This window comes from Strongylocentrotus purpuratus, unplaced genomic scaffold (assembly GCF_000002235.5).
Source record: "Strongylocentrotus purpuratus isolate Spur 01 unplaced genomic scaffold, Spur_5.0 spur5_scaffold_6, whole genome shotgun sequence".
Classification (NCBI taxonomy): Eukaryota; Metazoa; Echinodermata; class Echinoidea; order Camarodonta; family Strongylocentrotidae; genus Strongylocentrotus; species Strongylocentrotus purpuratus.
Window position 1 is genome coordinate 10,745,522 of NW_022145612.1, and position 55,785 is coordinate 10,801,306.

At 37.1% G+C, this 55,785-nt stretch overlaps 2 protein-coding genes across 4 annotated transcripts; one reads left to right on the plus strand and one right to left on the minus strand.

Moving 5' to 3' along the window:
- Positions 1-13,325: 13,325 nt before the first annotated feature.
- LOC100891357 (homeobox protein unplugged) lies at positions 13,326-17,392 on the plus strand. Its single transcript, XM_030972991.1, has 2 exons — positions 13,326-13,342; positions 14,207-17,392. The coding sequence occupies exons 1-2, from the start codon at positions 13,326-13,328 to the stop codon at positions 14,964-14,966; spliced, it is 777 nt and encodes a 258-aa protein (XP_030828851.1). The 3' UTR covers positions 14,967-17,392.
- Positions 17,393-28,402: 11,010 nt separating this feature from the next.
- On the minus strand, positions 28,403-55,326 carry LOC577732 (stAR-related lipid transfer protein 3). 3 transcript variants are annotated; one of them, XM_003723381.3, is made up of 12 exons: positions 55,071-55,326; positions 54,371-54,415; positions 49,629-49,880; positions 48,993-49,151; positions 47,826-47,885; positions 42,289-42,457; positions 41,192-41,311; positions 39,617-39,744; positions 35,933-36,088; positions 34,943-35,118; positions 33,339-33,543; positions 28,403-28,793 (listed from the first exon to the last, which is right to left on the minus strand). In XM_003723381.3, the coding sequence occupies exons 1-12, from the start codon at positions 55,083-55,085 to the stop codon at positions 28,683-28,685; spliced, it is 1,596 nt and encodes a 531-aa protein (XP_003723429.2). In that variant the 5' UTR covers positions 55,086-55,326; the 3' UTR covers positions 28,403-28,682. The 3 variants fall into 3 exon arrangements, with proteins under 3 accessions (XP_003723429.2, XP_011681721.2, XP_783037.4); XM_011683419.2 differs by lacking the exon at positions 54,371-54,415; XM_777944.5 differs by lacking the exons at positions 54,371-54,415; positions 55,071-55,326 and adding an exon at positions 50,490-50,941.
- Between the last annotated feature and the right edge of the window lie 459 nt (positions 55,327-55,785).

Sequence of the window (55,785 nt, forward strand, 5' to 3'; positions counted from 1 at the left end):
GTAAGAGATCATTAGTTCAAGCTGGTTTCGACGCCATCTTGTGCCTTTATAAAGAATAGACAGACTTTGTGGTCAGATCATAATGCAATTATATCAATGAACGTCTATGGCTACCTTCTACACAAACTCATGATCAGAATTGGCTGCCGACTTTAGCATTTATTGGGTGAAAATTAAACGTTTGTGATATTGATATCTGACGAACATAATAGATTGGAGATGGACTTTTGAGTATCATGGGTATATCTTTCGCAATCTTGGTGACTTTACTGCAATAATATAGAACAAAATACAGAATTTTGATAGAGAGAATCAAAACAGTTATGCTGATATTTCTAGAGAATTCAGATAGCTAATTAATAGCCTGAAGTACAATTCAATCGAGCAAACTCCTCTTTGCCTCTAAAGCCAGAGTTTCGTTTCCGTACACGTTCAACATGCAGTTTAGACTATAACAATCCTTTGGAAAAAATAGTTCATTTTTGGTATGGTTGAATACTTAATAGAGGGGGAGGTTTTCTTCGCGTTTCGTTTTTAACAGTTTCTGAGTTGCCATTCTGTTGAACAAAGAGGAATATTCATATAAATAGACCCTAACTGTATTTCTTCTCTGTTGCATGGAATAAATTAAAAGGGAAACGGGCCAATCGTTATAAGCGTTCAATGTCTATCTTTTATACATGTAATTTGGACATAGTATGTTGACTTCGTACCTTTGCTTGAATCTGCTTTTAACCACACGTTACTATCAATATTTAAGACTTTCTTGAACTATTTCGTAAAACTGTATCTTATTGCCGTATACCGTTATCCTTCAGTTATCATTATAACATATCCTTTATTAAACAAATAATCGTGATCTCGACTTTAAAACAAGCCGCCCTCATCACCTCTTGCTGTAGACATGTTTTTTTTAGGAGTACAGAGGAGTCCCTAGACGATCCAAATCTGTTGAAAATTAGAGTCGAGTTGAGGACGCGCGTTGGCGAGTGTAGTTGCCGCTTGTTGTATAGAGAAGGTTTGTCGGTTGGCAAGCGGGGGGAACGAATGGCGATGGAGAAAACAGAAGCCTGAACTTTGTCGCCTTGTACATTTTCATTGACTAGCGTTTGTGCAAGGAGTCACAAAAAATGAAGAAAAGCATCTGTAATCACATGGTTAACCGTCTCCGATTCTAATAAGCTCCTGACCATATACTGTCTTTTTTCACATTGGTTTTTTTTCCTCTGTCTTTTCTAGTATCACTATTCTATAAACGTTTCCTCTTGATCTTTTCCTGAAGTCCGCTTTGGTTGGCGCCCTTAATACATTTTATCATCGTTTTTCTTCATATCCAACCTATCTTTGTTATTATTTTTTATTTATGTTTCTATTAATTTCATCTTTACCATTCTCATTTTGCTGGTATTCGTGTGGATCTCATTAGGCTTCTTCGGAATATCAGCAGAAAATTAAATGCAGGCATATAATAAAAGGGAACGTGTAAGGGTTTTTTTTTTTACCTCTGACAATCAATTAACTTTAGGCTTATTTTATAAGCATATGAGTCTAATGAGGAATTTAAAGGCTTAAAGAGGAATATGAATATATGAATAATAATTTTGTCCAATTTGCAAGGTGATTAGTTCGATTGAAACCGCCTTTGATTATTGAAATGGACCACACCCTTACTATGATTAGTCAACCATTTTGCTTGTATTTGAATTGTATTTATTTTCATTCTCAATAAGTATACGATTTGTTTTTGGTCTTTTGCCCAGTACTTTCCATGCGGCTTGGTATATAAGCCACGACTTACCTTTTTCTCATTTTTTACAGTCCTACTCTCAGAATGAAAACTTATTTACAACGCAGTATTGCCATGTATTCTAGAATGTATAACTTACCATTCACACATAATATATAGCTCTAGTTTATTTTACCATTTTGAAATAACTTAAATTTCATCTCTATTATTCAAATTAACATAAGAATATATTGCATATATATATATATATATATATATATATACAATATTATTTTCTTTTCAAAAGGAGGTAAGACATACTTCACAACAAGTGAAAACAGATTTTGAACCGAGGACAGTACTTTGTAAGTCCATATACGTGTAGAATTGTCAAGATTGTGGATATTACGTGCGTTTTACACGTGCATTCGCTTTCAGAACTGTTTCACGGTGTTGTGTTTTGTTCAGAAATACGATAACCTTCTAGAATTATATGTTAGGATATATGAAACGAAGCAGCTATCTCTTCTTACCGCCGATGGATCATCGACAGGAAAACGAGACAATTATGATGACGACTGAAGGCGGGAAAAGAACTTTGCACGCGGGCGTAGATTCGAAAACAGAGCTTTTCTGCCTCGTCTGCGCACGTTTTGGTGTTTTTCAAATTTCATTTTCCTCCTCATGTTTCATACCCGTATGATGAATGGGCTTCCATGTCTTTAGAAGTATATATTTACGTTGAAATTAAATATGGACTCCACATTACATACTCGAAATGTTGTGGTTCAACTCAATTATTATTCATTGTTAAGTTAAACTGAAACTAAAAGCTAATAAGGTCATAATTATTGTCTTTACGATTGTCTTTGATTAGAAAAAAGACCGCTGTTCGTTTATTTTGTTTGTTTGTTTTCATCTTTAAAACCGGTTATAATTACAGAACTTGTTTCATAAATTTTTTGACCATCAAGTCTAATAATACAAGCATACACCAGACTACGGGCTAGGACATTCTTTGTTGATAGAATCTAACCACTTTAATGAAACATACGCTTCCAGTTTTGCTGCCAAGTTTATCAGCTATGCTTTTTACTGCCTTGCCTGATTTTAATGTTTCATGTGATAGAAAAAAGAGGATGTCCCAGGCATATACTCCACCAAACTTAATTCGAAGGAAGAGTAATAAAATAAATGTCTGCTGCTCAGGTTAAAAATATAGATTAGGTAAAACTGGAAAGAAAGCAGACTGTTATTTGTTGATTGCCTTTTCCACTGTTAAAACATATTGCCGTACATTCTCGACAGTTCGTTAAAAAATAAAACTTGTACTAATATTTCTTTTCTTTTGCATGAACTGTTTCTTTTGTATTTTTTACAACGAGAGGGAGGAGAAAACACACCACAAATCGGGCTAAACAGAATACTTAACGTCGCCCATGATGTTTCTTGCTCTAATTATCTCTCCTAGATGGGGGGGGGGGGGGGGTGTCTTTCACAATGTGAGTCAAGGTGAAACACCAAATAGATTCGCCTTAGGTTTTTTTGATCACATGATACTTATTATTATTGCACATTTAATTAAGTAAATTACAAACGTTCGAATATTGTTGGAATTTTGAACAGGGCTAAGTCAGATAATACCTTGCGTTGTTATTACACAAGGGGTGTTGTTTCTAGTTCTTTTTGGGAGGATACATAATTGCATCAGAACGTAATTATATTCTCATCTCGCGCACGACAAAGTTTTTTTTCCATGCTCTGCAAATCGTTCCCAGTCAAGTGAGGCCGTAATCACCCTCTAATAAGAGAGTCGTTTAAAACTCATCAGGCGATCTATCTTCATTAAAAATGCCAACCACGTGGGATATTTATTAAAATTCGCGCGCCATCGGGGTGCATCGAAAACAAATTCCTTGTTGAGATTCTAATCGTCAGGTTCTCCTGTTTTCGTCTGACAACATCCCATCTTATACAAAACCTTCTTGTTAACCCTTTCCACACTGATTCCACCAGCTACCGCGTCTTATGAAATCGCGTGATTAACCCCGCGTTGCTGGCGCACTTAATGAAGATTTCTTTAATCAATATATTGAGGCGACAGATCGAATAGATTTCCGATCAGGCGGGAAGTAGCCGAGGTCCCAACGTCGTATGTCGTCTGCAGCCATAGAGCCTGTCGTCCTAAAATGGCGCCGACCAGAGCGTAACATGGCCCCGCTGACATAAAATCAAAGTTCCCTAACACCAAGTTCTGGTGTTCGTATACCAGATTGCTTTGTCTGTGACAATATGCGTTAAATTCTAAGAAGGGTTGTGGTGGGGGTTTAGAGAGAGAGAGAGAGAGAGAACGCATTTCAACGTCAGATTCAAAATAATTGAAGGAATTCTGTGAACATGAGTCAGTTTTACAGCAGAACACCAACAACTCAGGTATTGAATAACGAATGTAATCATACATGAAATTAGTTTTGAAAATAGAAGAAAATGAAACCAAGCAACAAACATAAAGTGTAAACAGTGCTGAAATGGTTTTAGTTTTAACGACAAAATTAAGATGAGAAAATCAAAGAAAGCTCTGCTGCTACACAGTGATTGTTACGATGGAATACTATGCTTTGGATAGTTTTAAAAATATATACTATTTACTATTCAACATCTTGTCATAACATATAATACTTATTTAACAACTTAGATGGATGTATATTATCATAGACATTTCTTATTATTGGGTACAAAGAGTCTGGTATTGCGCAATTATTAATATTATCAAGTACTGTAGTTCGTGTAAAGGCCCTTTGGATTCTGCAGACTTGTAGAACGTCCTCATGGTGATTTGTGCTCCCGTTTAGTTCTAAAAGTAACAACATATTTGCGTGGGTCCTAACTGATTGTCCAAATCCTTGTACAAATATTGGATTTTGTATTTGCCTTCGGAAAAAGCAAAAAATGTGCTTCAATATAAAAATAGCACATGGAGTTTTTTCCTTTTTTGTTTCTTCAGTGAACGGATCTGATTTCCTTCTTTCCTTCTTCTCACCCACAAAGTCGGCTAACTGCATTTCTGGCACGATTGGAATCCAAGGAAACTATGTTTTTGGAACGCCTTATGGAAGGAAAGTCTTAGGATCTAGCATCTTAAATCTGGTCTAGCAGTCTCCTCGTCACATTGTAGCGAGATTTAATCTTCATAAAATGTAAATGCAAGTGCCTATCGCGTTGCCAAAGACATGTCGCAAGGGGAAGCATGAATGGAAATGAGAAATTTCCTCGACATTTAACATGCGTTTTCACAATTTCAATGAAATGGTGGCCCTCGTGCAGATTTACAGTTGATACTTTACATCAATAATATTTGAACTTGGGCGGTCGCTTTTGAAATCGATACAGGTCTTGCGTCTGGCCAAATATTTGAGTTCTATTGCGCTCGCTTAATTCCTCCTTTTTGACCATCACTGAATTAACTTGTAATAAGTTTACTCGCGGAATCTTAGAAGAAAACCTAGCAAGTAATTAATAATTCTGTCAAATCATAGATTTATGTTAATTATTTTATAAAATTGGTCTTACATTATAGAAACAAATGATGCAGAATTTATATAATAGAGTGACAAGTTCCACCTTGTTTCTGTGCACATGTGATATAATGTGTAATAGCTAAAATGTCTTTTTTTTAATCATATGAAATTGACATAGCAATTAATTGTCCTAATTAATTGAAAACAGATGTACTTTTACTTAATACGTTGATGCCTCCGGTTTTATCACTTTCCATTTGGTTCTGCTCTTCCATTATTTTTGTTTTTTCTAGAGAGTGAAATATAATTCCAAATTAAACAAATTATACAAATTATACAAATTTCATTACAAGCTTTTTCGCTTTTACATCTCGTGTTAATTCGTCCCCAACTTAGTCACCAGGAATTTATCTCACTCCTATCAGACTTTAATCGATTTTGAAATATAATTATAAACTGAAAACGTGAACTTTGTTGAACTGTGCATTTATACAAATCGTCGAAGGAAGTCTCCTTTAATCTATGTGTGTTCATCAGACGCTTTGCAAATCGTTTATGTCAGACGCCTCTACAAATACGCGTGTCATTTTCCTTTTCCCCTTTCTACCGCTTACTGCTTGCCAAGTGTTAATGACAAGGATATTATTATATTTACCTCTGGGCATTTAGTCAATCATATAGCTCTGAGAGACAAGAAAATAACGAGTGCGAGAAATAGGCGCAAATCTATAAACTCCCTTCCTCAGAAAAATCAATTATTGTGCCATAATATCACGCGGCTAAATGTCGTGACACGTCTGCCATCTCGTCTGCGTCTTAAAGTCTACCCGCATCAGACAGTTTTCAGGAAATGTATTCCATAACTATAAATCACTTATGATTCAAGGAGCAGATAGTCAAAAAAACACAGCAATACTTCATCGATGATCATTTTAAAGTGCATTTATATTGAATTCTATTTCGTTTCAGTTGTTTTGATGATGCAATTTAATTTTAACTCTGTAAACTGTCTGATTATTTAAACTAGGCCTGCTATTTGAATACATATTTCCAATTTCATCCATGATATTTCAATCAATTCTTATTCTCTCTCTCTCTCTCTCTATCTCATTCTTTCTCTCTCTCTCTCTCTCTCTCCTTTGTCCGTATTTATGTCCCCTCATACCCTCTCTCTCTCTCTCTTTAACACTCTCTATTGGCACTTCTGTCTTCTTTTTTTTTTTTTTTTTTTTTTTTTTTGGGGGGGGGGGGTCCTCTGTCCCCCATTATTTTGTATAGGTTTTATTTTAAATTTATTACAATTTTCCCTTTCCGTTTATGTTTCATTTTTAAAGCTATTTTTCACACCTCAGACTAAGATATTTTGGTTAAATGTTTTTTGTAATTTCATACACCCTTCCTTTGTTTAGTGCACCTGTATTTGGCATTTATTCTAATTTATGATTGATAGGTATCCAATAATAACAAATATTACACAATTTTCGTAATTCCTTTAATTTCAAAATGCATTTCTATTATTCAGTTCATGATTCTCCGAACATGTTTAAGACCCCCCTTCACATCATTGTTCTACCTAGAGTGACGTTATTCGGATCAAGAGAATATCATACGCTATATAGCAGCACATTCGTCACCACTCTTATTCAGTATTATGTGAATAAATAAGAAAGGGATTACATTATTTATCTTGTAAATTACATATAAATGTTGAATAAGAAAGGATGGAATGCTCTAAAAACCAAAGATATATGTGCAAATTTCTATTGACATTGACGGGCACTGATTTATACTGTATCATGTGTTTATGCCGTGTTATCTATAGCCGCAAGTACATAAGTTACTTCATTAACTTAATATTCATATGATTTTCATATTATAGCTCATAATATCGTTTATTGGTAGAATTGGATCTCTCTCTCTCTCTCTCTCTCTCTCTCTCTCTCTTTCTGAATTCCTATCACCTTTAATATTCCTATTAAAAAAAGCTCTTTACGCGTACATCAGGTCTCCATGAAACTTATAATCAATTAAGACAATTAAATACTAATATAGGCCGCCAACCGTCACATCTTAATTCATCTTAATTTATCTGCATTTCTTCTTTCTCAAGTAGTATTTTGGTGCTCTAATTATTTCAACACTCAAGGACGACCGAACACTCAGCACTCGATGATTTACGCGCGCGAAAATATTGAACCTATCGCAATAGCAATTAGTCGATCCGCTAGAAACAAACCGCCCAATTAATTCATTACGACGATCACATGCAATTACATTACATCAGCTTATGAGGATGTATAACCATAATTATGTATATCGAAATGGATGCTAATGAGAATATTACACTGCAAACAGCCTGATTACATTATCCTTTTCTCCATAAACGAATGCGTAATGTATTTGCACCTTGCGTAAGATCGTTTTACCGCATTACACTGATTGAGTTAATTCATTTAGCAGAGCGAGGGTTTTTCATGCCGAATCTAGTCTGTGATATTTTAGGTCACCTTTTTTCGACTTTCGACAAGCTATTAATGATGTTTACAACACATAATTATATGATATTCATTGTGAAAAAGTGAGGAGTCTTATACTTAAGGATATGTCGATAATCAGAGAGGCCTATACTGCCATAGGACCCCGTATAGGACGTGTTTAAAACAGAATATTTCATTAGAAAATTAGAAGAAAAATGCAAATGAGAAAGTTAAACAACTGGCAAAATGTTATGGTATTAAATAATGAAGGTAACAAAAACGATTACCTTTCTCAGGAGTATTTTCAATAATTCAGGTTGAAGTGGTTGATATACTTGAGAGAGGGATCAACCATTCGGGCATTTTGAGGACAAGGGAACAAACGAATCGAAATAATGTAGATTTATGTCTTTATAGTAGATTGTTAACCGTGCTCTAAAATGTTACTTCAAAATGAATACTACTGAAAATAAATCAAGTGCTTGGTTTGGTCGCCACTTTCACCCTTCCATATAATGTTATGCGGTATACCAGACACATTATATCACATATTCGAACGAGTCTATATACGCGGGGAGACGAAAAATCTGCAAAAGCTATCCATCACATGAAGCACAGGCAACTCCATCTTGGCGCGTGCATGCATGCGTCATTAGGAAGGTCACACCGTGTGAGCCGCTAATTACTCGCACTAATGGCGATGGTCTATTACTCCCCTCTGTTACATCTATTTTGGTAACTCCCAGTAAATTAGAGCCCTGTTTACGATTTGCACATCGGTACGAGTACACACCGCTTTTGATGACAAACATTACACTGGTAGTAATTGAGATGTTTTTTTTCTTCGACGAATGTTTCTGGTTTTATAAAATTGTTGTGAGCTCGTGTGTATTATGTAAGAGAGAGATTATACGGTTTGAAAGATCAAGAGCTGATAAAATTATGTTTAATAAAAACAGTTGTGATACATATATATTGACATGCAATGACTAGATTGTAATCACGCGGAACAATAATAGTGGTAATAGAGTGGTCGATATTTCGACGAATATTTCAGATTTGATGATGGGAATGTGAGCTCGTATGCACAAACGACAGAATTTATACTGTTTGAACGCTCAAAAGTTGAGGAGAACCCTTATAGATAAGACCAGTACTGCTACAAATAGATTTACATGCCGTGATTAAATTACAATCATGCAATTTCCTGTTTAACAAAAATCGAAATGATAGTATCGTCTGCAGGTTTGTGTACCTTGCCGGAATAGTAAGTGTGATATTATAAGAGCTACTTAGCCTTTGATATCTGACTGGTGTGCTGTAACAGGATTTACATTCAAAGTTTATTCTCTACCGATATAAAACGATGACAATTGAATGATCTGCTACTGATCTGCTACCACCACCACCACCACCACCTGTAATACCGGTCTTATTACAACTACTACCATTTTTGCTGCTCCTTGTTCCGCCTGGTAAAATGATGTTAATCATTGTTTAAATTTTGTGTCTCTGTTTTCTCTCTCTCTCTCTCTCTCTGTCTAACCGTCTCACTGTCTCGCTCTTTTTCGCTTTCAAATACACTCACAACACACACGCGCGCGCGCACACAACACACATACACCCACACACACACACACACTCTCTCTCTCTCTCTATCTGTCCTATTCGTCAGCCTTTTATCTTTACAATAAAAAAACTTGTATTTACTTCGATATATTAATTCATATTCATTCGTCTCATCACTTGAATCTTAAGCTATATCTACATCCAAAATCTTCTTTATTCTTTAATCACTTATTTCATTCGCCATTCGTCCCTTTACCAGATTTTCCCATCGCTTCCCCACCCCATTATTTTGATGAAGTCGCGATCATCATGTTTATTCTGCTTTACTTCATTTTACTCTCTCCCTGCATCAGTTGATGGACAACGTTTTCGTCGCTAAGTGTCGGAGTATTCAATTCGTATTTTTCTTCTCTTCTTTGGCTTGCTGTTGATGTTTCTTCTCAGTCATCTACATTGAATTCAGTTTATTTATATGGCGCCATACACATGCTGTGATGAATCATCATCATCATCATCATCATCATTTTTCTATATTCACATGCGAATATGACGATGCTCGTTATACGCAATAATTCATTTTGTAAATACATGACCAACTCTGGAGGGGGATGAAAAGGATATGGGTAATGATCGAAAAATGATTTACGTTCTTTAGTAAACATATCAATAGGAAAGTTGCTCACTTGTATGAAAATATTTTTACATTTCATGAAATGACGCATTCTGAACGTGTTGTAGAAAATCGATTTAATTGGGGGTTCTGCAGCGCCAGGAACGAGCAGTCTTCCATGTTTCATATTCGGTTAATAAGTGTGCGTTCCATAAATATTAAGGAACTTTTTAGAACCGCACAGAAATTGATGGCTGCATGCTTAAAGATCCAAACCGCATAAACCAGTTTTCTTCGTAACAACTCTGACTCAGACATGACAGTGGTGGAGTAATATCTCTACCATCCATGTTTGGCGCGGTTGATGAAATTATCAGAAGGATGAAATCATATTTGCAGAAAGAGCCTTGATACTCATTGCATCTCTTGTTAAAATGGTTACTACTGGAATGTCGTTGAAAAGAACGGTTGCTTACTGAATACTGAGAATACAAGCATAAAGAGTTTCTGTGAAGATAGTTATCATTTAATTACAATGTTATGTGCAGCTTGCATTTATCATTTTCATACAACGAAGTTTGTGACACCTTAATGTAGATGTTGTCATTTCATACCTAAGAGTAATAGATGCGTAAGTCACCTAATGCGAAATTAAACGAAGTGAAGTGATTAATTCATCAGTAGAATGTCATTCAGAATTCTTTTCAAACCTGGTTCAATTATTACTTTTCTATTATCTGGTATTCTTTAAATATATGAGCGTTATTTGCGTGATGAAGTATACAGTCTTTTCAATTATGTAAGTATGCAGGGAAAGAAGTGAAAATAAGGACATCCATTTTTAGGGAGGATATGAAATCTATTTTATTGATTTCCATCATCAATCATCTTGACGTTAATGAATCGGCTGGTAAATCGAGAGAAAGAGAGAGAGGAATGACACCCCCATTTCACTGGAGGACAAAGTTTTACTGAAGTTCGGGTTCTTTTTTTTTTGTCCTTGTCAAGAAATACTAACAATGGGTAGGATCGTGATGATCGTGGAAGCAAATGGTTGATAAATGGTGATAACATTTGTCTAGCATTAGCACGGTTAATAACACGGTTTTGTCGTTGATCTACCCCAACTGTACACCTATCATGATGGCACACATGCTTCTACATATCATATGTACCCTCTCCCCCGGGTCTCGGCATTAGGCCAAGCTCGCTTTGTCGTTTTTGTTTGGACGGGGTTTTGTTATCGCCAATGATACCCCCGCCAACAAAAGGGCTTGTTTTCTTCCCCCAGCCGACTGATACAGTCGCTCTGCCGATGGTTGCCGGCCCCCTCCAGCAACGGCTTGTGAAAATACCAGCGAGCGGTGTGGAGGGAGAGGAGAGGCCGACGCGGTATAGAGAGAATGCTAGCAGCCCCTCCTGCTCTTAGCCATATAGATATCCCAGGCCCACAGCCGCATAACAAGGCTGAACAGGGTATCTCTAACTCAGGGATTTCGTAATAAAATACTCCCCTTTTTCCTTCGTTAAGAAATTTTCTTTTAGTCCTTTTGATGGTAGAGCGACTATTAATTTCCAAGGCTATATCTATTTCAGCATCTGTTTAGGATGAAAGAGAGATGAAGAGGGATTAGGGTTAAGGAGGTCCCCCCTGGTCCCCACCACTAAAACCGAATCGTGGATGCAATGGAAAAGAACTGGGCTCAAACCTACTTTGGTGTTTGTTTTGCGTGGCTTAACCCGCCGTATACTTTAAGAAGATTATAACGCTCTCCGTGTTCCCATCAAATATTTATCTTTTTGATAATACGAATTATGATATGAGGCTCTATAATGGTGCGTAAGTGTCAGTTTTTCAAGATGAGGGGCACTAGGAAGGAAAGGGATACAAGAGTAGCAAAACATTATTATCTTTGTAAATATTGTGATAAATATATTCATTGAAAACTAATTATTTCGTTAGCAGAGTGAGGTCGATTAGAAGGTAAAAACAAATAAACAATCTTCAAATACTTTAACAACTATTGGAAAGGAAAGAACTGGTATAAAGCAGTCGTAAGAAAGGTAGGCAATGCGTTTTGTCTTTGATAATGTGAATATACATGTAGGCTTATCAAAAAGCTATTATTGCGTTTCCATAATGATATCGAATTAGATTAGATGTAAAACAAATACAATTGCAAAAAAATTACATTTAATGGAAGAGGAAAGAAAACTGCCATAAAATAAGTCGAAAAATGAGAAGTTTTTTTTTTAAATCTTCGTTGATACTGGGGTCAATAGTTATATTGGAAAGTTATAACTTCGTAGTATTAGTAGAGGATTTACAACCGACCAGCAAACAAAATTACAGTTAATAGAAATTGAGAGTACTTTAATAAAGGAAGGAAAACAAACAACCTGCAAAAGATTTTACAGTTAATGGAAATGGAAAGACTGGTATATGAATTAAAGTGTTTAGTGTTCATGACTTCCGATTAAGGTCATATTAAAACACTTCTTGTTCCGGTCCAGTATTACGGCCCTGGAACGGCATTCGTCTAAGATTACAATACTTAATCTACATGATCCGGGTGTGTAATACATGGAGACACATTTGCTTTTACCATGAATGTCGGAGCTAAACCCTATAGGGTAAAAATTATGTGCACTGGAGCAGCAGCAGCAATAACGTGCATTATCAGTACAAAATTAAAAGAATGGGGAACCCCACTCCTGACACCACTTTTAGTATTACTATCAACACGAATGTGGTATCACAATATTTATTTTTCTTTATATATTTTAATCTGTGAATTTCTAGCAAACAAACAACATACGGTCAGAATATCAGTACAGCATTCATAGTCTAGCATCAAAATTGTCTAATAAATGTTATAAATTCATGTCTTTATTAGACACTTGCTGATTTTAATAGATGTGTGTAGTTTTTATGTTGAAGACCTTCATTGGCACGCAAAGTACAGATTTCAAACTATGAAATTAGGTACTGGACTAATTCTTAGCTAGTTTACTGTAACATATTTGTTTTACCAGTAATGCACAATACTAGGCCACAGGATTTTGTTTCATATCTAGGTAAGATGTTAAAACATTCTAGTAAACTCTTTTTTTTTTTTAATATAAGAAGCATCATGTTTTGGTGAGAATATGAAAGTCGCCCTCGAGACTAAAAAACTATGTTTAATAGTATATTCTATCGAGGACTGATGCTTGTTATTCGGATGTGAACGTGCCTCTACTCGAAATTCAACTCCTTACGATATTACCATTTTCATACGTTGCGAATTACTATACTGCGTTCGGTTCTCGTAAATCTGTTCCGAAACAAATTGCTGCAATTCACATCGAATCCCTTCTCTCAATCGATAACTAAATCCTTGCAAAATGGAACGAGATTACTTAGAGACAGCCAGAGAAACGAAATGGATGCTACCAGGTGGTATGTCGGCTGCCTGCTTCAAACTTCGTTTGATGAGCTTAGCCAAATTGGCGCCATCTTCCAGCATTTTCCTTACCCCTTCCTAACATCCAATACAAGAATGTATTGACATGCAAGCTATCTCACAAGATTGCCATGAAAGGCCGTCTAAGATTGTGTGATATACTAGCTCTTGCCGAAGGGATTCCTCACAAGCCGCATGCTCTGATCCTTAATCCCAGTAATTTAGGTCGTATGATATTGCGGCTTAGGGTAACTGGTCTTATACCAGACGTATCACTAATACTGGTATTATCCCAGTGCTATGCTGAGAAAATACGATGTTCAAGGGAACAAAGCTGGGAAATGGCCGACCGACCAAAACTGATTTGAACTGGACGAAACGGAATACTGAGTAGATCATTTTGCATTTGGAGTAATAGGACTGTAGTTATTGCCGAGTTTTCAGATTGAAGTGTCATTACGGTATGGCTTAAATGAACGTACAGGTGGACGCGGGTCGGTTTGCTTTGATCTCATGATGAGTATAATGACGAAGCCCAAGGAGGATTAGCCTATACACGCTAATTCCCACTCTCATTTCTATCCCTCATATTTCGTCTCGGTCTTTCGATGTCGCATATTCTACCTTCCTTCCATCTCATGTACATGACCTCCTTTTGTACCTTCTTTTATAGTGTCCAACTGGTGTTGACCTTCTATTTACTTTTTAAACTAGTGACCAATTGGTATATTCTGTCTTGTTCTATCTTTTTTCTCTCACTCTTCTCTCCTTTTTTATCTTTCATAGACCCTTTCAGTTCTCTTCACTATGTCTTTTCGTCAAGTCTGACCATTTCCATTTCCATGTGCTTGCTTGTGAAGTAGAGAAGACAGAGGTTTGACATTTACTCTGACTTTCACTTTGTCATCATTTGCAATATATCTATTTAAAACAAAACTTAATCTTTATGTTTTTCTTTCGTTGTCTTCGACAGACAAGAGTCCCAGTGATCGTCACGAAGGCCACGATGGTCTTGATGATAACGACGACGATCTTCTTCACGACAGCGAAGCTTCCTCACCCGAAGACTGCGGTAGGAAGTCGGTGGGTGAACTCGGCGGAAAAGAGAATGGCGACGCCAACAACCTAAGCAACGGGACAAACGGAAGCAACAAGAGCAGACGACGACGGACGGCATTCACGAGCGATCAGTTGCTGGCTCTGGAAAAGGAATTCATCGGCAAGAAATATCTGACGCTGAGCGAACGCGCACACATCGCACGCTTTCTGCAATTGAGCGAGGTCCAGGTCAAGATATGGTTCCAGAACCGCCGCGCCAAGTGGAAGCGACTGAAAACGCACTCGTCTATCCTAGGGGGTGGGCACCGTGGAGGGAATGGAGGCAGCGGCGGGGGCGGTGGAGGTGGTAGCGGCGGTGGAAACTCCAAGTTGGTTGTTCCTATTCCGGTCCATGTGAACCGATTTGCTGTGAGATCGCAAGAGCAGTGTAGACCGAGGATGGTGGAGCCAATGGGACAAGCCTCGCAACATCACCACTCTCTCGCTCATAACCCATCGTTAGGAACTCTAGGACAGACACACAGTGAAGGATTAGCAGCATTGAGAAATAGCATCACGTAAAACTTTTCATCGTAGTTATGTGTCGTCTTCATTCTTGTATTACATGTTTTCACTTTGAGATGAGACGTTTCAATCTACAGTCTCCCCTCCCCCTCCTCCAAGTGTGTTGTGTAGTACGTTAGCTGTGACAAACGAATGTCGTTCCACTAAGTCCTGTAGTTTTACTACATCTTCTTTATATATCATCGCACCTGCACATACAAAAAACAACAAGCAGATAGGCATGGCTTAATTTTTTTTCATTCAAGAGCTACGATATGAAGGCTTATGTTTTTCTTCATTCAAGAGCTAAGATATGAAGTACTTAGTGTCAAGTGGTCCTTTTGTTTTTTAAACATCGTTTATGCATTATAATGTATGTATTGCGGGGTAAAATGTTTGAGCAGGGCGGAAGATAATCAGCTAAGATATTTTTTAATTCGTTTGATTTTAGTACGCATAGATAGGGCCATGGGAACGTTTAAAAAAAATTCTAGTAAATATTTGACGCGAAGAAGGAAACAACTATTTACAATGTAAACGAGACTGCTTAGAAGAAAACTTATTCTGTATTTGAACATTAGTCACACAATATTATATCGTACCGTTTGATCATAATGATTTTGATTCGGTTCAAAGAATATGAATAATTCACGTTTGCGATTTTATTAAAAGCTACAGGTGGATCACCGATAATCAGACAAGAAATTTGATTAATCTCAAAAGAATATTCTTCATTTCCTTTTTCCAACAGTTTTCAAGAACTTATATGGATTATACAATAAGAATGTGCTAACTTTACGTTTGAATATGATTTTATCGTCGCATAATTATGATGATTTGCAGAAAAATAGGAAAACAATTGTATGCTTTTGTCATGGACTTATACAACACTTTGGGGTGCCAGATTAACCCATCGTCGATATAAATGATTAGTGCAGATCCGTGATATAAAAGCAATTAAGGTATCAAGAGCTGTGTGATTTTTTATATGCAAAAACACACTTAAACAATTCTTTTGAATATTGGAATCAGCCTCGTTCAACTGCATGGAGATTGAAATATGGTTCGTTTTCTTCCTTGTGCATGTTCTATTATGGAAAGAAAAACACCAATTTACATTGCTCTCATATTATGCAGACGTTATGCACTAATGAACGACCTTTTTGGTGTTTTAGTTGTTTACTCTTTCTTACGGTATAACGACATCCATCCATATTAAAAATATTAATTTAGAGAATATTTAAAGACAATTTTCAGGGAAAAGTATTTCACCAAATACTTATCACTTACCACAGGAAAACGTGCAATATTTACCTATGATATTATATGTAAGTTCAAAGTTTATTACATCATATCTGACGTTCGTTCTAGATTCACGCTGTATTCGATTATTTTTTAGTTTGTTGTTTAAAAGTAGGTCAAAAGCACAACTGCAGAATCTTCTTGTCAGAAGGTACCTTATGTTATGAAATCTCACTAATTCAACGGCCATACGTCACAATAATAAGAGTAATACTAGGTATTCAAATTGGCGCTAAAAGAGTCTAAATATTGTTCCAAAAATACAATGGGGACCGTTTTGTATATTATTCTAACAAAATGGCACTGATGTATCGGAACAGGATTGGTGAACAAAGAAAGGGTAGATTTTAAGTATAGATAAAGAGGACGTTAATATGGTAGCTTGGACTTTAGAGATCCTTATCTTATTCTCAAGCAGGTGTTGTGCATCGGTTACTAGAGTTTTAGAAAGCTGCAGGGTGATACTCACGTTTAAGATCTTATTCCGTAATGCTATAACACGATAACATGCCCTAGATCCATACCGAACACCTGATCTAGAGTTTGAGAGTATTTCAAGAGACAAACAACGGGTTCACAAAGGGACGATGCAGACAATCTAAAGGTTAAGCGCTGATATTCGATTTCACATCGATATATAAATTGTGGATTTATCACCTCCAATTTAAGCGTTCCAATTAGATTTATAAGTCAAACGGACATGGTTTTTAATGTATCTCACCGCTTACGTTCCCCATCTATATATAATTGCTTGATAATGAATCGTTTGGATGGATTATGGAAAGTAGGCATAACAATATAACACAAAAATGGCAGGTTGCCACATATTATACACAAACTAGTCATAATTACAAACAAAAAGTGCTTTACTTGAAGAAGCGCCCCACATCTCCAAGAATTGAAATAGACAATACAATTTCTCAACCCATTATTGTACAGACATACTGGCCAGTTTGACCACGTAATTATATATTTGTAAAGAGTGGAAGCAATTCTCACTTGGAATGTTGTTTTCTTTCTCATCCTGTCAGAGTATTGTAAATATAAGTGTGTAACTTAAACAAGGAGTGTTAACAGTTTCATGTATAAAAAAAACACGAACAAATAAACAACCAAAATAATGGTGCTACTTCAACACGATATAGACTTTTTTTAATTTTTGTTTTGTATCATCATTTCAGTGACGTCACATCAGCTTGATAAAGATGGGTATGTGAATTCATGGGGAAGGGGGGAGGTGTAATCGTGTGACACGTCCGCCCACACCCCACTCCACTACCTGTGCAAGCCCTTCTTCAATTATATAATCCCATCGAAAAATATTGTTAAATGGATCGCTAAGGCTTTCAATAAATCCACCTAAAGCAATTTGAATAGAAACAAGTGTCACCTATATATTGAAATATATCAGAGTGATATGCTTCGCAATCTGACCATTATTATTTCTACAAACAATACAATAGGGTCCTGGAAATTAATTCAAGTTGGTTTCTCGAAAGTCAATACGATTGTGTTTGTTGGAAAGCCCAATGTATGCTTGTTAATACTACCCACTTATATCACCCTGCAATCACATTGCCTTGCTAGATACATTTTAGTTTACATAATATAAAGGTTGGATGATGCATGAAATGAGTCATTTTGTGACGTGGATTCCTTAACAGGTGATTCCCAGCACCTCCATGCAGTGACTCATGAACCCTGTATCATCAGAACCAATAAATAGATGGATCATGGCTAGCTTTCCTGAAGAAACAGATTTGGATACCACGTATGCATGTCGTGACCCGATCTAAGAGAGCGGGTATAACTGACCACCCGTATTTTTGTAGAGGTGTCCACTGTAACAGGTTCCCCCCTTTTGAATGCCCTTTCGTTATGCTATCAACTTAAACATCATACCTTAGCCACACGAACGAGACCGACACGAGACTGACAACATACCTATAACAAAAATACATTACGAGGCATGTCATTAAATAGGTCGGTTTGGGGTCGTTCTGCAGGCAGTTTGGCGGTGTGACAAAGATATCATTAAACACACGAAAGCAACTCAAATCAGACTACAACCCGACCTCCTAGCCATTTGGGGGTTATGTGATTTTTGTCCGGTCCATTGTGGGTCTTTGGTTGGTCTCGTTTGTATGAGTGACGTGTTATTCCCGACCGACTCTAGTTTTCACATATATAACCAAGAAGTTACCAGCAATATATAACACAGGCTCTACATGTTTTGAGAGCATTATACAATGATTATCATAATTTTAGTAAACATTCAATGCAGATCATTGTTTAAAAAACTGTGAATTCATTGAGAGAAAAAAAATAGAAGTGTATTTTTTTCATACAATTTCTAAAATTAAGTTTCAAGGTTGATGGTTCCCGTTTACACTTAGGTGTTGCGTACACGTTAGTTGTCAACATTTTCATCACTCGATTACGTCACTCGGTTGCAAAATTTTCATTAAGTCTCCCAGTTAGAATGACAGTATATTCCATTCTTATATGAATTATTGTATATTTACAATACAATATATTCATATCATGATATATTTTTCTTTGGTGCACACTTTCATTTTAAACCGAAATTCACCAGCCCTGCTAATGATCGGGTTAAAAGGTATGTTTTTTTTAATTTAGAAAAGTACAAATATCATCCAACAACTGAAGTTTTCTTCAAATCTTCCACAGTGAAAACAGTACATATTCTCTTTGAAATGCCAATGCAATTTGAGCTCGTGTTCGTTCACAAGTCTACCCATCCAAATAGATCATGCTTAGGCCCTGATCGTCTGAACCTCGAACTATTATAACATCCACAAGTTCACGTTTATAATCAAGTCATCGCCGATATATGAAGTGACATACGCAAGCACGGAAGCACCGCAATCGGTTTACCAGTTTTTGCTTCTTAATTCGTCACCCTCCTAGATCGAGAAAGGAACAGAAGGTAAAGAGATTTATCACATCGATGTCGCATGGAATGAAGAACCCCGGAGAAAGAAGAGGAAGTCTGAATGCTTCTCAGGAATTATGAGAGCATTAATGCAGCAAAAGCGCACTGTGATGAAAACTGTTAATTGGATTATAAAACGGAGGATGCAAGATCAATTAACATGATTAATTCCGTTCATTTTTTCTTCCGATAAGCATTTTCTGTCAGATCATTTACACCATCTTCACATAAAATATGATCAACACACTTTGTCCTTGCCCTTTCTTAACCCCCCCCCCCATTCCTCTCTCATTTTTAGTGTGTAATTTCATAAACCAAAATATCAATTTTCGTAACCCTGTATAAGTTAAGTGTAACAATCATATTGTGTTCAACATGTTCCAAAGTTTACAATTTAAGTTACACCGTTTCTTTCTAAATCTCAACTAAATATCATGCAGCGACGAGTGTTGGGGAGGGGGGAGAGGGTGGATATAACACTTGGCCTGGTGGACGGTATCTGAGCTAGTTGATATGATTTTTATAAAAAAAACATTTCAATTTCTCATAATATCAATTTTCGTCACACTCAAATAACAATAGATCATTTGCAACAATTATGTTTTCAAGGTCAAATTCATTTTGCCTGTTTACGGCTTGTCACTAATTTTTCTAAATCTAAGACAATGATTTATATTCATCAACAACAGAGAAGTCAAAAGAACATCGGGTGACGGTATGAGCTAGTTTGATACATATTGAACAAAACATTTCGTTTTCTTAATTAATCAATTTCGTCACCACTGGACACAGTAGACCATTTTGGAGCAAGTCTAAATAGTTTATACTGTACAGCAAAACCTTATTGCATTTACTATAAATATCAGCCAAATGTGATTTTTATGCAGTGACGAGGAGCGAGAGAATAGTAGACAATCCTGTTCGGGGGGGGGGGGGGGGCAGTGTCTCAGCCAGTTCAAGAAAGACATGCCGTTTCCTAAGATTTTCAATATTCGTCACCTTTCGTCACCCTCTGAACATAACTTGCCATTTGCAACAATCTCGTTGTTTTTAAAGTCGAAATACAGTGTCGTTTGCTTATTGAATCCATTTCTATGATTATTAATGCAGCGACAGCCGAGGAACAAGAGAGGTGGAGGGAGAGAGAGAATGCGGTCGGGACGGAGGAGGGGGAATAGAGAGTACCCTTCTCTCGTTTACCCCCGACGGTGACGCTATCTGAACAAATTTAATTTGAATATAATTATAAGCGAAATATTATAGACCGATGACATTATTTGCATTCCTTAAATGTATACATTTCGTGACCCTGTGAACACATGGTCATTTGCAACAATCATTTAAGAAATAAATCTACCTAGCGTCTCGCTTTTCTCTCCGAAACTCAGCATGGATCTGATCACAAACAAGTTAATGTGATCATTATGCAGCGACGAGCTATAGGAGCAAGAGCAGAGATCACCTATCACGTCGCATCTCGAGGGGGACACTATCTGCGCCATCATGATTGTGATATCTTACTAATAGACGTCCTCGAAACATGCCATGGTCAAGGTCTCCGCCGATTCCAAAGATGACACTTCTTGTTTGAGTGAGAAGTGCTCATCTCTTCCGTTTCTTCTTAGTCTCAACACTCAAACACCAATATTGTGCTCTAAAGTGGTGTAAGGAGGAGAATATTTTTGCCACTAGAATCAATTCGGTTCTTCTTAATGATTTTGGTAGCTGTTTGCAGTTTCACTGATACCGAAGATGTTTCTTGTTGTTCGAGTGAGAAGTGCTCATGTCGATTCTCTCCCTCTTAGAGTATCATCACTCGGGCACACAGTAGTTTTGTGCTCAAAAGGAGCGCAAGATGGGTAATCCGTTGTCACTATAATCAAATGGATTTTTAGATTCTGTATAATGATCAGATAAAGATTATTATGACTGTTGTATTGGTTTAATGGTGCTTGGTGCATTTTGTAGCAAAGAATGTAATAGCTTTTTTTTTAAAGACATGAATCGTTTGCATATTGCTTTCATAATTTAGCTACGTCCTTGTAATACTTATCGGAATTCGTATCAATATATTCAGCATTATACAACCATAATCACCAGGAACAACGTCACCACCACCACCAATACCAACATTCGTTATCCAAAACACAGTTACATATTATAGTGAAAGTTTTTTAGGCACTCCCTCCGATTTCCTTTTCAATGTTCAATGAATGAATTATGCATGCACGTCATTCCAGCTTTCCAACGTCTAAATATGTATTACTAATGTATACAGAATGAATAAGTAAAACGTGCTCTAGAAAAGAGGATCAATATGGTTAATATCCCATTAATGAGAAAGCATTTTTAGCCATCAGATAAATTCATAATGTTATGTTTGTCAGATTTCCTAAAGCACTTAATTCATTTCATCTACATAATTGATTTCTTCCATGTACTCTATTTCTATTTATTTATATTCATATCAAGTATTCTGAATACATGAAAAGAAGTCTTCTGAAACAAAGTCACGTGACATTACGGGCAATTCTATCTTTCAGAGAATGTCTTGGAATATCAGACTGTTGGTGGCGGTCTATAGATGTTGGAAGTTGAGTTCGCGGCGTTTCCCTCGGACCTGTAAGAGTGATAATTTGTCTTCGCCCCTGTGAATATATGGAAAAGAAAGGAACCTTCTCCCAAAGTAAAACCATGAATAAAACTATCTGACAAACATTACAAGTCGAAAAACGTCCCCAAAGTTACAGAAGAGAGAGAGAGAGAGAGAGAGAGAGAGAGAGAGAGAGAGGGGGGGACCATATACTCTTTAGAGGACCTATAAAAACATGCTATCAATAATATATTTTGAGTATCGCCCAAAGGGATAAGGTATTGGAAGAAAAACAGAAATTATGGACATCTTTGTACGTACACCACAAATAGGAGAGTTGTACATGACTACGTCACGATCCACTGACAAAATTGCCAATTTAAGATTCGTATAGCTGTAGTGATTTCATAATACACACACGCATAATTCTCTTATTATGAGTCCAATTTATGTCAAACTTTTGACCATTTTGTTTCTTTTATTTGTCTGCTATCGCTGGCATATTTACAAGAATTGAAAGCATGAATGTTTAAATGGACTTGTTACAGACCAGTTCATCATTAGAATTAAAATGAGCCGTATAATACTAAATAGATACATTACATATTTACTCATGTAAATTCATTCAAACTCCTTTAACTGAATAGATTTATTTTTTAAATGGCTCCCTTTAACATGTAACATTAAAACTCGTGGTCAAAACGACGTTTGATGATGGATCAAACAATAATGTTACACGTACGACATCATTACAAAAGAGTAAGTCGATCGTTACATTAGCAAAAATGTTGCCCATGATTGTTGAGATATGCAGAACAAACTTGTAATGAAATCGAATACACCAACATCATAAACCTAAAAATCAAAGGCTAGAACATTATCAAAGAAGAAAAAAGCATAGCAGTCAGATGTTTATCCTCGTTCTCTTTAGATGCAACGATACTTTCCTCCAGACATCAGTCGCGATATTCCCGCCAAAAAAAGAGAGAAAAAGGATGAAAATAAGACATCTCGCATCCCACTTGCGCATTGCGGTGAAACTCAATTAGGAATTACAAGCAAATAAGCTTGTCTTGGTAATGAGTAGTCTGAAAATGATATGCAACGGCGGTACTCGACAAAGTGTTCAAGTTTTGTAGGAACATAAAAGAGAATATTACAGAGTCATTTTAAGGGTAGAGATTATATATCAGATAATACACGATAGCTGGGTAAGATACCCGATAATCCCTCAACGTATAGACCGCGGGAAAGATCCCCCCTCCGATTATAAATTATGCATTCAAGTTCACGTATAATACGACCATGATAACATTTCAACCCTGAAAGTAAAAAGCGGTGTCATATTCTGGAGCTGATGATAGAGCAAGAAGAAAGTGGAAAGTGACAAAGGGAGAACAGTCTCTAACACTTGCACATTGTCACCATGCAGGGCTATTTCGCGCTAATTGATACGATAACATCAATGTTCTGATGTGTGTTGTGCGCAGCTAACAAGATGAGGGACTAGGTTCGCACTTTGATATCTATGTCTCTGCACCCCTGGATGCTTTTTGTGGCATTTGAAAACCTCGGCAATGTGGACAGCGCTGGTATAGACGAAGAGGGCTTAAACTTCGGCTATCTCATAGCTGATTAATGACTTCTTCTCGAGGGAGTAAAAGGATATGGTGTTAAAACGTTGGCATGAAACAGCTTCTTTGGACTTCCACGAGATAGAGAAGTGACACATTGACAATATCGCGTACTTAATGATTGAATGAATATGATAATTGGAAAAGAAAAGCATGGCGGTAAATCAACCCGGTGTTGTAACCTTAAATCATCTTGATTGCTCCAAAAGAATAATGGACGATGGTCAACCAAGAAAGCCTATATGGTTTTCTATGGTTCTTGTTTGTCCAGCTAAACGGTATACATTGCAGGCCAATTACGTTGTTCCCATTTGCTTAAGAGGTGGGAGTGGGGTAGGGGGATGCAGCTCCTCATCAAAGAATTGTCAAATTACCAGTATTCTGGCAACCGCCACGACATACTCGGCAGCGAAGTGGTCTGTTTGTATATTATATAGGCCTATGTTATTTTGTATATTTTTGGTTGCCAGACGACATTGTCACTACAAAACAAAATGTCAAAAAAGAGAGTAAAAATAAACAAATTAAAAAAAAGACACCTAAATAAAAAAAAAATGAAAACAGTGAACACAAATTCACACCAAGTTACCCCCATCTTTACAAAAAGCAGCGCCTTTCCCGTCGATTAATCGCTTCGTTACGTTTACCTCCAGTTTTCATTTTCATCACTTTCTCGGCATTCGTTCGTGGTAATCGTGGTGATCGTGATAAAGGGTCAAACACGATTGTTCAACGATCAATCGAGTTCAAATGGTTTGCTCCCATCTTTCGGCCACCCCCACCCCCCCCCCCCCTTCACACCCAATAATTCGCCAAATTGCTTCACGAAATAATACATCTGTAATACAATTTTTCAGCATTTTCACGGACGACTCGGAGTAATTAGAATGGAAATGAGGGGATAAAAGGATTAGCCCAATCTTAAAATCACCTCTTATATCTGATGAGAGAAGTTCTATCACAATCTAAGGCTCATTTCGAGAAACCGACGATGTCACAAATTACGGGATGAAATTGGAAAAAAAGATGCCGGCATTGAGGATGCTGATGGCTACACACGGTGACGACGGGAAAATAGGAATCAGATAAGAGCGGTTGTAATGAGGGGTTTATAGGTAGAATTATGGTATTGATCAACTTCGGAGTAGGGGGACTGATTGCAGCATCACGGTGATCCGTGTTGCAAATTAGTTGGAATTAGCATCGTATTATGCGCTCTATCGTAGTCATCGTCTAGCAGCATAAATCAAGCAATAATCAGAATTTACGGTTAGGGTTAAATGCGTTTGTGGCTAGAATAAATGAAGACAAACTTGCGAAACATGTTATATTTCACAAGATAATAAGGATGATTTAAATGTGGTATTACTGCGGTATTGTTTCAAACCTTAAATGTTACCAAACTCTCTCTCTCTCTCTCTCTCTCTCTCTCTCTCTCTCTCTCTCTCTCTCTCTCTCTCCCTGTCTCGGAAGCGGTATCCCTCACTGTGTAGGCAATAATCGCCCACAATTCACAATGCTGTCTTGAAATCTCTATTCGATGTCGGCAAAGAAGAGAGAGAATGGCGGCAAAATAAAAGGATGAGATTTTAACAGTCTCACCAAAGGGTTTAAACATTGTCGCTTAGTCATACTGGTGGCATATTTCCCCCTAACCACCCCCTACACACGCATTACATATGCATTACACACGCACACACACCTACCCACACACACACACCACAAGAAAACAGGAACGCCCGAGTTCAGAAAAAAGTCAAGTAATAACCATCATTTCCTTTGCAACTTTTTGTTTAAAATTTCTGGTTTGAATTGAAGCTAATTTCACTCTTACTGTATTAAATAGAGTGATTTTTTTTTTTATAGATTCATAGCTCCTTGCTACTCATGATCAACAAATAACTGTTCTTAATCTCTTCACGTGCAACTGTGCTCATAGACGATTGAGAAAACATTTATATTATAGGAAAGAATATCTTTTATTTACAAATTTCAAGCACTCACTCAATTTTGACAAACACATACAATGAAAATCATCATATACTGGATATATACTTTAAAGAAATCAATAAAACTTTTAAGAATGTCATTAGAAGAAATTTCAGAATGTGAAACTTACATTCACAGTTTCGGCTAAATTAGAACTGAGAAACATTGTTCCACTTTTTCTCAAGGAAAAATTAACTCTCTGCTTGATGCAATTCTTTGTATCACATAGTATAAATAAATGCATTTGTTTTCTCATGAATAAAAGGGAGACAAGAAAGGAAATCAAAAAAAGGGTGAGGAAAAGGAAGTAATGATGATAACAATAATAATAAAACTGAAAGAGACGGAGCTAAAGAGCTTGTAGATGGAGTTGATCATTACTCTAAAGTAGATATAGGTAGAAGGAGAAGACGTAATGGCACTTTAAACATACGTATGCAGGACAAAAAAGCGTACAAGGAGCTATGTTTATCAAAATGTTTCTCGTATGAAAGAAGTATACAATATATAAAACATATCATATTGCAAAAATGCAAAGAGCAATAATGTAACATTTACAATAGGAATTTTGAGTAATAGTTTTGACATGAACATGATAAGAAGTATCTTACGATAAGTAAAATGTGCTTTCAATATGAAAACACATAGTTCTGTTAGTTAAAAAAGACATTTTTTTAAAAAGAAGCCTTCATGAAATCTTAGTCGATTCATGACTAAAAGAAAATTTCAAAATTTTACATAAAATTGCATAAATACTCACATCTATTCACTAGCATGGTACAATAAAAAATATACTCGGTACCGAAATTCCAATATAAATCATCTTCTGAAAAATGTCACTTCTGACTGACATACCTAACAATTGATCACAGCATTGATCACAATTCATTACATTATTTTCCTTAACATTACAGTTGTTTGATATTGTAATATACATGTACAACCATCACTGCTTAAATCATCCTACATTGTAAGTACAAAGTTCATGGTGAATTTCAGTTTGACATGTACAATCTTGCATTAAGAAGGTATTTATGAGACAGTACAATAGAATATTACAAAGGCTTCAAGTAGAAAATGATGATATATCCTACCTCATAGCATTCATGGATCAATTGCACTGTTAATAAGAAATGTGATGAAGAGGATATATTTTTCAAAAATTTCTCACACAGCCCAATATTTAAACATGTAGAAAGGGAAAACTCCAGCTTCACAAATACACAAAATAAAGCCTAACATTATACACTATAGTACACTACAGTTAACAACTGATTTATTCATACTCCTTGTAATTTCTCGGATTTATATATTTGTTTTTTTGTAATTCAAGAATGAAAGGTGGACTGGCTGAATCAGGGCCTTTGTTGTATACTTTTAGATGAAAGCGTTAATATGTCACATTCTCAAAAAATATGAATCAGGATAAATCACATACTTCTATAAGATTACGAAACTTGGTAAGGGTAGGAATAATTTAGATAAGTAGATATCAAATTTGAAAATTTGACATTTTGCTCCGTTGGGGGGGGGGGGGGGGGGGGGGGTAAGGTCGCCTTTTTTTAGGTCAGCCATGGGAATAATTTTTTTAATTTTTTTTTAGGGGGGTTTATACACATGAAAATACCCAAGGGGGAGGGGGGGTTTAACCCCCAAACACCCCCCCCCCCCTGCGTACGCGCCTGATTGGGCAAATAGAATTGGAATTAGAATAGAATGGTATAAAAGATCATACTTCAGTCTTGTATGGTCTGTATAAATGTTTTGGAATGGTTAAGAAAGTATAATATTTCAAAATAACTTGGTGCTTCCTAACCTAATGAAATATGAAAGGAAGCCATTATTGTGATGTAAAAAACGCAAATAAATTGATATGATATAGCTAGTAATCTCACAAATAGCGGGAATCTATTTCACATTTTACTAAACAATTTCGCCAGGACGGTTTGGATAATTTAGAAAGAGTTCTACGACACACCTAGATTTTAATTACAAGCGTTTCGGTGTCTATAGTCCAGAAACCTTCCTCAGATGTTTACTTGCAGACTGAACCTAGCTGCTAATTTTCTGAGCACTAAAGGATGCCATTTTGGATGTGTCACAAAACTCAATTTCTAAAATATATCACATACAAGTATTATTTATGTTTACTTTCTGATTACCCCACCAATAGAATTTATGTATATGGATGTTCAATTCATAAGGTTAGAGTTAGGTTTATGGTTAGAGTTAGGTTTCTCAGACACAATTCTTCATACCCCGGTTACACTGGCAACACTGAAAATAAACAGAAAATTTACCCCTGATGGTCAAACATTTGTCAATTGCCATTCAGTTTGGGGATTGTCTGGAAGTATTTAAAACTTAAAAACTACACATGCTACCTCTTTTCTGTAACATCTACTAAATTGCATTACTTTGGTAGCATTTTATGAAATAAAATAAAAATCTACTGCTCTGTTTAGAGAGCAATGCTCAAATTTATTACTAAAAAAATTGCACCCTTCTTTATCAAAGCTTCAATCCTTATACAATATATAAAAGTTTTAAAATGTAGCATATTACAAATAAGTCCCCAACAAGAGAAGAATTTTCGAGAACACATTATTTCAAAAAGCAAATATCAGCAGATCTGATTTGTCTCCCCCTCCCCTTTTTTTCAGGGGGAGGGGGTATTCAAGTGTCAAGATTTATGAACAGATATGCAATTGTGCCTTCCCCCTCTTGGCAAATCTGTATTTCCCCTCCCTTCCTCCCCCGCCCCTTCTTTGAAAGACCTCCTTCACCACAACACTTTACTTTTCATGACAGCTTTGACATTTTCTACCAGCATTACGACATGGGTAATTTTATACCACCCCCCACCCCCCTTTCTTCCAGCAGTCCTTGGATCAAGGTATGCTCTATTGCATAGACATGATAACCACTTCTATAGACAGGTTACTAACCATGATGGAAGAGTTTCATCCCTAGAACTACATTTGAATATTACTACATGTAGCTCTGTTCAATAGTACTCTGTTTACAACTTAACCAAAGTGCACATGCCATGAACACATCATAATGTGCTCACTTATCAAACTCCCCTCCCTCCAAAGAATATTCACATTGTGACAAATGAAACATGTCTACAGTAACCATTACATAACAAAAATAGGGGAGAAAGGATCTTCATTCATCCAAGAGTACTGACGTCCGATTTGGTCATTGGCTGGCATCCAGGTGACATTATAACACGCTTGTGCTCCGTCTCACCGTCGTCATGACGAGGCAGTGCCTCGTTGCTGCGTCAGGTGGTTGAGGAGATCCCGGTAAGAACTAATAATAACTCCGCCCATCACTGGATCCATGACAGTCTGTGGTGTCCAAACCTATAGACATACACACATGTGAGACAAAATGAGACGAGGCTACTTAGATCTGGGTCCAGTATTATAACATTCACTACCAATATTAATATGTTGTGTACGATGTGTTAAACACATCAAGGGAGCACTGATTTTTTTTTGTTTGGCCCTCAGTAATTTGAAAAATTGCACCCTCCCCCTTGGCATTCAAGGGGGGGGGGGGTCATCTCCAAAACAAGGTAAAATTAACGTTAACAAATGTAAAAATACACATTTTTTTTCCAGGGGGGGGGGCCTGCCCCCCCCCCCCCCCCCCTGGATCCGCCACTGAGGTGGATGTCCAGAGGATAGGTGTCTGGATACGAGTTTTTACATGTGACATGTGTAAGTGGCAGGAGTAGAATACAAGGTCCTGAGCTTGTGTCTGGAGAATCACATTTTTGCAGAACATGCATGACCCCTTTCAGCATAAGAATATCTGCTAAGAGCGGTGACTGGGAAAATTATTTCTGTGTTATATTATGATGCACGTATGATCCATTGTTTGTGGTGAAATTTTACTTTTTGTTCATAAACATGTAACTTATATATGTTCTGTTTATTTTTAAATTCTTACTGCAGCAAAAGAGATACATACGGTACACCAAGATGGGGGAGTACTTGGCAAGAAACACTGAAAGGTCATAACATGGCAGGAAGTGAAATTGCTGTCATAATTACTTTCCCAAACATGATCAGTAAACTTCTTAGAAAATGAAATTAGTCTGTTCATTAACGAAATCCTCAAACATGTAGAGTGTTATTCACACAGTCTAAAATTATTTTAAGTTTATTTTAATAGGCATAACCGTCCATCAATTTCAGGCATGAATCCCATTTATTAAATAGCTACTCTTGGTAACCTTGAGATCTGGTTATGACAAACAATAACAAAATCCTGGAATTCAATTAGAATTATAAAATCTGTTGTACCAACTTGATAGAAAATGCATTTGATATGAAAGTTATCAAGAAAGGAAGATTAGCCCATGAATAAAACATGCAGTCCGATGTATGTGCATCAGAGTATGTGATTCTCCCAATGTTTGGTTAAGTATGTATTCAATTTTTTATATAAATAAAAAAGAAAGAAGAAGAAAGAATGCCTACATGTAATAAACAAATAATTTGCAGGTTTTTTAAAAACCAATTTCCCTTGATATGCAGTTATTTTACTATCATAAATAAATATGACTTTTAATTCAACTTTACAATTATTCCATTGTACTACAAGACAATACATTTGACATGATGATGCCCATGAGATATATGCACACATACAGTCCACTTTGAATTTACAAAATACCATGCTTATACTCGTGTAGTCCACACTGCATGTCAACAGGTCACTTGATGAAAATGGACGAGAATGTTCTCACGCTATACATGAATTATTTTAGTAACACATCGTGCATACGGAAATTGGCCTGTCACTAGCAATTAATGATGTACCATAATTCATGTTCCCTCATTCATGATCCAAGGATATCTCAAGGTCACCAAAGCTTTGCATGGAATTGATCAATATATATTTTGCAGAAGGAAATCTCATGAAGAAAACAAAAATTGATGTTGACAAACTTTGAAACATACAAAATGTGATCACCAATTCTAATTTCACTCTATTTATTTCGGGTTACCACGATTGTGAGAGGTTTAGTTTTATGTGTGAATCCATCCTAAATATATCATTCACATCATTTTATGATCATGACATACTAAATAGACTCTTGTATATTCTGGGTTTCCAAGCTGATAAACCAAATTACAAATAAACAGCCTTGCCCTTGACGATCCCTTCTGTGCACTGATCATTAGGGTATAACGCATACAGGTCGAGAGTGATATGAAATTAGAAGCAGACTGATATCCCACTCAAGCGTTCTTATGATACTCAACATGGCATCTGATCTATCTTAATCATTATAGCTATGTTTACACTGAACTGTCATAGTTGAATTACAAGCCGGACAAGCATTCATTTCAACTTCAAGCTGGCATAGCCTTTAAGTCATTTGCATCCACACACAGCACATAACTTTAAGCGAGGACTCCCCCACTCGCTCCCCCCCCCCCTTCTCTTCTCGTAGTTATTGCCCTAACCTTAATATATCTTGTGGTTAATAACTTCTAGTAAACTTACAGTTTAATGACCATGAGTGTGTCTACAAGATCCCTAACTACAACATATCTATAAAAGTTTAAAGCCATGACTTAAAGTTAAAGTTAACAGATTGTCGTGCGAACCTAACCATTTCCGTGACTTCACCTGTCTCATAATCCCTCATGATTACTTGAAGGTCTGATGTAGAACTCTGGAAGTGAGCCAGGTTTCTAGATCAAACCTGCCTTCCTTATAAAACAGCTCTTCTTTGACTGATATCAAGGCACCAACAAAAGAGAGTACAGGTGTGACTATTTATGCCTATACAAGTGTGAGTCTTATCACATACATCATGTACATATACATGTACTGAGTGGACAAAAAGTTAACCACCACTTTAAAAATGTAATCTTGAGTTTTGGTAGGTTCCTGTAGGTTCCAGAATGCTGTAAACTATATAGCATCATGATTTTTACTTGCACGCCACTGTTTTATTGTATATAGAAATTGTACACCTTTCTGTTGTCTGCACCTTCACCTGCTGTCACAACACATCCCATCCCAGTATAGCTTGGAAAAGCTGCTTTAGGGATTACCTCATCAAGTATCAAGTATCAAGTATCAAGAGAGCTCGGAAACATGTTTCTCAGAGAATGAACTAAATCCACCCTGATTATTCAAAAGTACAAATAAAGATGTGGTAGGAAATGTATGACATAGTAGTCAAATCTGCTTTAACACACACCTGAATAGAAAAACAGCATAGAAGACCATCGATCTACAAAACCCCTTTTGTTTCCCTTTTGATTCCCTTTATCAGTTTTTCTCATTTAAATCTTGTACTAAAGAAACCTGTATGTAACAACCACTTACCCATGTTAAGACATATATTTTTGTCTTCTTTAAACATTCTATATATAAAGGTTATACTGTACTTATATTACATTACAAGAATAAAATATTTCAAGTTCTGCTCTGAGCCAATTAGAGCAACACCCTTTAATTTTCTCCCAGCATCTGTAGGTGAGTATTACGTCTGATTTCAATATGGGGCTGTCAATTCAATGTAGGATTCACAATTGACAGCGTCCCCACCGGCAAGACGCGACAGGCAAATTTTACAACTTGCAGGTCGACATCTTTCAACCAGTGCAGCGCAGCAAAATGCTAGCTCCCGATCAAATTTACCAAAGTGGTGCAAATTGTGTACTATTCATTCAATGGGATATTCTGATATCAGCACACATTTTTAGATTGATTTTGGACGTCAAAACCCCACCACTAATTGATTCTGAACGAAAATTTGGGCCTGATTTTGACCGAAAATAATACAAATGGTCGACTTTCGCCAAAAAAGTGATTAAAAGGACTACATTGTTCTTGAAGGGGGTTAACTTGATCACCTTTTCTGGCACCAAGGCACATATTTATATAGAACAGGCCCATCAAATCTCCTTTGCTGATTAGAATATTACCCATGTTATGGTCACTTTTGGCAAAAAGTGGCGAAGATGGCCAAAACGTTGTGAGTCAGGTCAATGATACTGACATTTTTAAAATTGATCCAAAATTTTACCCCTTGTAAGCTATTCAAACCTTCTCCACTAAAAATTCTAATTAGATCCCCATATCTCATAGGGTAATGCCACAGCTGATATTTTTGTCGACATTTCCCATAATGCATCACATGAAATCAACTAAACACGGGTGTCGGTAAATGGCGCTGTGGATTGTGTATCCACTGTAATGCACCATTCAAGGACCTTTAGGCATATTGCAGGTCTAGACACACTCCGTAGCCCTTACATGCAACCCCTTGAAGTAAGGTGCAATGGCATAGCACAGGGTTCCAGATTTGTCCAAAATCCAAAAATCAACGGAAAATCGGCGTAAGAATCTACACAAACAAATGTAGGTATACTGAACATTTTTGTAACAACTCTGCGCACAGCTGGCATTATCTGTCTGGCTTCTTGTTCACTGCTTGCTGTGGCATGAACGGTATGAATTGAACAATCTGTTTAAAAAAATTGGCGTTATTGGATCAACATCTCATGTGCATCAGGCTAAACACACTACATGAACATATTGGCTTCTATTGGTAAATCAATAATGATAAATCAAAATCGATTTTAGCAACTGTCCACCAAAAAAAGTATATTCTAATCTCAATTGCATTAACTTCATCACATAGATCACTTGAAGTGAATATGCAAATCATACAGAATATGCTAATTCGAAGGGGTTGATGGAGTTGAGTATAATAAACCACAAATTCGGATCAAAGGTAACCAATCGTCTTGATTTTCTTATTATATTAATATAATTTTAAGTTGTGAAAGGGGAAAATGTGAGTTAATTGCCCCGACCCAACAATATTCCCAAAGGCCTTGATGTCAGTGACTGGGTTAGCTGGGCTAGATTACCTTTAGTTTTATATCCGAGTTGATTATCCAGATATATCTGCAGTGGCCCGGCCTATCCTGTGCAGGTTCTACCACCCATCCGCTTACTCCGATCTCACCCCTGACATGCTGCGGTACCGGTGGTTTGTCCGGATGCTTTACAGCTATGGCGCTAGACACGTAACGATCGCCTCGCTGCTCACACAACCGTACTGTTACAAAGTCCCTGTTAAGAGAGAAAACGGTGATTCCATATGAACTGATCATATGATTTGAATAAATTGCAGGATCATGATGTCACACTTCATAGTCACACAAAAGTCCCTATTTGGAAGCGATGGATATGCACTGTATATGCTATGTACTTACTGACTTATTTGTTATCTGCTCCATATCCTTATGAGGTGGTTCTACATGTGTACCTCTTTGTGAAAAAATTACGTTTTTCAACAGTTATGCAGTTTGCTTTCAGGACGGGTCTTTCCGTGCGTGCACTGCATTTAAGTTACCTCATATTGCAAGAATACGTTAATTGTGAATAAATCTCATTGGATTATCAAATACCTACAGCAGCCCAACATCCAACAAGGGGCCACTGAATACCACACATGGAACTTGAAACAGAACAGGAAGACTGGGGTACATGCTAATTTTGTGCATTTTTTCCCATTTTATCATGACTGTATAAACATGGACCATATATGGCTGGATGATAGAATTGCTGCATAGGGTCCAAGCCCTTTCAATTCAATGATTTCTTGGCCTTTTTTTCCATTAAGTAGTAGACCTGACATTTAAATCCATTCCCTTAGAGTACAGATTTTGTTGTTTTCTAGATGTTAGTATCATTTAAAACAATGGACAATTCAGAAAAGAAAAAAAAAATAATGTTACAAGCTTAACTGCAGAGAGAAAAATCAAGTACCGGTGTATTGTCTGCATATGATCAGAAGATTGTGAACTCAAAAATGATGAAATCTTAAACTAAATGATATGATCATCAATAACTGGAGTACATGGTGATGTATCTTCCTTTCTTCTACTATACACCTTTACCTCCAGGGCCCCCGATATGATGCATACAATGTCTAAAAAGGGGTTTATGTCTTGGACTCTTTCTGCTTCTAATAACCCTAAATCCCATTCCATCACCCACTTTGACGTTCATTTACACTTAAAATGGTTTTTACTTTGCTACAACAATTTTATAAGGTGGTCAATGGGTATGAATGGTGACCCCACAGTTACTCCTGCCACAATTGCTCAGGATTTACTTTTTTCAAAGGTAGAGGGTTAAGGTTAGGGTTAAGGTTAGGGTTAAGGTTAGAGTTAGGGTTAGAGTTAGGGTTGCAATTAATAATAATAATAATTGTAAATTTATAATGCGCAGTTTCTATATGTATATACTCAACTGCGCATGACATAAAACTTGGATATTATTACCCCGGCTTTAGCTGTGCTGCCATTATAGCGCTCTAGTTTCAGGTTAGGTATAATATAGGTTCCAGGGTCCAGGTTAAGAAATTTGATAATGTAGGAAATTGATGCATAGCCATGGTTGCAGGAGAAAGTATCGTACAACCATATGAACAAGGCTTTCCTTCTGTCTACACTTGACTTCCTACCTGCTGCTGAATACACCTTTGCCTCCAGGGGCTGATACGCTGTATAGGATGTCAACAAACGGGTTGATGTCTTGGACTCGCTTAGCTTCTAATAACGCTGAATTCCATGATGCTGATTCGTCAATGTTATCCCATATTACTTCAACTATTACTTCCGGTAATACAGGAAGAATTGCCTGAACAAAACAACAAAAAACAAAGAAAATTAGGAGTAGATACACGGAGTACACTGAAAATGAATAAATAAATGTCCATAAAACAAAAATAGAAATAAAAAATTAACAAGATTGAAGTAAATTGGAGGTCTCCAAAGAAATAAATGAAATGATCCATCATTTTACACAATTTTGTTTGTCATATTACAACAACAATATAATTTTGACTGTTGTAAGCCAGGAGGACATGGAGCTGTGGAAGTGTTGCAGTATAGTGATCGATTTATTAAATTGACTCTTAATCTAAGGGTTGAGGGTTCGAATCCCAGCCCGGCACTAATGTCCTTTGGCAAGACATTTCTCCACATTTGCCACTCTCCACCCAGGTGTAAATGGGTACCAGGTAGTTGCTGGGGTGATAATAATTACAGGGCCCGCATGAAGAGCAGTATTAATACTAATGCAGCTACCCCTGGGTTTTTAAGACCAAATTATTTATTATAAACCCAAATATATTTTGTATACATCGTTTTGACCTTCAGGCTCATAAAACAATATACAAAGTCACAAAAATATTTCTTTTCTTAAAATTTCCTGAAAGCTCCTGTCTAACTTTATCCCTGCCAATTACAGTCATGAAGCTTTGGTGTATCACAAGTGCTTACAATCATGTATCTGATATCCGTGTATTCTGAACCAATGTATGTATTGTATAACAATGTACCGGTATGTATTTTGTCCTAATGTACTGTTGTTCGTGTCTGATGATAATCTAACCTCGTGGATTTGTATCAATAAACTTGAAACTGAAACTGAAACTGCATGTCAAACTCACATCTAACTTGTATAATCTCTGAGTTATCCCTGGGTAGGTTCCACAGTAAACTGTTGCATCTCCTTCACTGCACTCTTTCTTCCATATCTCTGTGTTGTCAAGGATACCTTGCAGTTGGACCAGCGCATCCTTGGCCTTCTGGATGTATTCTTGCTCCTGTGAATTACAATCATTTAGTTACTAATTTGACTCCTAATATTCTTAATTCTGCAGTCGTAACAATTTAACAATATGAGACTATCTCAATTCTTCGTTCAATAACAGTGTTATTAATAGATTGTATTGTTTATTTATTTCATATCGATAAGCAGTAGAGTAGATATTAAACATGCGCATGCCCACTCAAAAACCAAGTTCATGGAACATTGAAAAGTTCCCTCCCATAAAGTTTGTTTGTGGGAGGAAACTATTTGACCTTTGAGCAAGCACACATGAATGCACATGTATAAGCTATCCCTCCTGTACTAGCTATGTTCATATTTTTTTCTTCAGATAGGTTACTATTGTACCGACTGGTTTCAAATGAACCTCGCTAAGCGTCCGTAGCATGCTTCATTTAACATGATGAGTTTAATGGTCATTACAGAATACTTGGAACAAAATTTTCTCAATTTATGATGAAAGTGCATATAAATTTCTATTTCTAAACTCAATTTTTGTTTTCTTTCATACAATAAACAAAAAAAATCATAATAAAATTACAAATATCTTTCTAAATATATGTATACCTCCATATGTGCAATGTGGGTCTATGGGAAACCTGCATAAACTCTTTATTACCTTTGACATCGTTGATGACAAATATACCGGTACCTGTCTTCTCACTTTCCTTTTATAGCCTTTTATCACAGTTTCAGTTAGCAAATGATATGACATAATGATGACACACAGGCTTAAGGACACAAATCACCCATAAAATACATACAGTATATCGTTTCAATACATAAAAAAATTCCCAGGCCCCACAATATTTATACAAGATAACCTAATGTTTATGGATTAAAAGAGTATAAAGGGGAAAAATTAGTTTCATATTACAGCCTCCATGAACTTTAACCTGGTGTTTACTTCCATATATGTACAGATGTATTGATCTTCCTGCTCATAAGTCACTTTGATTATCCATTTTGAATGTAAGTAAACAAGTAATATTTGCAGGTGGATTTTGAATTTAGTTAACTGCCAGTAATTGAATTTAGTTTACTGAAACCCTACACATGCATGGAAAGATAGTTTGATGAACTCTGTAGTATAACCTACAATTTAGAATTTTAAAAGTTCTGTGAGCTACACATACAAGGCTTTGTCACTGCTACTGTGCATCCATAAAATTGTGATTTTTTATTGAATTCCCAAGCACATGCATGATACATGAAACCTGAACATTCACTTTGGTACCAAATCATGTGATATCAATATCTTTTCTACTATCCATGATTGAACATAAAAGGACAGGTCCAAGCTATTTGGATTGTGACGTACGGGACATTCAGAGACTTTAAACAAGAATAACAACAGATGAAATTATTCATATGGCTATCTTTTGGTATGAGTCTGTGGCTATTATGGGCTAGTTCATTTGTTGAAAGTTTTAGTTCTGACCAATTCTTTAATTAATTATTAAAAATTAATTAAAGAATTGGTCAGAACTAAAACTAACCACAAACTCATACCAAAAGATAGCCATATAAATAATTTCATCTGTTGTTATTTCTTGTTTAAAGTCCCTGAATGTCCCCTATGTCACAATCCAAATAGTTTGGACCTGCCCCAAAACATTAATGAAATGCACTATCATAACAAAAAGTTTCTAAGACACTTTCATTTCATTTCGCATTTCCAATAAGTGTCATATATAACTAGATGGAACTTCGACTGCGCGCAGTCGAAATGATGCCTCCGTCATAGAGCAATTTTACAAATCAAAACAGAAGAAATTGTTCAAATTCAAGTTCAATTGTAATTCATTAACAGGTTCTCAGAATATCGTGATTACAAGCAATTTCTCATATACATATATGACCCTTTGATCTTTGACCACATGACCCTAACATCTACTCAGTTCATTGGCTCTGCAAGATGTCCCGAGTTAAATAGTAATCCATCTGTCAGTTCTAATGAGAATGCATTCACAAGCTATTTTTGCATACATAATGAGCCCATGACCTTTGACCTTTGACCTCATGACCCAAGAATCTACTCAGTTCATTGGCTCTGCAAGATACATACATGATCTAAGTTTGGGAGGAATCCATCAATCTGTTCTAATGATAATGCGATCACGAGCTGTTTTTGCATACATAATGAGCCCTGTGACCTTTGACCTTTGACCTTGTGACCCCAAAATCTAATCAGTTCATCGGCTCTGCAAGATACATACATGACCAAAGTTTGGCAGGAATCCATCAATCGGTTCTTCAGATAACGCGATCACGAGAACGGGACGTACGGACGTACGTACGTACGGACGTACGGACGGACGGACAACCCGAAAACATAATGCCTCCGGCTACTTCGTAACGGAGGCATAATAACTTGTGACAATGAGTCAGTGTACCAAATCATATGACTCCAATTTACACTTTCATGTTATGCATAATCTGACGCGTGCATGAGCATGTAATCCATATCCTTTCTAAATGAAGACAACGCGTAATATAACATCCAAAGTCCAGATTATTTACGAGGCTCCATTTCATCAATACAAATATAATAAGATTTTAGCAATCAGGTACGAGATCAGCTATATCTACCCACTTTTGGCTCCACCAGTGTTTTTAGTAGGCTTGAATAAACACAAACTGTATTAGAACTTTCAAATACCTACACTGTATGATGGGGTGTCCAAGAGGTTTGCGTACATTTAAACAAAAAATTAAGATTTCTCATATACATGTACTGTACTTCACAAATCTAGTTAGGTTTGATGGTTTATTTTACCTGACTGCTCAGAAAGCATGCGTATGCTTTAAATAAGTAAGCAGCAAGGGGGCCGACGGCTTTAAATCCTCTCTGAGGTACTTGTTAATGAGGTTGTAGGTAATTATATGTCCCTCTTTGAACCAGAGATGCCAACCTCTTGACACAAAAAAACAGACTGAGTATCCTAAAAATTCAGATTTTCACGAAAACTCGACACGACCACTGGCTCGTTGGCCCCGTGCCAGTAAAATTTCAGAAAATTGTTTTACTGGTAAGTACGGTCAAGTAAAATGTTTGCTCTTTCATTGAATTTAATGAGAAAATTGTAAACCAAAGTTTTTGTTGGGGTCGCGGGGGTTTACTTGTATAAGTTTCTATGTGATTCTGGGGTTTTTATGGGTTTAATTTTTTTGTTTTCTGTTTGTTTTTGTTATTAACTCAAGGCCCTTGAGGGTCATCAGAAACTGTCAAAATTACATCAAGATATTCTGCAAAACTCTTTTTTTCATTGAGTGAAAAAAAAATTCTTGTAGGCTTTAAACAACTTTAATGATTGTGAACAAGAGGTGCACTAGACACAACTTGCTTCTGGCTACTTTCAATATTGTTGCATAAAAACTACTACGAAACTACCATTTTACAAACAGAGACGATCTCTTAAAATAGCTTTTAATGGGTTTTAACTAAATGCTATTAACCTTGAAGAACCAAAGGTGCTCTTCCAAACTAGACACAAGAAAATGAGCTGATAATATAACTTACATCAACTGATGCTGCTAGATCTATAGTACTTCCCCGTTGACTGTTTGGTAGAGACTGAAAGTCTGCTGTTCTTGATGATTTAAAACTGGAACCTGATAGCTCACTTGTTATAGACTCTGTATCGGAACCTGATGCGTACAAACAAAAAGCATAATAGCATATTATTTTAAATATACAAATTATACAGGCATGTAACTTTCATAAGTTTTGTGGGCGGCTCATGTGGCTAAAATTAAAACTAGATTCAATCACAATATGAAATACTTGTGATTTGGCAAAGTTTTATGCTGTAAGATTTTCTAGTTTTACAGTCATTTTGCTGACCATGTTATAGAACTTTTAAATGATTATATTCACACTCCAAACCATACTGAGATACAAAATATTGCCCATTAACAGAAACAGTATGATAAACACATCATAGCATTACTGAAATAAAATAAAACTAGATGAAACTTCGACTGCGCGCAGTGATGCCTCCGTCATAGAGCAATTTTACGGAAGAAATTTTTCAAGTTCAAGTTTGGTTGTAATCCATTAACAGGTTCTCAGAATATCGTGATTACAAGCTATTTCTCATATACATGTATGACCCTTTGATCTTTGACCTCATGAACCCAAATGCAAGATACATACATGTCCTGAGTTTCATGGTAATCTGTCCATCTGTTCTAATGATAATGTGATCACAAGCTATTTTTGCATACATAATGAGCCCTGACCTTTGACCTCATGGCCCCAAAATCTAATCTATTCATTGGCTCTGCAATTTACATACATGACCAAAGTTTGGTAGGAATCCATCAGACGGTTCTTGAGATAACGTGATCACAAGCAATTTTTGCGTACATAATGACCCCCTGTGACCTTTGACCTCGTGACCCCAAAATCTAATCAGTTCATTGGCTCTGCAAGTTACATACATGACCAAAGTTTGGTAGGAATCCATCAGTCGGTTCTTGAGATAACGCGATCACGAGAATGGGACATACGTACAGACGTACGTACGGACGGACAACCCGAAAACAAAATGCCTCCGGCTACTTCGTAACTGAGGCATAAAAATCAAATTCTGGAATTTTAAGAACTGTCTAAAAAGACCAAATAAACTTGAACATACTTTAATGATGGAAAGTCTTTCAGAGTGTTTTCAATAATGCACAGAATGCTCACAAAATTAGGAGCTGAATATAACCCTAATAATAAAATTCTGATATACAGTGACTGCTTTTAATATCCACTACATGCTTTTTCATGAAATATGGTCCAGCATTAAAACCTCTAATCTTCTCATCAACACCCTCATTACGGTTCGCAGAGAAAACACATAAAAATAAATAGGAAAGAGAGCAAGAGAAGAATGGAATGATGGCAACCTCTTCGTGAACCTTACAGTGACTATAATTAGACTAAAATTTACAAGCTTGTAACTTCACCAGATAAAATTCCATGAGATTTAGACATGCAACAAAACTTCTGATCTTCTCAGCCTGACCGTTCACTATACTTTCCTGAGGAAACGCACACACAAATGCATGAAAAAAATGAGAAGAGAGAACTAGAAAGAAGACATACCTCTGGGTGAATCATAGGGTGAGTAGAAGGCCTGTCCTCCTGGAAGATCATACCTTCTGTCGATGGAGTTATCCAACAGAGGGCGCCTTTCATCCGTCTCTAAAGAGTGCGCCATCAAGGCTGCAGGTGATAAACATGAGGTGAGAGATGAATAATGCAATAATACAAATCCATCAAACTATCTGTATTTACAAACGATCTTACTTAAACAATGATTAAAGAAAAAAGAAATTAATGGAACTGATCTTCTAGTTATGAAGAGATCGGTTGCTCTACCTCCCTCCCTCCATCCCTCCCTCGGTGCAGCTCCCGTAGACTTGGCAACCATTGTGAGATCGGTTGCTCTACCTCCCTCGGTCCATCCCTCCCTCCATTCCTCCCTCGGCGCAGCTTCTATAAACTTAGCAACCACTGTGAGATCGGTTGCTCTACCTCCCTCCCTCGGTCCAGCTTCCATAGACTTGGCAAGCACTGTGAGAACGGTTGCTCTACCTCCCTCTCTATCTTCCCCCCTCCATTCCTCCCTCGGCGCACCTGCCATAGACAACCACTGTGAGATCGGTTGCTCTACCTCCCTCTCTACCTCCCTCCCTCGGTCCAGATTCCGTAGACTTGGCAACCACTGTGAGAACGGTTGCTCTACCTCCCTCTCTATCTTCCCCTCTCCATTCCTCCCTCGGCGCAGCTGCCATAGACAACCACTGTGAGATCAGTTGCTCTACCTCCCTCTCTACCTCCCTCCCTCGGTCCAGATTCCGTAGACTTGGCAACCACTGTGAGAACGGTTGCTCTACCTCCCTCTCTATCTTCCCCTTCTCCATTCCTCCCTTGGTCCAGCTTCCATAGACTTGGCAACCACTGGGAGATCGCTTGCTCTACCTCCCTCTCTACCTCTCTCCCTCCCTCTCTACCTCCCTCAGTGCAGCTCCCATAGACTTGGCAACCACTGGGAGATCGGTTGCTCTACCTCCATCCCTTCATTCCTCCCTCGGTGCAGCTTCCATAGACTTTAGCAACCATTGTGACACAGCTATAAACATGGAGAACTCCCATTTCTATAAAGCTTCAAAGCAATTGAGCCTCTCAATATGTCTTACCTTCCTCTAATAGTTTCTTTTCCTTCGGTATAACTTGGAAGTCCAAGACCCATAGCTCAAGCCAGGCTAATAGCAGGCTAGTGAGCAGCATTACAATAGCCATGAATGTATTAGACGATGAATTAGACGATGTCTTTGGAGCACAACCCGAGGGAAAACCGGTCGTGTCCTGCAGGAAGATTGAATCAAATTGTTGAAAAAGGGGGACAAAAGGAAGTGTTAGCAAGGGTGTTTCAACCTTAGTAATCATGTAGAATTGGTTGACAGCCGACAAATTAAAAGTTGATATAACATATGTATGTAAAATTGTGCTTCACAAATTATTCTATTAGTCATCCAACTGGGATAAACACTGCTCAGTCATAAAAGGGATATTTTAGTCACTTTGTGTATGAGAAAAAAAAGAGTTTATGCATGCATCTCACTGACATGAGATCCAACAAATAATTTTTCCCATGCTGAAGGCGATGATGAGAACTTTCTTAATCCTGACTTCAATATTTAATAATCAGATATGAGGTTATTGCAAAGACATATTTTCAAAGAAGGGATGGTAAAGCCATCTTAAAGGTACTATGTCCCATTGGCAGTCCCAAAAAATGAAAAGGTGAAATTCCAACGGCAAAAGGAAAGATTAGTGCTGTAGCCGAACCGCCGAACCGAACGGAAGTTCGCCGAAAATGGCACTTCCGAACCAAATCGAACCGAACCGAACGCAAAGGCTTGGTTCGGATGTTCGGCAGAAAAATGTAAACATTTTTGCAAGCTAATAAACTTGTCATTTTGTACCTAATTTTCATGTCATGATTGCTCATTTTATATTTACTTTTTTCCCATTTTCCGCCTTTGTGATTTATGCCTATCCAGTGGTGGGCGCGACTTCACTGGCGCCATTCAAATCCCAAATCCTGACCACGCTACGTCGCGATCGCAAGCCATAAACAAGAATACATGTGCGTGATCAAAACATGTTCAGCTCAAGCCCATTCAACAAAAAAATAATATTTTAATTGTAACAATATCGGACAAATTTTGCAATATAAATAATGAAATCTATAATAGTAATACGCTAAGGCTCCGCGGGGGGGCATGACGTCTCCGCCGGCCTTTGTATTCTATTGTTTTTTAATGAGATCGCCGACCCAAGTTGGTGCAGCTATCTCCTCCTGAACCCTGCCCTCGGGGTACCCGTGCCCGGTGCCGTCGTCCGCGGGAGAGTCTACTCTGTGGAATTGGCTATACTCCGCCCGAGGTCCTCCTCCGTGTCGACGTCCAGGGCGAAAACAGACGCGATATGCATAATGCAGGATATGCGTGACGACAGAGATACCTCATGGATATTCAACATTGCATCCGTAGACACACGACCGATGACCATCCACTCACATTAAGTTGCGTGTTAAATGGACGATGCACAGGGTCGGGCTTACCCGAGTAAAGCATCTTTCTATAGGATATCCTTTGTAGTAGCTGCACAAGCCACAGAGATACACACGAAGCTTCCCGTCCACGTCCAAACTTAGAGACCTATTTCCATCATTATTGCCGCGATTTTTATATAGTTTTCGTGAATGGAGGTATGAAATCAAAGCTTATTTTGTGATTATTACGGCCATGTATACTAAATTTTGATTATCATTTTCTAAAGGAAAGTTTTCACAAGAAAACCATTGGACTGACAGTTTAGTCGCAAGCTGCCTTCAGTCAACACACAGTGCAGTGCTGCTGTGCAGTGTGTGAGAGTTGAGATGAGCTTGCAGGAAGCTCCAACACAGGCACCGCGCTCCGCAGGCGTCCGACGCCTGCGGCGCCGGTGTTGAGCTTCCTGGAGTGTGTGTGAGTTCAGCTGAGCTGAGCTTGAGTCGAAGAGATTTGACACTTTGAAATTGTTATCTGTTGGTTTGCATCATTATTGCCGCGATTTCAATATAGTTTCGTGAATAGATTTACGAAACCTGAGCTTAGAATTAGTAAAAGTATTACTAATGTCTACGTTTTTAAACTTCTGTCTGATTTTCTTGTGAAAATTTTACTTTGAAAAATGATTATCGAAATTCATGGTCAGAAATAATCACAATCTAGGGTCTATTATGTTACAGTTCTTGCATCAAATCAATGCATGAAAACTTAATTATTGAACTAGAAAAATGTTGTTTTTTTAAAAATAGGCAATTATGAAGTAGGAAGCCTGAAACCTTAGCCTACTAAACAAATCTCAACAAAGTGTAGGCCTATCCTTTGATGAATTAATGAAAAAGTAGCCCCAGAAAAAAGAGCCCCCGAAAGTTGAAAAAGTAGCCCCCGAAAATTTCCCAAAAATTTGAAATGGAGCCCCCTCTAGAATCCCGCGGATTTCCGCGGGTCCTGAGTTGAGTGTATATATAATATAGGCGTGGGGTCCACGGGTTTCAAGGGGCCATAAACCCCCGAAAGCTCGGGGGGGTTTAGGCGTTTAATTAGGGTCAGATGAGCATATTTTTAATACTTTATTTGTGACACTTGCGGGTCACTAATTGGCGTGGGGTTAATACGTAGAGTTGCGTAGTGTTGCGTACCAACTTCGCTGGCCTACGTTACTATATGCTGAGGGACGGGAAGGGGTACGCAAGATGAACGAAAACAATTCAACATGTTTAATTTTTTTCGCGTACTTTCGACGTAGAAACTTGACGCAGAAAGTACGCCTGTTTACGCAACACTACGCTACATGACTACGCAACAGTAAACTATACCCTACGCCAGATCGACAAAGCAGTAAAAGCTTTCCAGTAAGCAACCATAAGCAAACCTGTACGCCAGCTTACGCATAACCTACACAGGGACAATTTTCCCATTAATACGCAGCCTAATTTCTGCGTAGTCGGTACGCCACACTACGGAACTCTACGCAGTTCCAGTGGCTTAAAGAATAACTACCGGTACAGTTGGATCGTTTTTTTTTTTTTTATATAAGGCTAAATTTTAAAACAAGGGAAACGCTCTCGGCGGTCTCGCCTGCATAACGCAATTCAATATGATAAACCAGAACGTCATTGACGTAGCGCTCATCCGCATCTCACAACAACAAATATCGTAAATTTTATGTGGTACACTTTTGAACTGGTCAAAAAATAGAAATTTGATGCCCTGGAAGGGATATAATTTCATTTCATTTGCATAAAGTACCATAAATAATCAATGGAGCAAAATCTCACAATTCTGTGTAGAAGTTTATTGTTCCAAATTTAGCTCTACCAGATAAGGCAAAATCGGTCAAGAAATGAGGGAAAAGAAGCAATTTTTGTTATTTTTGGAATAAATTTGCATAAATTATCATTATTAATTAATGGAGAACAATTTCAAAATTTGGTGTAGAAGTTTAGTGTACCAAAGTTAGCTCTACGATATATAAAGCAAACCAAATCAAAATCGGTCGAGAAATGAAGGAGAAGAAGCCTTTTTTGTGATTTCGAATAAATTTGCATAAATTAGCATAGATAATGAATTTCAAGATTCTGTGAAGAAATTTTAAATTCCCTCCTAGCCCTATCATATGAAACAATCAGAATCAAAATCGGTTGAAAAATAACGAAGAAGAAGCATTTTGAAAATCTTAATGTTGATGCCACAACAAAGTCTAAGTTTGTTGACCTTAAATGGCCTTTGACCTTAACTTAGTGACCTGAAATTCTACTCACATGATTGGGGAGACTTGATAACCCTATAGTCCAAGTTTCATTGACTAAGAACTTATACTTTCAAAATTATATCAAAAATTCAAAAACTTAACCTTAGGTTAAGTTTTCGATGATGATGCTACAACATAGTCCAAGTCTGTTGACCTGAAATGACCTTTGACCTTGACTTTGTGATCTGAAATTCTACTCACATGATTGGGGATACTTGATTACCCTATAGTCAAAGTTTAATTGACTAAGAACTTATACTTTAAAAATTATACCAAAAATTCAAAAACTTAACCTTAGGTTAAGTTTTTGATGTTGACGCCGTCGCCGTCGCCGTCGCCGTCGCCGTCGCCGTCGCCGCCGCCGTCACCGGAAAAGCGGCGCCTATGTCTCGCTTTTTGCTACGCAGGCGAGACAAAAACATGTTTAGCGTCCTGTTTTTCGAAAAATGGGAAGGAGGAGGCCCTTTTTCTTCTTTTTTTTCTTTCAAAATGGCTCTCCGTACATTTTCCCTGACATTCGGGCTATTTTTCAAGATGGCGGCCGACAATTTTTTTTTTTTTTTTTTTTTTTTTTAAATCAGAAATTTTAGCAGTGCTCTTCATGTTTTTTTTCTTTCAAAAAAAAAAAAAAAAAAAAAAAAAAAAATAGGAGGCGGCCCCCAAAAAGGAAGCAAATGGGGACGCTGTTTTTTTTTCTCTCTCTCTCTCTCAAAATTCAACAAAAAAAAAATAAGAGGCGGCCCCCAAAAAGGAAGCGGGCGGGGACACTAAACATGTATATTTTTTTAATGGCCTGAATGGCAAATAAAGTTCTTGACGATCTCTATATATCTATTTACACCCCCGCCCCCCTCTAGAATCCCGCGGATTTCCGCGGGTCCTGCTAGTAAATATATATTATAGTATTTATTTATTCAGGAAAAATAGGGATTTTATATTTTTCCTATTGAAAATAAAAACTTATAAAAAACAGTTATTGATGAGCCTGATTTGCTATTCAAGATGGCATTTTTCATGACTCTAACATTAGCAATGATTAGACAACAACCGTCTCGGAAAATCTTTAAAAAATATCATTTATCGACAAATTGAAAACATGATTCTTTTAAAATTGAAAATAAAACACGATTCAAGACGGAAATGCGAATTTAAGTAGTACTTTTCTTCACAAATAATTACGTTTAGAGCAGTTTTTGAATGTGAAATTCGTGCTGGTCGGAAGCAGTGTGCAAAAGTCCTCCGTGCTGGTCGGGCCCGGCAGGCTAGCCGGCCCGCCCAGTGCCAACCGCCGTGGCTATAACGCTGCTCGCTATTATATTACCGAACCCCGAACCGAACCAAGTTCGGGTGAAAAATTGCCGAACTCTGCCGAACCGAACCGAACACGAACATAGCGTCTGACTTACAGCACTAGGAAAGATCATACTAATTTAGAACTTCCCCCAAAGCAAAAGAGCTTTTTTGTGGAAAAATAATGACTGCTAGTTCTCGAATCGAATTTAGCGATTGTGGTCGTTTAATTAAATAGTCTGATTTTCATACCGTTGTACCGAATGGTTGTACATTTTGTGGTGTGCAAATATTGATGTAGACAAATGCTCATGTACTTTTTACAGCTCATTTTATGTATGTGATTACCAAATAAAAAAAGAAGTCAGTCAGTCGCTCGATAGTGTCTGACAGTGAAGTCTAGAAAGTAAACCGGTTTCCTTGCATTATTGGAATACTAGGACACTGCTAACGTTTAAACTTCACAGATAGGACATACCGGTACTTTATATATTCATAATTCCTGCAAAAAGAATACACTACCTTTAACATTCATGCAAAGATAATCACCTGGACAGTAACCTAAAACATAAATTCTTACCGTTAATGAGTACAGGAAAATCTTGGCCACTATTAATCCAGTGGTAGCAGTTGTTGTTATCTAGAAATATAGGGAGGGAATAAAACATCTTAATCATTGATTGGATAGGAACATACATTTTGCAGGACAAAATAACTGAAATTTTTCCTTTTTCTTTCAGGTCACACCTTACTTCTGGTCAAAATGCTCAAGAAAAGGGGTAAAGTGATCAAAGTGATCAGAAATTTCCATGTGTTCCTAACCTAAACAAAGATGGTCATAGAAAGGAGACACATACTGATGTCTGTATTAAACAAAGTGCTTGTACATGTAAATGGTATATGTGCAGTGTGGCAGACAAGATAAGCACAACAAAGGCCAAATGCTCTTTGATAAAGTGGGTCACACAAGAGTATCTGTAGTTATAATACTTTCAGGTTACAAAATGTGGTCCCTTGCACCCCCCCCCCCCCCACCCTCCCCCACAAATTCAAGTATAAAAGGCTGATATTCCAGATTTAGTGGGGGAGAAATGTCAGCTTTTAATGCACAGGATGAATATCTCAAAGACAAAGCTATAATCAAATTGATCAGGGTAACAATTAAAGGCATCTTTTAACAATGTTAAATCTGAGATGCACGGCCCTACGTGTTACCAGTGTCTGTGATATGGTGTAATATTGAAGACCTAAAAAAAAAAATCACGCTTCAAAATGATCAAGAAGTGCCTCAAAAGAGTAAAAATCTTTGAGTGACTGGTTTTACCACACTCGTTTTCCCCAATAGACTGTAGTGTTATGAAAACCGTTTGGTGAACGATTTTCAAAATTTGTAATTCCAATCTTTAATATCTTGATAATCAGACAGGCGATCGGCTTGTAAAAGTTATGGAGTTCCTGACTGACCTAAAGGTTTATAATAATCACTGCAGCATGAGCTAAATCCAGGATTTTGTTTCAGAATCTGAGACAAAGTTACCAGATCCCTTTAAGGCTCTTTCACATATGACGGCATACACCACAGCATTCCCCTCTTTTTTATGATAACATACATGTTGGGGTAACATGCTTTTCATCCCCACCTGCTATTCATTTACACATAAAACCCCACCTTGGTTTCCTGCATCATGCGTGAAAGAGCCACTAACCCAGTCTCCCCTGTGTAAAAAATGAGAAAATGAGATCTTACTGCAGCAAAGATCCAGTGCTTGCTCTTGAAGAGGGCATACGCAAGGAGGAGAACAGCAAAACGGAAGAAGGCCATGGCAACAATGTCAAACAACGAATAGTGGAAGTCATACTTCTGGATTTGACAGGAAAAGCCATCTTTCACCCCAAGACCAACAAGCTGTGAAATGGGAAATAGGAGGATTATTCTTTACAGTACCATACATTCATATATCATTATGCAAGACATATATTCAATCTTTTCCTCACCTCCGATACTTCTATTTATGAAGTTGGTAAATGAATTTTGATTGTTCATCACTAGAGGGACTTATTTCATACAAACTCATATCAAAAGAAAATAACAATTTCTGTTCTTTCCTCTAAAATTCCCTAGTAAAAGTTTGATTGCTTAAGTGCAGAATACCCTGACATGCATCTGTTTGGTTTACTAACTGATGTGAGGGTAAGGGTTATGGTTACGGTTATGGTTTGGGTAAAGGTTATGGTTACTAGGTTTTAGGGTGAGTTGGGGTTGCGGTTAGGGTTCGTGTTAAGGTTAAGGTGAAGGGGTTGGGTTAGGGACCTAGAATCAAGGTCAGTGTTGTTAGGGTAACTTGTGTGGTAGGGTGTTTGCCGCTGTTCCCATTTTACTAACCTGGATGAATATAAACCACAGAACAGCTGTCAGCAACAGGTCAAAGGTCGCAAGTAGGCAGAAGACCCTGCGAACTGCAGAGAAGCTGGTTTGCACTGAGGGTAACTGATTCTCCGAGATTGGTGGGTGAGTTCCATTGGCCTGCGTGGGTGATCGGATGATAGGAGAATCGTTGGAGGCATTGCTGTATATCAGTTGAGCGGCAGCCCGAGCTTCCCGCTCTCTCTCCTCATCCCCCCTCGGCATGATGTACTGTGTGATAATAACATCATAAGGTCAAAAGGTCAATGCATGTCAATGATGTAATGATTTCATTTGAGTGAATTAAGGGAAATAAGACATGATATATGAAGCAAAAGGGAGAGCTTACTGTTTATAGTTCAATACTGTTCAAGTTCATGCAAGATCATGGTCACCAAGTCAATTCTGACCATTAATTTGTTTTAAAGCTTCACTAATTACATATTGCACATCTTCAGTCATCGCAAATGTTCCATGTACATGTAAATCATTACAACTAAAGTAACAATTTTCAAGGTATGTCTTCTAATATACTACATTCATGTAGAAACAAATTTAATATTAAGAAGGTGAGACATGAGAAGCATTATTCATGTTAGCAGAATGTTTTTTTATAAATCAAACATAGTTATATGAAGGATAATATGAATGAAACAACAGCAACATCACACAGAATATACTTTTAAACTAACAGATGAGGATTGGGTTAATATAAAAATGAAAGAAACATAATGCATTAATCCCTTTATGATAGAAACACTACATCATCATCATAGTATTACTACATACACAAGGAAATGAAATACAAAGGAAATTGTTACTGAATGATTAAATACTTACAGCATGTCCATGAGGAAGTTGGGCCATTTGCAACTACAAAACAGGCCTACATTTTACATGAATTTCAATAACAGATGAATATGCACAATAATAATCCAATCAAGGCATGTATGATGTAGACCTAACATACAATATGTGTATCTTTGAAATGAACTGCAGTGCGTACAGGATTTTTTTTTTTAGAGCTGATTTGGAGCTTTCAGCCAGGCTGAACTTTGTTCATGCATCGAGCAAGTCAGCATGAAGTGTGTTATTTGTTTTTGTACAAGACATCCAAAGTCCATGATCCCTCCTCCTCCAAGGTGAAATGTTTTTATCTAAAAGACTATAAGTTCATTCAAACTATAAAATTGCTTGGGTTTATTAAGGGTATTTGTACTTCATCTCTAGTCAATTGTCTGTTTAGCCTAAGTGCCATTAGGGACTTTTAGATTTGCACGAAGACAATGTGGATTGCTACGGTCGACGTCCTTTTAATGCACTGCCTTGAATGGACGCCACACGTATCAGTCCACGCAAATCTAAAAGTCCCTATTGACTACATGTATGAGAGCTTGGCCTATCTGCTTATAATTTGGGCACATTTGGTGAATCATCCAAAAGTTTATTAAAACTTTCAAATTGCTTGAGATTATTTAGGGTATTTTTAATTCATATTTAGTCGATTGTCTGATTAGCCCTAGTGCCACTGGATAGGAGAGCTTGGCCTATCTGGTTAGAATTGGGCACAGTTGGCGAATACTGCTTTGTTTGGCAAGCCCAAAACAAAAGATTTGATGCCACGTTGTATCCAACTGAAACCAAGTTGGCCAAACTCTATCTACAAATTCCAAGTATATAAATGTAGTAATAACAGAACTTGCAGAAGGAAATGGGAGTAATTAAAAGCAGAAGCTTATGAACTGTTGAATGCAAATAGAAACTACATTAATATCAAGTGCTTGGTCACTTGAACTTAAACTTAAACTAAAAATGAGGTAAAAATACAAAAGACAATCTGTGCAGCACTTTATGGATAAGTAAACATTTGACAAGCTCACTACTACTAGAGCAAGTTAGTCAGTTCCAACATTACACAATCACCAAATCCATCTTTCTTTTCTTGTGTCTGAATTGAATATTTTCTCTATCAAAATTCTTTTTTTGAATTTTCTAGCAGTTTCCATTTGAAACTGATATCTGCCCCTAACAGAAACCTTCACCTCAAAATATTCATGCAATGTCCCATGCTTTCATTTTGGTGAATTATAGATGTAAATGTTTTTGTACATGTGTAGTACATGTACATTGTGTCAATGAACTTTGTTAATTATAGCATATGATATAATTAATTGGACAGTCATGCTGATCTATCTTCTTTTGTCAATACTCCAGCAAGGATCAGATTTAAGAGGCAAAGGTCGCCTATGATTTTGAAAAAAATTACGGTATCTCAAAATCAACAACTTTTGTGTCTGGCTTTAATGGGCATGGCAGTGATTTGCAAGGTGAAAATATCAAAACTTGTAAAGAGGGACCAAATGTTGTTTAAAAAATATCATAAATGAAAACTTTCATACATGGTGGCAAAATATTCATTATTATGCAGTCACGTTTCCTTTCAACTTTGAATTTTGCAACTGTCGGTGTTTTATTCACCCCATTTGTTATGTACAAAATGAGGGCTTCAATTATCACTCACAGAGAGAAAGCTTGTCTGTTGATCTGAAATTGTGCACATACTTTTGATTATTTGATAATAAACTCATCTTGCTGCTACAAATACATATTTAGATTTATAAGTTTTTGAGGACTTGCAAATCCATAATAGGAGCTTTAAAGGCGTACATGTAGTCATGTACTATAAATTATTATTCAGTCATGATCATTCATTAGTCTTTCAACAAACAAACAAAAACAAAACAGAAACCAACAAAATTGGATGTTCCTGGAAATTTTGGTCACTCAATTTCAGCATCAAATATGAAAGAAAAATGTATGTTATTATGAATCATAGTCATATTACAGTAGGCATGACACCAAAATCAATGTCAACTCACAAATGGGAGATTTTTCTTTTATAAATATCTTTATTAGCAAATAGTCTTGCTTGCTCTAGTTTTTAATGTCTCATACACCTGTATATACACTGCAAGTTTTTAGTAAGCAAACCTTATTGAAATTATGAAATGCTTCAACCATCCTTAAAAATATATAATGTATACGTAATTCAGTTGGAGAAACAGTAATGTAGAATTTCTTTTTTCCACAAAACATAAAGTTGTACAACACTTCAGGCTAACAAAAATACATCATCTCTTCATGTCACATGACTATGGTTTCATGCCTTATAAGCAATACATATTTCAGACTTATTCTTTTTCTACAATATAAAACAAAACAAAATATTTAACTCTTAATTTAACCTAAGGCATGGCTCTACACTAACTTTTGAGGAAGGGAGTCCAGATTCAACTTTTTAGAATATATATATATATATATATATGCACGAGATCTGCGTATTTTTAAAATAATTTTGGGGGTCCAAACTGACATTTAGGGCACCCATGTGTCCTGGGCACCTGTTGGCATGGAGCCCTTGTTTAGGCTACTGAATTCTCCCATCTCTAAAGGCTTAATACAGAGCTCCAGCCACTAAGTTACTGTAACCTGTAGGCAATGGGTTGGTTTTTGAAGGGCAATCCGACCTCTGTAATAATTTCGTTCGTATAAAGCAGAAGAATAAGAGGAACAGAATGGCGAAACATTGAAATAAATCGGACCAATAATAAGACAGTAATGGGTGTTTGAAATATGAGATCACTAAAGCTACCGGTATATGCGAATCTCAAATCAGCCAATCTGGTTACTGGATTGCGATGTAGTCGCAGATAACTTACGTTTGATAACTTTACAACAATTTCGTTCTTTTCGTTCAAACTTTCACCAGTCTGCTTCTCTGATTTTTCTACTTTCTTTTAGAGTAGTTTGCTGTTATAGGGTTGGACTTCCCTTAAAGGCATTGTTTCTTAAACAATGTTAAATCTGAGATGCATGGCCCTAGTGTTATCAGTGTCTGAGACTGTAGTGTTATGAAAAACCCCGTTAAGAAACCGCAAAATTTGGTTTTGATTTCCAATCATAAATATCTTGATAATCAGACAGGCAAACCACAAAATTTGGTTTTGATTTCCAATAATAAATATCTTGATAATCAGACAGGCGATGGCTTGGAAAGGTCACGGGGTTCCTGACTGACCTAAAGGTTTATAATTATCATTGCAGCATGAGCTAAATCCAGGATTTTGTTTCAGAATCTGAGACAAAGTTACCGGATCCCTTTAAGTTTAGAGACACACTGCTTTATAGGTTTTTGTTTTCATCTGGCAGAATAAAGATTCCCCTAAATCACTTCAATCGCTATTACGAAATTTCAAGATCCTGACTATCAAGTTGCTAATTAATACATTGACATGTAAATTGTACATGCAAATTAATAATAATAATAATAATGATAATAATGATAGCCTAATAGTCCACTCCAAATTTTATTAAACCGAAACGGAAATTCTTTTTGCCCAATTGATCGTGAGCCCGGCAGCCACTGAGCAGCGCCAGATCGACGTTGCTCTATCCCTTACTGTTGAACGCCTAACAAGGTAGCAACAACTCCCATCTTTTAACGTCTTTTGGTATGACGCGGCCGGGGTTCGAACCCACGACCTCCCGGTTGTGCGGCGGACGCTCTACTGACTGAGCCAACACTCCGGTAATACATTTAATGTTAGTATTGCACACAAGACACACCATATTCCTGTATTACATGTACGTAGTTAGTTTGATATGGATGGAATGGAAAGGAAAGCAATGAAGTACTGTAGGAAGAATAAGATGCAACTTGCATTGTTTGAAGGAGCTGCAACATCAAGCATAGGACGATTACCAGACTGTGTGTGAGTGGAGGGAAAACACATATTACATCACAAATACAATGGGACTATTTGTATCACCGAAGCCTAGGAATTTATTTCCTGAAAAAAGCCTCCACGTTGATGCACTGTATCTGTACATTTGTTTAAATGAATATAATTGTTTAATGAATACAAGATGACCAATACCTAGACCATTACTTTTACATGCACAAATTCCTGTCCCATTCAGTTAAACTATTAAACATTCATATTATGCTGTACGATAATTCAATTAATGAGCCGTGCACATGTACATGTAACTCTCTTTATTAATAGCAGCCATAACCCAAATGTACCATTGCAATCCACTCAACCGTGCATGCTGAACATGATACTTCCGTATATCAATTACAGAAAAGAATCCATGCACATGAATATGTGCTCATATCAATTACAAAACAATATAATACAAATAAATCACAACTGAAAAGATATTTTTAGTGCATGTGGAGTGTCTATTCAGGCTGCATACATGATACATGTTATAATTCCTATTTCCAAGAGGACATGCATACATGAATATAATATTCTCCATAAATTACTGACCCCTATAAACAAAGGTATATTGAATGATTATTCCTTTAAAATCCCCAAAACTAGAAAAAGGTAGAATCTAGATTGATGTACTTACAGTGTTTATGGACATCCCTGTAGATGCAGAATGCAGAGCTCTTTAGTCCCAGTGCATGTATTCATGTACGACTGAGCACTACAAAAGACTGGTGGTTCTAAAGACCATTTAAAATGATCACATGAGCGTCTGTTGGAAAACAAGGGCTCTGGAAATTATTGTTGATGGTTTCCTTCCTGCTTCACCGCTGGTTTACTCTGTGCACATGGCCGGTGGCGGCGAGTCACACAAATGACGTAATGCACTGGAAGCAGTCCTTTACAAGAACAAATAAACAAATGGTAAAGTTAGTCTACAAAAGAAATTTAAAAGGAAAGGAAGGAGTTATTTCATCAACAGGTGCCTTTTAACAATTTGGTTGACAAAAAGCAAAGTCACTCCAAAGAGATATAAGAAATAAGAATATGAATAAGAAAAAGTTAGGAATAACAAAAAAACCTTTCTCACAATTTTATCTTCATGTCACTTTACTTAACTGAACACAAACTGGACATGTACAGAGCTACCAAGTATCATGCATTAGGCGTGACATCACGCATTTCCATGGTCTCAAAATTCTCTTACGCACGACGCGCGCGCTAGATTTTGAAAAAATGCTATACCTTATACATGTGTTATACCCTCGCACGCGCACTCGCGTTCCGAATCATGAAAATGTCACGCATTGCCGATCTTTGAACTTGGCGTCTCTGCACGTACAGTACATGTACAGGTA

What these genes read in the sequence shown, in the direction of transcription:
- LOC577732 (XM_003723381.3), bottom strand. An exon ending in AAAGAAACTATTAGAGGAAG is followed by an intron (nt 41,312 to 42,288) that starts GTAAGACATATT and finishes TATCACCTGCAG; the next exon opens with CCTTGATGGCGCACTCTTTA. An exon ending in AAAGGTGTATTCAGCAGCAG is followed by an intron (nt 33,544 to 34,942) that starts GTAGGAAGTCAA and finishes CTCTCTTAACAG; the next exon opens with GGACTTTGTAACAGTACGGT.